The 72,089-nt window shown below is 39.0% G+C and overlaps 5 protein-coding genes across 5 annotated transcripts; 3 read left to right on the top strand and 2 right to left on the bottom strand.

Moving 5' to 3' along the window:
* The first annotated feature begins 24,480 nt into the window (after positions 1 to 24,480).
* Positions 24,481 to 24,909, top strand: LOC121991560 (chaperone protein dnaJ 11, chloroplastic-like). The gene has a single exon (XM_042545550.1). The coding sequence runs from the start codon at positions 24,481 to 24,483 to the stop codon at positions 24,907 to 24,909; it is 429 nt and encodes a 142-aa protein (XP_042401484.1).
* Positions 24,910 to 24,958: 49 nt separating this feature from the next.
* LOC121989582 (ras-related protein RABB1c-like) lies at positions 24,959 to 28,166 on the bottom strand. Its single transcript, XM_042543708.1, has 6 exons — positions 27,924 to 28,166; positions 27,371 to 27,510; positions 26,186 to 26,268; positions 25,907 to 26,111; positions 25,732 to 25,800; positions 24,959 to 25,263 (listed from the first exon to the last, which is right to left on the bottom strand). Exons 1-6 carry the CDS (start codon positions 27,967 to 27,969, stop codon positions 25,171 to 25,173), a joined length of 636 nt encoding a protein of 211 aa, XP_042399642.1. The 5' UTR covers positions 27,970 to 28,166; the 3' UTR covers positions 24,959 to 25,170.
* Positions 28,167 to 29,041: 875 nt separating this feature from the next.
* LOC121989581 (protein transport protein SFT2-like) lies at positions 29,042 to 39,612 on the bottom strand. The gene is made up of 4 exons (XM_042543707.1): positions 39,289 to 39,612; positions 37,798 to 38,065; positions 29,432 to 29,536; positions 29,042 to 29,360 (listed from the first exon to the last, which is right to left on the bottom strand). The coding sequence occupies exons 1-4, from the start codon at positions 39,492 to 39,494 to the stop codon at positions 29,250 to 29,252; spliced, it is 690 nt and encodes a 229-aa protein (XP_042399641.1). The 5' UTR covers positions 39,495 to 39,612; the 3' UTR covers positions 29,042 to 29,249.
* A 1,126-nt stretch (positions 39,613 to 40,738) lies between these two features.
* LOC121989580 (UPF0481 protein At3g47200-like) lies at positions 40,739 to 42,556 on the top strand. Its single transcript, XM_042543706.1, has 2 exons — positions 40,739 to 40,868; positions 40,983 to 42,556. The coding sequence occupies exon 2, from the start codon at positions 41,005 to 41,007 to the stop codon at positions 42,424 to 42,426; it is 1,422 nt and encodes a 473-aa protein (XP_042399640.1). The 5' UTR covers positions 40,739 to 40,868; positions 40,983 to 41,004; the 3' UTR covers positions 42,427 to 42,556.
* Positions 42,557 to 51,529: 8,973 nt separating this feature from the next.
* LOC121989579 (UPF0481 protein At3g47200-like) lies at positions 51,530 to 53,285 on the top strand. The gene has a single exon (XM_042543704.1). It carries the CDS (start codon positions 51,695 to 51,697, stop codon positions 53,120 to 53,122), a length of 1,428 nt encoding a protein of 475 aa, XP_042399638.1. The 5' UTR covers positions 51,530 to 51,694; the 3' UTR covers positions 53,123 to 53,285.
* Positions 53,286 to 72,089: the final 18,804 nt, after the last annotated feature.

The raw sequence follows: 72,089 nt of genomic DNA, 5'->3' as shown, positions 1-72,089 counted from the left end.
GTTGGATCGATGAGTTTCGCTAGAGGGGAGGGGGTGAATAGCGATTTAAAACTTTAAATGAGTAAGCAGCGAAAAAGTGAAAACAACAACAACGCTAATAAGGGTCGATTTACTTTGTTCGGAGCCTTCGACGACTCCTACTCCAAGGTCCACACTCGTTGAGTGATTTCATTGGGCAATCACTAATAATTCGAACAGTTATTACAAATTAAGTATATGAATTATTTAGAGAAGACAAAACCGACAATAAGAAAAGAAAGACAGAAAAAGAAATAACACTTGTCGGAGAGTCTTCGCAGCGTCGCAGGAGCACAGGAGAGCAAATCATGAGTTGTTCCTTTGCTTCAGCCTTCACCCTCCTTCAGGGCGCCTGGATACCTTCAAGGCGCCCTGAATGTGACGTATCTAAGCCAACCAGGGTGCTTCATGTGGCGAAGCTCATTTGGGGATAAAACATACCTCCGGGCGCCCAGATCCCTTCCGGGCGCCTGGATCCTTGTTTTCCAACAATCTCCTTCCTGCAAGAAAACGTTAGTCTGAGATAATGTAAATTATATATCCTGCAAAACAGAGTGTTAGTACAGTTTATAATAAAATATAATAGTAATTAGATTCCGTCTCCTCGAGATCGAAATCTAGTTACGATCTCGACTTAGATATCCGAAATGGATCTAAGTCAGATCGACGCCTAATGTTCGCTTCCCGGAAACACGTCCTCACAGTCACTCCCCTCCAGTGACTTACCTTAACTTACCTGCTAGACGTCTGGTCAGCCCTTGGACTCGTCTGGACTTCATGCTAACTATCTGGTCAGCCTGTCGACCTAGCTGGACTTCGTGCCAAATGTCCGGTCAGCCTGTCGACCCGTTTGGACTTCATGCCAGCTATCCAGTCGGCCCGTCGACCTAGCTGGGCTTCATGCAAGACATCCGGTCAGCCCGTCGACCTATCTGGGCTTCGCCTGCATACTTGATCAGAGTGTTAAATAACAACGAAACTAACTTAACTTATTTTGTCATTAATCAAAACATGAGTTAGACCGTTAGTGCTAACCACACCAACACCCCCGGGCGACCCTAGAGACTTATCAGGGAGCTGAGTCGAGTAGGTTTGATCTTATGCAACAAGCCTACATTCGCTCGGATGCTTTTAATGACAAGGTCGTCGATCGGGCTCTTCATCTGTTTGACCTGACGATCGAAGGGGCGTTCGACTAACTCTAGGAAGGCGGTTATTTCCCTACCACTATATCAAGCAAGGTCATCAATCAGGACTAGCTGACTGCGTCGCTGCCTGATGATGTATTAGATTATCTGGAGTGAGCCACTTGATCATGTTTTACCTCTTGTAAAGTGTCAATGGATGCTTGTCCATCTAGCCTTTATTTTTTTCGTATTTTAATTTCGCTCGACCTTGTGTTTCTTTCGATCCGATCGGCAATGATTTATCTACTTGGTCATTCTGTTTTCAAGGTTAAAAGACTTCACATAGGCGAGGGTTTTAGGTCGCCGCTCGACCATTGATGTATATAGGGTTAAAAGACTTCGCGTAGACGAGGGTTTAAGGTTGTCGCTCGACCATTGACGTAGATAGGGGTTTAAGGTCACCACTCAACCGTTGACGTAGATAGAGGTTTAAGGTCGCCGCTCAACCGTTGGCGTAGATAGGGGTTTAAGGTCGTCACTCGACCGTTGATGAAGACTGGGATTTAAGTTCGCCGCTCGACCACTGATGACGATAAGGTTTAAGGTCACCGCTCGACCGTTGATGACGACAAGGGTTTAAGGTCTCCTATCAACTGCTGATGATGACAAGTGTTTAAGGTCGCTGCTTGACCGCTGATGACGACAAGGGTTTAAGGTCGTCGTTCGACCGCTGATGATGACAAGGGTTTAAGGTCGCTGCTCGATCACTGATGACGACAAGGGTTCAAGGTCGCCGCTCGACCGTTGATGTCGACAAGGGTTTAAGGTCGTCTCTTGACCACTGACATAGGTAGGGGTTTATAGTCACTGTTCGACTTTTTATCTTTGTCGATCGGTTAAATTATTCGAAGAACTTCATTTTTTATTTCATGTTTGTCCTGCAACTAGCACATATATGCAAAAAAAATACATTCATGTCTGCTTGCACACCTCTCATCCGGGCCGGTAGGATTGGAGATGAGTTGCGCTCCATGGCCGATCGAGCCATTTTTCATTTTCGTCCTCCAAGTAGTATGCCCCCGAGCGGAGTTTCTGCACGACCTTGTATGGCCTCGCCCATGGTGCTTCGAGCTTGGTGACGTCGTTGATCGACTTGATTTTCTTCCACACTAGATCCCCGACCTGGAAGGACCTTGGGATCACCCTCTTATTGTAATTCTTCCTCATCCGCTGTTGATAGGCCATTAGTCAAAAGGTTGCTTTATCCCGTGCCCCATCCACCAAGTCGAGCTTTATTAATCTTCACTCACCGTTTTTCTCATCGTAGAGTCGCACCCAGTCGGATTCCACTCCTACCTCTACAGGAATCACATCTTCTCCTCCATACACCAGCTGGAATGGTGTTACGTCGGTCACCTCCTTTGGAGTCGTGCGGAGTGCCCACAAGACACTTGAGAGCTGATCGACCCAGCTACCCCCTGCGTGGTCGAGCCGAGTTCGTAAATCTCTGAGGATCTCCCGGTTTGCAACCTCCGCCTGACCATTGCTCTGGGGGTAGGCGACTAAGGTGAAGGCCTGCTGGATGTCATAGCCCTCGTACCATTCCATGAGCTTTTGACCTGCGAACTGCCTCCTGTTATCTGAGACGAGCAGACGAGGAATGTCGAATCGACAAAGGATGTTCTGCCAGATGAACCTGATGACCATCTGCTCACTTATTTTGGCTAAGGGCTCAGCCTCTACCCATTTTAAAAAATAGTCCACAGCAACGAGCAAGAACCTTTGTTGACCCGTTGCCATGGGAAACAGTTCCACTATGTCCATACCCCACTGGTTGAACGGGCAAGCTATCATGGATGACTTCATCTCTTCGGTTGGTCGGTGTGAAAGATTGTGATTCTTTTGGCAGGGCCGACAGGTGGCTGTCGTCCGAGTGGCATCCTCTTGGAGAGTTGGCCAGAAGTACCCGGCCAGCACTACAAAAAGAGTCGCGACTAACGACTGAATATTCCGTCGGCATTCCGTCGGTAAATGAGCTTTCCGACGGAATACCGACGGAATTTCTTACATCGGGAAGAATTGGGTCGGCGCTTAATTTACCGACGGAAATTGTATTCAGTCGGAAATTACCGACGGAATGTATGACTTCCGTCGGTATTTATTAATGACAGAAAACTTATCCCGTCGGCAAAGGACAAACGGCATGTAACGGAGGTTGCCGACTGAATCAAATTCTGTCGGTATTTTACCGACGGAAATAAACTTTCCGTCGGTAATCACCGACGGAATTAACCTTTCCGTCGGTATTTTACCGACGGAATTATACATTCCGTCGGAGAATACCGACGGAATGCAATTTTCCGTCGGTGCTTTACCGACGGAATTCAATATTCCGTCGGTATTCTCCGACGGAATGTAGAATTCCGTCGGTGAACACCGACGGAAAGGTTAATTCCGTCGGCATGGTATAGTAAAAACTTGTTGTTGTTCGATAAATTACCGACGGAATGTAGATTTCCGTCGGAACTTACCGACGGAAAATTGAATTCCGTCGGCAATATGCAGTAAAAAATTTGAAATCTCTGCCCTGCATTTCCCACTTATCATATATACAATTTTTATATAATAAAAACCATCACAAACGATGGTAAGACAAGCACAAATCATATATAATCACAATCCACACAATCAACGACCAACACAACATACAATATGCTCATAAACAAATAATAAAACTGTCTAAAAAACAATACAAAACATATAACAAGTGGCCATATCTCCAAAATTTAATACAAAATAAAACATAACCAAATATCAAGTACTGACAATCATAAACATCCAAAAGTACTGATAAGTCAACGTTAAATACAAAATATCCAAACTTACCATGATACATCACCTACACATAAATCTAAATATAATCCTGTAAAAGTCAAATATAAGAGATTATAATCAGACTGAATTGATATAATTGCAATATATAACTAATTTTACATGTAATAAAATACCTGAATTATATTGTAGATATCCAATGATAGTACAGTGGTGAATGTATCAATATGGACTCCTGCAAAATGCAATACAATTTAAGATAAATATCTAAGAATATCCAAATAGAATAATTATATTTGACTTAATTAATGTATGATAAATTAAAATCACTTAAGAATCTGAAACCTAAAAACAACTACAATATACTTTAAGCATACAACTACTAAAATTGAGCCACCTCCACAACCACTTAAGAATCTGAAACCTTATAAAAACAACTACAATATTTATTTTATGATTGAAGTAGTTCAAGTTATTGTATCATAAGCCTAATGAGGACAACAGACAAATCTGAACCTTTAGGTTATGCTTAGAACCTTGTCCCATTAGAGGACATATTATGCATGAAATCTAGTGTCTATGAGTTTGCTTGTCAGCAGAGTTGTATTGGAGTTGGTTTGGCCATGGAACAATACAACACTAGTACTCAAAGAAACAATAAGAATATCCAGTTAGTTTCTGAGTGTGCATAGGCTGCACTCCGAATTTACTCGATAGTTGAATTAGGGAAAGGTTGTCTATCTCGAAAATTAATCGGGTGAAGTTTGGACACTTGGATTATTAAAAAAAACAACAAATGAAAGTTTAACAAACTTAGAGTTTGTCACTAGGCAAAACAACTTAAAGTTTAACAAACTAGAGGTTGTGGAGGGCTTGGTTATTGGTGTTAAGGATGGTTAATCAATCAAATAAGACACTGTTAGTATATCAATAATCTAGCTTCTTTATTTTTTCTACTTCTTCCAGTAGCATGGTTAAAGTGTGGTTATGAGAAATTTTATGATGGAAAAAGTAAACCAGATGTTCGGTTCACAATCAAACAACACTAATATTGAATTAATAACAACTAGAAACTGTAGATAACAACACTAATATTTAAGACATAAGCTATATGTTTAAAAAAGGAACATAAATTATTAATAATTAAAAAATACTTACGACTTTCCGACAACCCTAAGAACGATAGATCCACGAAGTGGTGGTGCTGGATGATCTGCTATGAGATATAATATCTACAAAATAGCATTACAACACATCATAATAAAGTTTACAAACATGATAATCAGACAATAAAACAGGATTGAAGCATAACTTACTTGATGAACAATAATGCTAAAATGTAATCAATGCTAGACTCTGGAAACAGTTCTACTCAACATCAACAGTTTGTAAGTCGTCGTCGCTAGACTCTGTTATTTTCTAATCAAAGTTATATCAGACCTACAATTGTTTTTTATAAAGTTTACATTTCTGCATAGTTAACATCTTCCAGAGAAATCTCCAAAGAATATTACCCAACGAAAGATAAACAATTACAAATAATCTAGATTCCTCTGTAGAGAGCCTATTATACAGCATAGAAATCAGCAGCGTAGATGAGATTTAAACCGACATAGGCTCTCTCTCGCACATTGGAGAGACGAACTCAGTCGCTAACAGATCCGATCTCATACGAGAAGCAAAAAAACTGGAATCGAAAAGCAGTAAGCAGTGTAGATGGGCACGGGCCTGCAGCAACTGCCTGCCGCAAGCCCTGCGGCGCCCGGCCCGCCGCGAGTAGGGGCCTGCAGCGGCCGGCGCTGCGGCAACAGGGCCCTGTGGCGTCGGCCTGCGGCGCCAGCCTGCATCAAGTAGGCGCCATCGGCGGCCGGTTGCCACGAGCAGGTGCCTGGGGAGCAGCCGGCGGCGGAGCACACGCCCGGGGAGCAGGCGCCGGCGTAGCGCCGACGTGCGCATCAAACAAAAGAGATGAGGGAGGAGAGGAGCGTACCAAAGTCGCCTGTTGCTGATCGCCGACAACGAGACAGGACACGAGGCTGGACGCCGAGATCGCCGGTTGTCGGTTGCCGATCGCCGAGGAAGCGGAGAGGAGAGGAGATCAAGTTCGCGTGGAGAGGAAAGTCGCACCGTGCCCTAATTTCACTCTGTTTTACCGACGGAATGACAATTCCGTCGGTAATTACCGACGGAATTGTGGATTCCGTCGGGGATTACCGACGGAATTATGGTTCCGTCGGGGATTACCGACGGAATTGTCATTCCGTCGGTAAACTCTAACCCTGATCGGATCGCCCGATTAGCGATATATACTGACGGAATGTTAACTCCGTCGGTAAACATCAATACCCGAACCCGTTAAATGAATTGCCGACTGAAATACATATTCAGTCGGAATATTACCGACCGAAATATATATTCAGTCGGGAATGCCGTCGTTATTTACAGGTTTTTTTGTAGTGCAGGAGAATCTTCCGAGCTAGCAATCGGCAGCCCGGATGCATGGCTTCCGCAGGAGCCTTGGTGAACTTCTTACAAGATGTACGCTGCGACCTCTGGTCCCACATACTTGAGCAAGGGCCTAGAGAAGGCTCTTTATACAGCTGATCTCCGACCAAGGTGAACCATCCGACCATCTTCTTTAATAGATGCGTCACTTCTTGGTTAGCCAGCGTACTTCTCGATCAGAAAAATTCGATTAACGGGGTTCTCCAGCCTCTCGGAAAGATAACTCCCTCCATCCAGTCAATATGCGCTACCAAGGAAACTTGTTCGATCGACTAACTTATCATGACCGGTGATAATGAACTAGCTAATTTAGCTAGTTCATCTTCTGTTTGATTGTCCGATCGGGGGATCTTCTGTACAGTAACTTCTTGAAAATTTATCTTCAATCTCTCGAAGGCTCCTGTATATAACTTGAGTTGAGTATTGCTAATCTCGAACGTTCCCGACAGCTGTCGGACGACCAACTGGGAGTCCGAGTGGATTAATACTCTTGTGGCTCTGACATGCCACGCTACTTGCAAGCCGGCTATCAAGGCTTCATACTCGACTTCGTTGTTGGTGGCACGATAATCTAGCCGAACAGACAATTGCATCCGATCTTCTCTTGGAGAAATGAGCAGGATGCCGATCCTGCTATCTTGCTTGGTGGAAGAGCCATCAACATATATTCTCTAGGTTGCCTTTATCTCATTGCTCTGGACTTCTGTGATGAAATCAGTCAAGGCCTGAGCTTTTATCGTCGTTCGGGGTTGGTATTGGATGTCAAACTCACTTAGCTCAGTGATTCACTTGATCAGCCGACCGGATGCTTCTAGGTTAAGGAGGACTCTTCCCAAGCTACTGTTGGTCATCACCACGATTGAATGGGAGAGGAAATAGGGGCGGAGTCTCTGAGTGACTACTACCAATGTGTAACCTAATTTTTTTAGACTAGTGTAGCGGGATTCAGCGTCTTTTAATATACGACTTAAAAAATATACGGACTGTTGCTCTTGTCCTTTCTTCTTAACTAATGTCGAGCCGTCCACATTTTCGATGGATGACAGATAAATCCAATACGGCTCTCTTGCGCTCGGCTTAGCTAGTATAGGAAAGGAGTTGAGATAGTCTTTGAGTTCTTTAAATGCCCGGTCACACTCGACATCCCACTAGAATTTTGTTACCCGATGCAGCACCTTGAAGAACGGTAAGCTCCGATCGGATGATTTGGATATTGTTAACGATCCGTAAGTGTACGGATACGCCGTCAGTAATAAAGAAAGATATCGTATCCACAGGGACTGGTACTAACCACTAAAGATATCTCAACACGAATTAGTTAAACAACTAATCAATTGATTTATAAAAGCTAGGTGCAACTATAGAAAATAAAACCAAGAAGTAAAAGCATAAAAACAGGGATAAGGGCTATGATAAAGGATGTTCTAGGAGTTTTAATTTCTTGTAATGTTATTCAATGTAAATGATCTACCAAATCTTATTCCTCAATTGTCCATCATTTGTAGAAGGTTGTCGATTCTCTCTTGCAATAGACAATCGGCTTAGGACTGAAATCTATATCTAAATATGATCAATTAGGAATGATTCCTATGATGCCCTTACACGGGCTTACCTGTCACGTGCGTCCCTCGGATAATCAACATAGAAATGCATTACTTCTCAACCCATATTAAGATATAAAAGATTAATGCATACAATCTATCCTACCCCCTTGAATGTCCTTATTTCTCCTTCAAGATTTTCCCTCAATCATCCTTACATGAGCTTGTCTGTCACGTACGCCCCTCGGATAATCGAATGAGGAATTACCTCTACAAGATCCACAAGACACTCAAACATTCAATCAGGAATGGTAATTTAGTCCAATCACAACAATCCACACAAGATCAAATAGATATAAACAAGACAACATCATAGAAATAGGAAATTGGCAAATCCACAAGAGTTTACATCAAATCACATTACAAATACTCCCTCCATCCTAGAACAAAGAGATCTAATCCATAGAACAGGAAAAGAAACCCAAAGACAAGAAGATTACGAGCATCTTGATCCCAAAATCCAAGAAGAGAAAGGGAAGAAAAGCTTATCTACGATGAAGAACTGTCTTCAGATCCAATCCTCGTTCCCGAAGTCGATTCGTTGAAGATCTGCCCTTAGATCCCTGGAAAATCCCTCCAAGAAGGTGAGGAATCACCCAAATCTCGTCTTCTCCCAAGAGGGAGAACCCCCCCCCCCCCTTCAAATGATGCAAGAAACCCTTATATAGGGTAAAAACTTTAGGCGCCACACAGACCCGAGACTAGGTCGTGTGTGAGACACAACCCAAGCTATTCTCTTCACCGTCCCTCTCACACGGCCGTGTAGTGCACACGGGCATAACATGCTCTGCCACTGCCCTCCTTGCACGACCGTGTAGATCTACACGACCTGTGCTGCCTCCGGTTTTGGAACTCATGCACGACCGTGTCTAGGACACGACCAGGCCTTGTTTAGCTTCTAGGAAAATTGCACGGCCGTGTAAATCTACACGACCATGTACTGCTTTGGCTTTGGTAGGCTTGCACGACCGTGTCTGGGACACGGTCATGTACTGCTTTGGCTCTGTAAATGTGACACGACCATGTCATGGGCATGTGGTTCTCACACACCCCTTGCATGGCCCTTGCACACCCCTTGCATGACCCTTGTCATAGCTCTAAATGGCTATGTTTCATTATAACATCTTTTACACCATCAATATGGGGGTTTCTCTGGTTGAAGTCTTCATCAAAGTTGTAGATCTTGAAGTTATCTACAAATCGGTATAAAGAACAACCCAAAACTTCAACCGAGCACAAAGTTATTGTCATTTTACTTTTGGTCTGTAGTGCTGAAAATTCCACAAGGCCTTAACACGGCCGTGTGACATTCACACGGCCTCAACACGCCCCCCACATGGTCTCCACACGGCAATGTGGTCTCCACACGGCGAAAACCTGCAAGGACTTAGTTTTTGCATGCCCGTGACACTCTAGAAGCTCTAGACTTCATTTAAGCTCCATTTTTGCTCCAAATCACGTCCTATCAATCAAAACAAGCAAAGAGCAGATCTCCAAACAGAATATAATGGAAATATAATATTACAATGAGAGATGGTGCAAGAAACATAGATTATGTTAATGAAAAATAAGTAGATGTGCGTCAAGACATGCATAAAAGTGTATATAATCTACGCACATCAGATATGAATCTTGACAGGGTGGTAATATGCCTGGTCAGCCGTTGGGTTTCCTTCAAGTTGCGTGGTGGTGGCATATCTTGCAGAGCTTTGACCTTACCTGGATTCGCCTCGATTCCCCTCTCGGTGGCGATATATCCCAGAAATCGGCCACCCTTGGCCCCGAACAGGCATTTGTTCGGGTTCAACCTTATTCTATAAGCCTTCAGAGTTTGACAAGTCTCCTTGATGTCTGCACAAAGATCAATAGCCCTTGGAAATTTTATTAGTATATCATCGACATATACTTCTATGTTTCGACCGATCTGCCGTCAGAACACCTTGTTCATGAGCCTTTGGTAGGTGACACCGACATTCTTTAGTCTGAATGACATGACATTGTAGCAGAATGTTCCATTGGTCATGATAAAGCTGACCTTTTCTTGATCTTCTCGGGCGAGCAGCACGTGGTGATAACCTTGATATGCATTGAGCATGTAGATCAGCTCGCATCCGGTCGTAGAGTCCACCATCTGGTCTATCTAGGGCAGCGGATAGAAATCCTTCAGGCATTCTTTATTCAGATTGCAGAAGTCTATGCAGACCCTCCATTTGTTGTCCGGCTTAGAGACTAGTACAATATTAGAAAGTCAGCTCGGAAATTGTACCTCTCGTATGTGGCCGACCTCTAACAATTTCTCTATCTCCGCTCGGATGACCAAGTTCTGCTCCGCGCTAAAGTCCCTTTTCTTTTGTTTGACAAGCCGAGCGTCAGGTCGGACGTGTAGTTCATGCTGGGCCACACTCGGTGAGATACCAGAAAGCTCATATGTCGACCAAGCGAACACATCATGGTTATGTCTGAGGCAAGATACCAGTTCCGTCTTTTTCTCGGCCTCCAGATCGGCAGCAATGAAGGTGGTTGCTTCCAGGCAGTCAGGGTGGATCTGAACTTCTTCTTTTTCTTCGTACACCAGTGTGGGTGGTTTTTTGGCAATGACATTCACCTCCAAGCATGGGGTCTTCTGAGTGGCTCGTGCTTCCATTTTGACCATCTCGACGTAACAATGTCGAGCGGCCAACTGATCTCCTTTGACTTCCCCTACCTTACCATCTACCGGGAATTTGATCTTTTGGCAGAAGGTGGATACCACTGCTTGGAACTTATTGAATGTCGGTTGACCCAAAATGACGTTATAGGCCGAGGGCACATCTACCACTATAAATTTTGTGGTCTTTCTCCGCTTCAGGGGCTCTTCGCCGAGTGAGATGACTAACTTGATTTGGCTGATCGACAACACTTCGTTGCCCGTGAAGCCGTAGAGCGGAGTCATCATTGGCAGTAGTTCACTCTGGTCAATTTGCAATTGATTGAATGCCTTCCGGTATATGATATTTATCGATCTCCCTGTATCAATAAAAGTACAATGGACTGTATAATTAGAAATTACCGCCCGGATGATTAATGCATCGTCATGGGGGACCTCCACTTCCTCCAAATCCTTAGGGCCAAAGCTAATCTCGGGTCCCTCAGCTTTTTTCTTGCTGTAACTCACGGCGTGCATCTTGAGCCGGCGTGCATGCAACTTCCTTTCTCTGTTAGAATTTCCGCCGATTGGTCTGCCAACGATCATTCCTATCTCCCCCCGAGCGGCATTACAATTCGATTCTCCTTTTCCCTTGCGGATGGTTTGGTTCACTCAGAGGAAACTCGGGTAGGGATTCGACCCCTTTGGTGTTGGTGATGACGTGATCCGGTCACCCTCCCCGAATTCCTTCGTTCTGCAGATCGACTTCGGTGACGCCAATCGAGAGGTGGCCATCGTTTAGGGTATCCGCGCAGAACCGACCTGCCATCTGCCAGGTCGTAATAGTCCCTGGTGTTATACGTCGTTGACTGATGGAAGGTGTAAAACATCGGCACCCACCTCTTGCCTCCTGGACGAGCGACCGTTACTTGCTGTATGACATGTGGCTTAGGCTCCTGGTGTGAAGGGGCTCTCGTCCGAGGCCCTTTTGGTGGTTGATGATTGCTTGATTGACGCCACTCGGATGCTGTTGTGGGATCGACGGTCCTCTCTTTTTTCCTTGCCACTTGGGCTTCTTCCACATTAATGTACTCATTAACCTTCTTTTTGGAGGTGCCCAAAGTCCTTAGGCGGTTGCCGAATAAGTGATCGGAAGAACTCTCCCTTGGTGAGCCCTTGAGTGAAGGCGTTCACCAGTACATTTGAGGAGACCGCCGAAATATCCATCGCCATCTGGTTAAAGCGCTGGATATAGACCTTTAGGGCCTCTCGGGGCCCTTGCTTTAGCGAAAATAGATTTATGCAGTCTTCTGGCGGTGACGACTACTAGCAAAGTGGTGTAGAAATGCCGCTCGGAAATTCTTGAAGTTGTACATGTAGATAGAGCTATTCGACAATCGTTTGTGTAATATCCGCAAACCAACGGTTAATTAAGAAGGTTCGTTCAATTGAATTAAGAATTTATTAATATAGATAGATTTAAATTAATTAAGTTAACATAAAATTATGGATTAATCAATTATATATAATATAAATAGGAATAAGGAATCAGGAATATATATATATATATATATATATATAGATATATAAAATATTAATATGTATATAACGTGTAGTAAAAATAAAATATAAATTGTTGGGGTTGCAAGGTTGCAAACATAGTCCCATATTGAAAACACATGGAAAAGATCATGGGTTTATAAGAGAAAGATATCTCCATTGACATGAGGCCTTTTGGGTATAGCCCAAGAGCAAAACCATGAGGGCTTAGGCCCAAAGTGGACAATATCATGTCATTATGGAGATATCTAAATTCTTTTCGATCCTACAATTGGTATCAGAGCCCGGACTGCCAGAAGGTTTAACCACCGACTATGCACAAGAGCTATGGTCTAATTGAACCATGTGAGTACAATATTGACCTCGAACAAAGAAAGTGGGGGCTCCTATGTTCGGATCAAGAGGACCAGACACCAGGCAGGAAGTCCTAGTAGGTCGGGTGGACCGAGGGGCAGGAAGTCCTAGTTGCGGCTAGGCAAGGAAGTCCTAGTAGGTCGGGTAGACCGAGGGGCAGGAAGACCTGGTGGGTCAAGGATCGGCTAGGCAAGGAAGTCCTAGTAGGTCGGGTAGACCGAGGGGCAGGAAGACCTGGTGGGTCAAGGATCGGACGTGGGAAGCCCATGGTCCTTTGTTTGAGGGGGGGATTGTTGGGGTTGCAAGGTTGCAAACATAGTCCCATATTGAAAACACATGGAAAAGATCATGGGTTTATAAGAGAAAGATATCTCCATTGACATGAGGCCTTTTGGGTAGAGCCTAAGAGCAAAACCATGAGGGCTTAGGCCCAAAGTGGACAATATCATGTCATTGTGGAGATATCTAAATTCTTTTCGATCCTACATAAATGATATATTATGTATAATATAAAATATATGATGTAAAACGTGTATATAAGAAATTATAATATATGTATATAGGAATTATAAATGTTTAATGTAGTATGTAATATAATATGTAGATAAGAAATGCGTAGATAATAACTAACCCATTTAATATGAAAATTATATTACTATATGGATATATGGATATACATATAGGAAAATTTCATCCATATAAATAATATAGGAAATATAAAGTATATAAAATTTATAATATATAAGACTTATCATTTAGGTTATTTGGTTGGGTGTAATGTAATCTTGTTTGTATAAAATTTATAATATATAAGATTTATCATTTAGGTTATTTGGTTGGGTGTAATGTAATCTTGTTTGTAATGTAATTAAATTTATAATGTAATGCAATGTAATCTTGATTATATTACTAAGTTTGGTAATATAATGTATGTAATCTTTGATTACAATGATTATTACATTCTTTTTGTTTGGTGTCAATTATTTTTTATAAGGAATGTAATTCTTATTATTATAAAATGATAAAAATATCCTGCGACATCTACCGACGGCCGCTGGAGCTTGCGGCAACCAACGACCGTCGCCGTTGGCCTCCTCCGCCAACGACCGCCACTGGCAATCGGCGACGACTGTTGGCGGTGACGGCAGAGGCGGGTGGCGGCGACGGCGGCCGGCGGTGGTCGCCGGCGGCGGTTGGCGGTGGTCGCCGGCGGCGGAGTGGGCGGCGGTGACGGTGGACTAGGGGTATATTCGACATTTAAATTTTAGTTAAACGGTGACCTCGTAATATAATCGGATTACATAATATTTACTTTGTAATTTAGATTACAAAACTTCACTACCTTTTGTAATCCAGATTACATTACATTACAAGTTTAAAATTATATGAATTTATAACGTGTAAACACCTAACCAATGAAATATGTTGTTGATAATAACTAAGAATTTCAAGATTTCATCACATACAAATTATATATGCATATATGGAAATTTATATAATTATGATGTGGATAAAGGATAGAGATAAAAACTTAATATGAGGTTTTATATAAAAATATATATAGGATTTAAAGGACTTAGCATTTAGGGATAAAACTTAATATGTAGAAATTTTAAAGATGAATATAAAAATAAAATATTTGGTACAATATAAAATATATAATGTGTAATATAAATGTATGTCTAATAAATTATAATATGTGAATTAAATATTACTATGTGGCAAAGATGATTCGCTTGCCCCCAGAGCCCTCCGTCAACCCGTCCCTAAGCCAACACGGAGGAGGTAAATCACAGGTGACTACTAGCCATTAGTGCAAATGGCCAAGACATGGGGGAGGTTATGCTCGGTCACGCCGAGTTTCGACCCTAAGACCTCATGTGACAACACCCCATGTCTTAACCATCGCACCGTCTCGAGGGGACTGAATTAAATATTACTATGTATGTATGATAGATGGATATCTAATTAATATGGAAATAAAATATTTTATATGATATAAAATACCTAATAGGAATTATATAGTTGGAAACGTGTAAACTATAGTATCATAAATATATTTTATAAATATGTATATGTAATATGTAATATAAATTATATAAGAAATGTATGTATAATAAATTTTAATATGTGAATTAAATATTACTATGTATATATATGATATAGATATGGATATATATAGGAAATTTTGTCAAATATGATAACTTGGTATACATATAATAAGATTTATATGGTATAGTTGATAGAATTTAGACAAAATTAACGCTTCAACTTTATATAAAAACTCTCACCTACAACCCAATGTGAATATTCATTGCCGTCGGCCCTAAGAAGATTTCCTCCACCCTTTGTTTCTCCACCGGTACTAGAGTTTCAAGGGAAGACAAGGAGTAATAGCTAAGTACTTAAGACATGTTCTCAACCATGTTATTGTTTTAGTTTAGTTTCTATGTCTTGTGTGTTTCGGGGTGTTTTTTTTAAGCTTTTAAGGTGATGATTTGTTTTCTTGCTAAGGATGTCATATTCGGCCATACAAGTCTAGCATGCTTTAATTATGTTAGTGCCTTAATTTAGTTTATATACCTTGTGTGGTTTCATATTGTTGGAAACTTGAAGAGTTTTGGGTCGTTTTCTTGCTAAGGATGTCATGTTTCGGCCACACAAATTTTGCATGGTTTCAATTATGTTGGTGCCTTAGTTTAGCTCCTATGTCTTGGGTATTTTCGAATTTCCAATTTAGAAAAGCTTATGTTTTCATCTTGCTTGATATCATGATAACTTTACATGTTACATGTATTTTTATAAATTCTAATTTAGGAAAGCTTATGTTTCCTTCTTGCTTGATATCATGGTAATTTTTCATGCTACATGCATTTTTTGGAAATTCTAAATTAGAAAAACTTATGTTTTCTTCTTGCTTGATATCATGATAATTTTAAATGCTACATGTATTTTTAGAAATTCTAATTTAGAAAAGCTTATGTTTTCTTCTTGCTTGATATCATGGTAATTTTACATGCTACCTTTATTTTTGGAAATTCTAATTTAGGAAAGCTTATGTTTTCTTCTTGCTTGTCATCATAGTAACTTTATATGCTATATGTATTTTCAGATTTCCAATTTAGGAAAGCTTATGTTTTCGTCTTGCTTGATATCATGGTAACTTTACATGCTACATGTATTTTTAGAAATTCGAATTTAGAAAGCTTATGTTTCCTACATGCTTGATATCATGGTAATTTTTCATGCTACATGTATTTTTTGAAAAATCTAAATTAGGAACGCTTATGTTTTCTTCTTGTTTGTCATCATGGTAACTTTATATGCTACATGTATTTTCGGATTTCCAATTTAGGAAAGCTTATGTTTTCTTCTTGCTTGATATCATGGTAATTTTACATGCTACATGTATTTTTGGAAATTCTAAATTAGGAAATCTTATGTTTTCTTCTTATTTGATATCATGGTAATTTTTCACGCTACATGTATTTTTGGAAATACTAAATTAGGAAAGCTTATGTTTTCTTCTTACTTGATATCATGGTAATTTTACATGCTACATGTATTTTTGGATTTCTAATATAGGAAAGCTTATGTTTCTTCTTGCTTGTCATCAATTTTATATGCTACATGTGACTTTCAGATTCTAGTTTAGAAAAAGGGTTAAATTTAGTATAATTAGGTTAATGTTTCCTCTTCTCATCGTGATAATTTTAATTACTCTTGAAATGAACCTTCTTACATTTATTCGCATGTACATGTTTATATTCATGCCTATACAGTGATCATCCTTATGTTTATATTTACACTTATGTCTATGCTTATGAGATATATGTGGTTAGTTGTGCCTGGGGGCCTAAGCCCGGGAAAGCGTACCAAATTTTGTTATGGGTTAAGTCATGAATCGGGTACCTAAGCCTGGGGAGCGTGCCAAATCATGTCCTGGAATGGTGGTATGATCCGGGGACCTAAGCCCGGTGAGCGCGCCATAATCAAACGAGATATGTTCTGGGTGTTGGAGATCCTTGGTGGCTGGCTGTCGGAGGGGTTGAATGACCCTACACAAATATAAAAGAGATACCCTTCTCGGACTTTTAAAATAATACTTGCATAAATAATTAAAGATTGAACTTAAAAGAAAAGTGACACTGGAGTATACTTGGTTACAACCGGGGAGGTTGTTAATCGAAGGAAGATGATCGCAATAAATTCTCCTTCAAGCGGAGAAGCCTCTTTTACAGCAGTGTAAGTACAGAAAGAAGGAAGCTAATCTAAATAATAGAAGCGTATAAGTATTGAATATCAAATTGCTTGTTGAATTGAAAAGCTTTGAACTAAGGCTGTATTTATAGCCTTGGTCGGGGCGCCTGGAGGGTTCCAGACGCCTAGAAGGGGATACAACTTTATCCCCTTTGCAACAGATCACGGTCAAATGTGATCTGGTCAAAAGTCAAGTTCCGGACACCAGGAATCGCTCTGGGCACCTGGACTACTAAAGTCAGCATAGTTGACTTTTTTCGATCCGGGCCCTCTGCTCCGGTGCTGCTCGTCTTAGTCCGGGTCTTCCGCTCCGGCTTCGCTCGCTTCGGTGATTTCGGCCAACTGAAGTAAGGCTCGCCCGAACCCAATTTCGACCTTCTCGAGCAACCTTCCGCTCCGGCTTCTCATCCCTCGGAAACGCTGCGTGCTTCCTTCTCGTCCGCCTACATACTCTTCCGCAGCACCTTATCTCTCGGGCGCACAGAGCCCGTCGGCTCTCTCCTGTGCCGTCCTTCTCACTAGCTGCGTCTTTTGCTCGACTTCTTGTGTTCCTAAGTTCCTGCACACTTAGACACAAGGTTAAAATACCACAGGACCTAACCTAACTTGGTTGATCACATTAAAACAACCTTGGGGTTTCAACAATCTCCCCCTTTTTGATGTGAGCAAACCAAGTTAAGATAGGGTAAAGAGACATAAAGTTAAAATAACATATCTTGCAATAAAGTGCAAAAATAAAAAAAAAATTGAATCTACCTCCCCCTAGACTTAAACTTTTCTTTCTCCTCCTTTGATCACATAAAAATGGGGTACCAAGAAAAATCTAAGGGTAGCTCTATCAAATTTTGAAAACTTTGAAAATTTTGATAATACTGAAAATTTTGATAATACTAAAAATTTTGTAAAAATTTCTAAGTAAAAGATTTCAAGTAGAAAAAAAAATATTTTTGACTAACTATTTAAATCAAAAAAAAATTTTGCTAAGTTTTTGCAAAAAATATTTTTGAGAAATTAAAAAAAAATCAAGTTAAGAAAAAAATTTCTAAGTAAAAACAATATCTAAGTTTGACATTTTACAAAATATTTTTGAGACATTTCCAACTAAGAATTTTTTTTAAGCATTAACTAATCCCAGTTTAATGTTTTATCAGTTAGTCAATTAAACATCTTATTTCAATATTTTGGCTTCCAGTCTGTGGCGAGGCACTAGGCCTTCTTGGTTATTGGATCATCAACCACATCTAGACAAAGCCTCATAAAGAAATTAAACATTTAATGAACTCTCTAAAAGTCCTAAAATTTTTAATTAAGGTAAGACTTTGGAACCCAATAAAGATTCCTTATGACTGGGTTAACTAGTAATTTCTTTGGAATGTATTTCTCAAAGATTTTCCAAATTTATCCTTTGTGATATCTAAAGTACCAATTTAGACTGTTAAATTTTCTATAACTTGTATTAGATGAGCATGCAAGATTTTTTAAGTTATTTATTTCTTTTTACAAATTATCATTTTCTAATTTTACTTTGTCAAACTCTTCTAACGGATAGGATTTAGCTAGAATTGATTTTAAATTTTTAATCTTTTTTTCTAATTTGCAGCAATCTTTAGTTAATAGTTTAACAAATTTAAATAGTTTATCGGGAGGAAGAGATCGCACCTGACTTACCTTATCGATCTCGTTATCCATGCCTTCCCCTGAACTAATACTTTCTTTCGACGTAGCTCCCCCTTCATTGATGCTCTCAATGCTCATTTCAGACGAGCTTGAATCGTAGTCCTCGTCTTGATGACTTGACATTAATGCAAGTCCGGAGAAGGCCTCGATTTCCGATTCGAACGACGTATCGTTCTACGTCACTTTTAGTGTCTTGAGCCTTTTTGTTTGGACAGACTTCTTTCCTTTGTCCTTATCCTTGTTCCTTAGCTTGGGGCAGTTGTCTTTGACGTGCCCTTTTTAGTTGCAGTGGTATCACCTGATCGTCCTTTTCTTTCTACCTTGTGGATGGTTCGTTTTACTTGAATTAAACAACTGTTTAAAGTGTCTTACTATCATTACCATTTCCTCGTCGTCGAGAGAAGATTCTGACTCATGTTCGTCTCTCGTTACCTTGAGGGCGATGTTGTGCTTTGGCTCCTTTGTACCTGTACATCTCGATTCATGTACTTCAAACGTAGAAAATAATTCTTCTAAGGTAATAGTTTCTAAGTCCTTAGAAATATAAAAAAACATCTATTAGTGAATTCCATTTCGTATTCCTAAGGAATGCATTTAACGTGTACCTTAGCGAATCTCGGTTACTTACTTTTTCTCCGAGATTCGATAGTCCGGTGATGAGCTCCTTAATCCTTGAGTAAAGATGCACAATTGTTTCGTCTTCTTCAAGCCGTAGGTTGGTCAGCTGGTTGTGAAGTAAGTCACGTCTTGCGAGCTTGGCTTCGGACGTCCCTTCATGTAGCTCAAGAAACTTCTCCCAAAACTCCTTTGCTGAGTTGTAGTTGTCGATCCGATTGACTTCTTGTGGCGGAAGGACACTCGGCAGATGAAACTCTGCCTTTCCATTTGCCACGTAGTCGGCCTGCTCTTTTTTCGTCCATTGGTATTTTTCCTTACCTTCCGGTGCTATAAAATCGAATTCCATTATTAGAAATAAATCGAAATTAGTTTTAAAAAAAATACCTACATTCACTTTTTCCAGCTAGAGAACTCCCTCTCGAACTCTGGCAGGTATATGCTTGGTCCGGTCATCGTCTTTGCTTCGATCGACAGTTAGTCCTCCTGAAGCGTCTTGACTATGATACCACTTGTTGGAGACCGTTGGTAGTCGGCTGTCGGAGGGGTTGAATGACCCTACACAAATATACAAGAGATACCCTTCTTGGACTTTTAAAATAACACTTGCATAAATAATTAAAGATTGAATTTAAAAGAAAAGAGACACCAGAGTTTACTTGGTTATAACTGGAGAGGTTGTTAATCCAAGGAAGATGATCGCACTAAATTCTCCTTCAAGCGAAGAAGCTTCTTTTACTGTGTTGGACCCCGTGGTAGTTTTGATGTGATCAACCAAGTTGGTTAGGTCCTGCGTTGTATTTGATCCCTGTGTCTGAGTGTGTAGGAGCTTAGGAGCACAGGAAGTCGAGCGGAAGACGCAGCTAGCGAGAAGGACGACACGGGAAGGGAGCCGACGGGCTCAGTGCGTCCGAAGGACGAGAGAGCTGCGGAAGAGTACTCCTATGGGCGTGAAGAGCGTGCGCGGCGTTCGAGGGACGTTAAGCCGGGACGGAAGGCTGCTCGAGGAAGGCCGGACATTGGGTTCGGGTGAGCCCTATTTCGGTTGGCCACAATCACCCAAAAGATCGGAGCATCGGAGGTCGCAACAAGCTGGAAACGAAGTCAAAGGGGCTGAGCTGCCAGCTTGGAGGCGCCTCCAACCTGACTGGAGGCGCCTCTAGCTTGAAGGCGCCTTCAACCAGTCAAAGTGACCGTTTGCGCTGTGGATAAAGTTTTATCCACTGACCGAGCTGGAGGCGCCTTGAATCTTGTTGGAGGCGCCTTGGACCCTCGGGATAGACTTTCCAGGAGCTATATAAAGGCCCCTGGAGCTAGGAATGAAAGAACAACTCAAGCATTCAATCTGTAGTGGCTCCTAGCAATAGTTCTGAGCTTTTGAAAGTGTAAAAGGCTTCTCCGCCTTCAGCAAAGGAGAGTTTCTTTTAGTGCGCTTTTACTGCCCTGGATTAACAACCTCCTTGGTTGTAACCAGGTTAATTCTTCTGTGTCTTTCTTTTACTGTTTTATTATTTTGTTAACTATTGCACTAACTGAGTTGGAAATCCGAGGAGGGTATAGTTTGTTTTTGTTTTCAGCAATTCACCTCCCTCTTGCCGGTCTCCGCTGCACCAACATACTGCAGTGTAAGCACAGAAAGAAGAAAGCTAAACTAAACAATAGAAGCGCACAAGTGTTGAATATCAAATTGTTTGTTGAATTGAAAAGCTTCTAGACCAAGGTTGTATTTATAGCTTTGGTTGGGGTGCCTGGAGGGTTCCAGGTACCTGGAAGGGGATAAAACTTTATCCCCTTTACAACGGATCATGGTCAAACATGATCTGGTCAAAAGTCGGGTTTCGGGAGCTCGGAATCGCTCCAGACGCCCGAACAACTAAAGTCAACATAGTTGACTTTTTCTAGTCCGGGCCCTCTACTCCGGTGTTGCTCGCCTCGGTCCGAGTTTTTCTCTCTTGCTCTGCTCGCTTGGGTGATTTCGGCCAACCGAAAGAAGACTCACCCAAACCCAATTTTGACCTTCTCGAGCAACCTTCTGCTCCGGCTTCTCGTCCCTCGGAAACGCTGCGTGCTTCCTTCTCCTCCGCCGGCGTACTCTTCCATAGCACCTTGTCCCTCGGACGCATCGAGCTCGTCGGCTCTCTCCCATGCCGTCATTCTCACTAACTGCGTCTTTTACTCGACTTCTTGTGTTCCTAAGCTTCTGCACACTTAGACACAAAGTTAAAACACCACAAGACCTAACCTAACTTGGTTGATCACATCAAAATAACATTGGGGTTCCAACACTAGGATGGTGGTATGATCCGGGGACCTAAGCCCGGTGAGCGCGCCAGAATAAAGGGGGACTCCTGTCCTAAGTTCGGACCCCTACCAATAGTGCTAGGGTAATTGTCTGATCAACAACTTATGTCATGGTACTGCTAAGTGCAACTAGGCCACCACAACAGTATGTTTATAAGTACGCATGCAAGTATATTCAAGTCATATTCATGTTTATGCCTATGCTTACGTTTATGTTTATGTTATATTTATGTTTATGTTTATGTTTATGTTTATGTTTTGGTCTACGTTTATGATAATGTTTATTATTATGTTCATGTTATGCTTATGCATATACCTATGGACATGCTTATGATCTAGTCTATCATTATCCTTAGTTCATCTACTATGCTTACCTTTATGTTGTCATGCTTATGTCACTGCTTATGCTTATGTTCATAGTATGTAAGTAGAGAGGTCCTAAGTTACCTTTGATGTGGTTTCCCTTAGTACACTAGATTATAGACGCTAACTAATACATAATATTGTTTTGAACATGTTGAGTCTCTCGACTCACAGTTTATATCTTTTTTTTCCGACAATGAGACGAATGAGATAGGAGACATTGACCAGTGAGCCAGCTTAGAACAAGGGCAGTACAACCCGAAGGTCTTCTAGATTAATTCCGCATTTAGTTATGTTTATTTTTCTTCAAGTCGTTTATGTAAAATTATTTGAACCAAGAACCGCTATGGAAGTATGAGTATGTAGAAAAAAAAACTAGGGGCGTTACAGTTTGAACCACAGTTGTGCCGATCGAGACAGAGTAGTAAGGAAGACTCTGCATTTCACCCCGTCCGTATACTGATGAAGGGTGGTCGCGTTGTCAAACTTGGCCAAGTGGTCATCAGGGTCGGTTGTTCCATTATAGTCTTCGATCGTTAACGGGGTATAGTGCTTCGGCAAGGGGTCACTTAGGATTCCCTCCGAAAATTATTGATTGACCGGCTCGGGCGAGTAATCTTCCCTAGGCACTTTTCCCTTTCGTTTATCCCGCACGGGTGCCTCATCCGAGGAGGATCTCTGGTCTCTATCTGTTGGGCCTCTTTCTACTGGGGGAGCCCATGACAGCACTCAGTTGAAGGGAATTGGTGCATTGCGGGCGTCCTCATAGGAGCTGATCGGTCTTCTATTCCGCTCGATCTTCTCTTTCTCTTTCAGTTTGTCGACTTGCTGCAGAGGCGGTAGGCTCATGCATTGGTCGATCGACCATCACCTGTTGCTGTTGCTTCAATATTTTCGTAGCTCGAGTTTGTATTGGTGCATCGAGTTCCTTTTGTGTCAGTGTCACTATTGTGAGTCGTCCAGCATCTTCCATTTTCTTATTCGGATACCGGCAACGCTCCCACATACGACTCTAAATTGATTATGTCCGAATGAAGGAAGCTGGAAAGTCAGAAATGGGGTGACCACTGACAGGAAGAAGACTTCGATGATCCTGCAAAACAAAACCAAGATCAGGGAAGGGGTCCCTGACATTGCCCCTCCGATGCTCAAGTTAGAACAGGGGAAGAGAGTAAGAAAGTATAGAATCGTAGAACTCAGAATTCTTTTTCTTGCCCTGTTCCTCATACATGTAGACCCTTTTTATACCTTTCTGATTGATCTTTCGTCTTTCCTTATTTAATGGTTTGGTTTAATGACAAACCGAAGGCATCTTTGTCTTATCTTCTACACATTTATTAACGGATGTCGTGTTCCCCTTTACTTTATCTTTCCCTTATTAATTGTCTTTCCCTCCTGCATAGTGTTATTCCTTGCGCCAATCAGATGGTCCATTTATAAGTACAATGTCAATGTCGTACTCGGAGCTGATCAGCCGCCTCGATCTGCCCGTATTACAAGCCTATTTGGCACGGGCTCCAGGCCCATTCGGTGGGTCGATTAATTAGAGTATCGGCTACCGACCGTCTGACCGACCGTCAGTAATTCCTCTGATCGGTCGAGGCACCCACACTGATTGTACCTTGCTTACTCTTACACGGTGACCTCTTTGACTTTTATTCAACGTGACAATTAACTTGTGCCAAGTAGACTCTTCTTATCGCCGCATCACGATCGTTTGGTCAAAATAGTATATTGTGGGTCTCATGGCCTAATAAATTATTATACTTTATTGACCTTTTGTGCAATTGATGACAGAGGATTTTTGTAGGTAAATTATATTTTCGAAACTTTCATCCTATTAAATCATATATTATAGGTAAATTATATTTTCGAAACTTTCATCCTATTAAATCATATAGATTTACAAGCTCATTTTAAAAAAAAAATGTCAGGATAAAAAAAAATACTTCGTAATTCGTGTATAAACATAAACGGTGATATCATAAATGAGAGTCTTCATTCAAGGATATCTTGAAGTCTTTATTTTATCAACAACAAAATGAGTCAGCTAACTATCTTCCTAACTTTTCAGATAAGATGAATACTCATTTTGATAAATTTTTATTAATGATAATCCAGTGGTAAAAAACTGATTTGTTCATCCCAAATATTTTTTAATAAATCGTGATAATAAAAGATTTTATTCTCTAAGAAATTATGAAGAATTTAATCTCTACTTCCATATATGATGATCTACTATGGATAACTCATTAATACAATTTTTTAAAAATAATTAAACGGTGATAATAATTTAAATGAGTGTGCGGCGACACGCAATCTAAACCTGCTTGTACGGAAATGGCATCTAATTCGCGTGAAACAGCTGCCCGGCGGAATTTAGTCCCAATCGATGTGCGCTCCTTCAGTTTTTTCTTCTGTTTTTTTCCAAAAAAAGAAATGTGACGTAGCACCGGATCTTTGAGATGGGCCGCACTTGGTTTTATCCAAGAAAGACAAAGCCTTCCTCCGTGGAGTCTCTGCCGTCCGTCGCACTCATCAGACGACCTTACAAGTATATATAAGAGATTCTGTTTATTTCTTTAAGAAAAAAAAATTGTAACAGAAGAGCCGATTCCACTCGCAGTATTCTCTGACGTCCATGTCGTCTGTAATGCCCACATTCGCCGGGTCATCTTCCCTTTCTGCACAGCCTGCGGTTTCCACACGACCGCGGGCGATGGCGGCGGTGGCTATGGCGGTCGGGAGTGGCAGAGCGGCGCCGAAGAGCCTGTACCAGGTGCTGCAGGTGGCGGAGACGGCGACGACGCGGGAGATCAAGGTGGCGTATCGGTCCATGGCCAAGCGGCTCCACCCTGACGCGTTGCCGCAGGGAGGCGGCAGCGGGGCGGCGGACTTCATCGAGATCCGCCGCGCGTACGAGATGCTGGCGGACCCGGCGGCCCGGGCGCGCTACGACTGGTCCCTGTCCCAGAAGCGGTGGAAATTGCCGCCCGGCAGACTCGGTCGGTCGGACTCCGACCGGCTCAGTCCCCGGTTCGGAAGGTGGGAGACGGATCAGTGCTGGTAGGAATAAGTTAGACCGGAAACGTCAAATTTGTGTCATAAATATAATAATATGGACATCGACGTCAAATTTGTTTGTTTCTTTTGTCAAAAGAAACAAAATTTTGATTAATAAAAAGCATTTGCGTCAGTTTCATACAAATCTATCCATTATCCAACAATGGCGACACGATATACTTATTCATGTACATTAGGATTACACAATTTCACGCATTTTTCTTGGATTAAACAAATAAAAAACAGGGGGGCATCAGATCAGAAAAGATCAACTACAACAGCCATTCGCTTGAGATGATGAGCCATCCCTTCCACCTGATTGCCTAGGAATTCCTCCATATCCAACTTTGATTCCATACGACTGCAAAAGTGGAAAAAATTCAGGATCTATTTGTATAGAAGTTGGAACAGAAAGACTCCACAAAATAAACATTGTCATTCCATGTGAGTTCAGTTACATAGATATTTTTATCCCTATATCGAGCTCTTCGCTGGTATAGTTCGCTTTCGATACCTTGTTTCAACATTGAAGCATCAATGTTTTAGTTTATCTGCTGAATTTAGAGCAATATGCTTTACAATGACTATGGCAAATGCCGACCAGTAGAAATAAAAGAAAAGGATAAGAACAAACAGTTGTTATAGGAAACTTTCTTGTTCGAGCAAGTAAGGTCTTTATAACAAATCTCAAGTCTAGAAAACCAAAAACAAATTAGAATTCCATTTTTCTATATGCCAAGTACAAACATGGCGGAGATTAGTAATTTCAGAATATTCCCTTCATCAATATTTTGATTTGCATCCTGAGAAGATAATGCTATAATCGTACCTCATTTGACACGTCGAAGACACCATCTTGAATTTTCTTATATATAGTTGCTGCAGTTTTAATAAAAGCCTGGATGCATAATCGATATGTAAAACAAATCAAATTTGAAACCTCAACTTTAACAAGGAAAACATAATACAAAAAGGACAAAAAAAAATCTTTGGATCCAGCTCACCTCCTCAACATTCTGTGCTGTTTTAGCAGAGGCCTCCATGAAGATTAATCCATGCTCCTTCGCAAACTGTTCCCCCTCTTCAGTGCTCACGGCTCTTCTGTGAGATAAGTCACTTTTGTTACCAATCAGCATAATTGTCATATTAGCATTGGCATGTTGCCTGGCATCTTCCAGCCAGCTAGCAAGATGATTGAATGTCTCCCTCCTGAGGATAAGTTAAAGAATAGACGTAATGAGCCAGTTATAACTATCTATTTAAAAAACTCTATGAACATATACCTGGTTATGTCATATACCAGCAGTGCTCCAGCAGCACCTCTGTAATAGGATCTTGTAATTGATCGAAAAGACTCCTGGCCAGCCTGCAAAATTTCCAGAGTATTATTCAGATGAATCAACTAGTAGATGAGACAAAATCCATATAAACTGATTAAATTTTCTAAATAGACTTTATAACATTCGATGTATTAATCTACTTTTGATTTTGTGTTTACTTATTGTACATTACGTTTTGCAATATGTTCATTATTATCATGTTATAACTACCCCGAATAGTAGGGCATATGGCTCATACTGATTGAAATGATAACTAAATTATAGCCCGGAGCACAAGTTCACTATGCCTCACTAAGCATCCATTTCATCACTTATAAAGATTCATTTTATTCTCAAAGGTATCATATTAGACTCAAATATTAAGTCTCTTCAAATAGATAGGAACCAACACATATCCTTGTTACTGATAAATATAACTACTGTATTAAAATCTCACCAAACTCTCTTTCACAAGTCAAATGATTTGGATAATCATTCTCAAACTCCAAAAACATTAATCTCAAATTTCATTGCTAGTGTTTAGGGCTGTAAATGAACCAAGTGTTCGTGAACAAGCTTAGTGTTCGACTTGGCAATAGCTTGTTTATGTTCGTTCAATATACACAATATTAATTAAACAAACAACCTTGAACAACTCCTTAAACTAAACAAACAAGCTTGAACACATATGTGTTTAACTTGTTAACGTTCGTTAACAACATTCGTGAACAATATTCATGAACAATGTTTGTGAATAATATTCACAAACCATATTCATTAATAAAACTCTTTTTAATATGCTAAATAAATAATAAAATAAAATAAACAAATAAGTTTGAATTATCAAACTCAATAACCAATCAAACAACTAAAAGTTTCAAACAATCAAACAAACTTGAATTGCGAATTCGATAACATCTAAACGAACCAAGCTTAAGTCAAACTTTAAACAAGCTCAAGCTCATAAAAAATAAACCAAGCCAAGCTTGAACAATCATTTCAAAAGCTTGGTTCATTTTAAGCTCAGCTTGGCTTGGCTACCTTATCAAACAAGCTTGCCCAAAGCTCGGCTCGGCTTGGCTCGGCTGGGCTCGTTTACAACCCTACTAGTGTTGATTGAGTATAGAAAAAGGAGCTAAACACACTAACCGTGTCCCATATCTGCAATTTTATAGGCTTGTTGTCAATAGTAACCATTCTAGCCCCAAACTCAACACCAATTGTCAAGTCATGAACAGGTTGGAAACGTTTGTCGGTGAATTGCAGAAGAAGACATGATTTCCCCACTCCTGCAAACAGAAAGACATAGACAAATGCCACATTTTTCCAGTCAGCACCATCCAATATAATGTGGCTACAAAATTTCAAAGTATATATAACAAGAGATCCTTGGCAAATCTGCAAAAAAAAATATCCTAAACGCATTCTCATCCTCTTTCATAAATGCCATACCAAATCGTACGACAAAACAAGTCGAGCAAATAGGAAACTGAAAAGCCATGAGCACAATCACAAGTTCTTCCTCTTATCGCTAACCCCACGAAAACTCAAATAAATGATCGAATCCTAGCAATAGATAAACATATAAGATCATACATACCCAAGCAGACTCTAACTTCAACAATAGGTTCACCAAGTCCCTTCAAAACCATGAGTATAAATCACGCGATCGCAAAAGCATATAGGAAACGAAGAAACATACCCGTGTCGCCGATGATGATGTACTTGAACAGGTACGCGTACGACATCCTCCTCGAATCTAGCACCGGCCAATCCCACCTCCTCCTCGATCAAATCCTAAAAGATAAACTCAACCGATTGCAAGGAATCAAGGAGCAGAGACGACGAGATCGAAGCTGGGAAAGAGGGAGAACTTGGAAGAGAAGAAAAGGAGTCGTAGACACCCACCCCAGCTCGGAGCAATTCTTATCCCGTGGGAACTTTTAAGTTAAGACCCACCTTGTTTGCCATTGGCCAACCCGCACGAGCGGGACCCGCATGCTGTCGACGCATGTATCGGTTTGCAATGTGGGGTCATTTCCTACCCATCCTGCCTGTCGTCGGCGCCGACCCTAGAAATATAAAAACAGCCTAGACTCTTTATCATTAAAAGTTTTTTTTATAGCAAAATTAAAAAGAACTCTCCACGTTTAATAAATCGTGAAAAGAATGCTTCATTATATATTTTATGTGGAAGATATATTTATTTTAATATTATAATAATAATTATTCTATACTGTAAAATATAATATTTCATTTTAAACATAATCGATATGTAAAACGACTATAACGACTATCTAACTTTGGTACAATTATATAAAACTACCTAAATAGCTATTACATTATTGTAATAATTAATACTAGCTATTGCATTATTGTAATAACCAATACAATGTAGCTATTACAAAAAAATTTAAATGATTTTAATTAAATTAAAACAATTTTAATAACTTTTAAATAATTTTAATAAATTAATAAAAATATTTTATTACAATAATATTTTATATATAATAATTTTAATAAAACAAACATTAGATATTATTATATTTTGAGCAACTACATAATAAATATATTCTCATAATAATAAGACATGAAAAGCCCATTTAACGATTCATTAAATATAGAGAGCTCTTTTAATTTTTATCTTTTTTTTCAAAATAAGGGAAAATACACTACAAATTGAGACACATTCTTTTCTAAAGAAATTACATTACTGATCTCTGTCATCAATCTAATATCCACATTACATTTAAATTTCTCATGTATTAATCCATCGACCATCAAAATGTCTGTTTCAAGATTACAGACGTAAGTCAGTACTGAGTTCAAAACCGAAATCATATTTTTCCATTCTGATAACGAGGTTTCATTATTTTGTTTGGAGAAGTAAACACAGAGGCACCCACAATATATGGATATTCTACAAATATCGGCTTAGTTACTGGAACCCTTCTCAAAGTGACTAAAGTACGAAAAACACGGCTAGATGTAACAAGCTTAGAAACAGGACTGAGTTTACATATCGACGTCATCTTCCAAAGCATTTAAGAAGGGAGGATGTTAAAGTTGAAGACAGAAACTTCAAACCAGTAGATCCTCCAGGGAAATAGGATATTGAGTAATATGTGAGTGCAAGAACCTGATAATGATGAAAGCACAGATCAGAAGGGAACGACAGAATTAGCAGTTTGCAACAATGAAATTACATACCTGAATCACAGAGAAGAGGACTGACAGAATGTAGCTATGAAGCACCATGGAAACATAGATTGTACCCACCATGCTACCGATGAATAGCGCTGTGAAGGGCAACCTCTGCATCGTGAATATAGAAAAATTGATTCAGACAAGCCAATCACTTTGTATCTAGACAGAGAGCAGTTGAAATATAAAAAAATGGGCATGAAAATCACAAATGACAATTGCCAATCACTAATAGGGTTGCTGACTCCAATTTACTGTCATGTCTCATTGATGGAGTTTTTGGAAACCCATTATGCTCGTCAGCTGCTGGCAGTCACTTGAAGAACTCAATTAAAAAAAACAAAACAAGTTTATCTATTTCCCAACAATGGCTCTCTACAGTGTGATGCTTTTGCAACTGTGAAAAAGGGCATTCTGCTATGCATTTTAACTCAGTTTCCCTAAGTAAAAAAAATGTTAATATTAGCTCTAAGAGTCAATTAAGAGTCAATTATGAGATGGCTGACATGTCTAGTTCAGGCTCATTGAGTTAGACTCAAGTGAATCAAACTATATGGATTCAATCTAATCCGAATTAGACTTAGTTAGATTCAAATGAATTCATTCACTAAAATGATTAATAGAGATTAATGAAACACTAAAAGATTTAATTTCGAAATTGATTATTCATTCAATTTTTAAAATTGAATTAAAAAATGAAGTATTTGAAAAATGACTTTAATGAGGTGTTAATGCTCATTAAGTATTTTCATTAGATGAAGTACAAAAACATTTTTTCTCTCATTTTTGAATGTGGATTCATTTTTCTTCTTCTCTCCTCTTTCTTTGGCCGAAACTTACTAGAGGGTTGCTAGCACAACCTTAAGTATTGGTCTTCTCCATTTTCTTGTTTTCGTGTAGATACCAGAAGAGGCACGGACACGTAATCGTGTTGAGATCCTTGTTGTCGAAAGATCGTGTTCATGCTTCAAAGGTAGAACTTTTTCTCCTAAAAACTTAGTATATGTTATTATTCCTCCTTCGCATGGATCTCTTGAAAGGATCTAGTAATTTTTTCACTGTGCTTTATGCGATTTAGCACGCTAGATCCTTACAGTGGTGTCAAAGTCACTTACGAAGATATATACTAAGTTGTAGTTAGATTTTATATGTGATATAAAAATTATATGATAGGTTTACTATGATTTATATGATTATGAGTCCTTATTCTGTTGGGAACGAAACAATGAGTATATGAACAAACTAAAGGATATAGCATTTTCATACATGTTATGAACGAGTGTTATAACTTATTTCGTTTGATAGATATATACTTCTAAGGTTTCGGCCAAGAGAGATTGTGAACAGCAAGATGGTCTAGGCCAAAGTGTTGTGAACAACATGGTCAATCGGGTTTTGTGGGTTGTAGGGTCTCGGGTATAGCAGCAATTCATACAATGAGTATGCACAATATTAACCGTCGTGACGTTGCGGCTCATAACTCTTTGTTGAAATCATAGTAGATTTTATGTCATAAGGATATTGTGAATATATATAACATGGTGCATGGTTATGACCCTCTACCCCAATGTGATTAGATGTGTGTGTGTGTGATGTTGTAATTCATAATACAGTCTGTGTGTCGTGTCTTCATTTTTTATCATTCTTGTTATAACTTTAGACTACCCTCAAATGTAACTCGAGGTTTCTTTAGATTTTGTAATGTACAAATTAGAGAAAGAATCAGTCTATTGGACGATGGTGAAATGGGAGAAGGATAACAACACACGACGACCAAGGAAGCACTTGAAGAAGATGCTTTGACCTAGGTTGACTTTTTAATCTTCTCATTGGTTTGAGAAGATCATAGATAATGGAGTCATAACCATGCCACGTTTTAATCAATTTATCATGGTAGAATGGGACAGGATAATTGTGATGTCCGACTATTAAACTTTGGGTGTAACTTAACTAGATTACCTCAATTAGATTGAGAACTTAGAGGCATATCCCATATAATGTAATTCAAATTATACTAGCCTTGAGCGATTAGCTAAAGCTAACTCAAGATAGGTTATAATGTGGATTTCATAAGATGGACAAATGAACAAATAGTCTTATTCACCCAATGATACAAAAGTTACATATGATGTAATTGGCAAACGTTGTCTACCTATGTTATACTAAGTCTTGGACGATTAGCCAAATCTAACTCAAAAAAAATGTGGAACCGCCACATCAGCGGCCCCCCTAGAGCCGGTCCCACGGATATGGAGGGAGGTAAATGCAGGTACACAGGTGGAAAGTGCATGGCGGAGACGTTAACACCAGGCAGTGACACCCCGGGGATCGACCCCTAGACCTTTCAGCCACAGAACCATGCACTCCCCATCTGTGCTACGCCCTGAGGACTAGCCAAATCTAACTCAAGATGAGGTATAATATGAATCTTGTCCCACATGAATGTCATTGCGATTGGATTTGCAACTAGTAGTGTGGGAAAATCACATCCATAACTTGCTTCTACCCAGCTTTACAATTCAATGGGAGAGTCATATAATTAAAGGTCTAACTAAATAATCTAAATATGATACTTATTTCTGTATTTTATTGTTATAGATCACCATATCGTCTAATACGTCGAATACTCTCTCTCTGCGATCTGCCCTTAATAAGGACAAGCTCATTGAAACTAACTTTCTGGACTGGTACATAAACTTGAGAATAGTTCTCAAGCAAGAAAGAAAATTGTACGTCCTATAGCAACCCATTCCTGAGACACCCTTATCACTGCCACTAGAGCTGATAAGGATGCTTATAAGAAGCATCAAGATGATGCATTAGATGTATCATGTCTTATACATGCCACCATGAACTCTGAGCTTCAGTAGCGACATGAGAACATGAATGCTTATGATATGGTTGAACATCTTAGACAACTATATCAAGGACAGACACGACATGAGAGATTTGAGATCTCTAAGGTTCTTTTCAATGCAAGATGCAAGAAGGAAGTCCCGTAGGACCATACGTACTCAAATGATTGGATATATAGAGAACCTACAAAGATTAGGATTTCCATTGGGCCAAGAATTAACCACTGACCTTATTCTGCAGTCATTGCCTGAGAGCTACAATCAATTTGTCATGAACTATAATATGAATGAAATTGACAAACCATTGCTTGAGATGTTAAGCATGTTGAGAACTGCCACCTTAAGAAGGTAAAACCTAGTAATGTACTGATGGTGCAAAAGGGCAAAGGTAAACTACAACCCAAAGGTAAGGGTAAGACCTAAACTAAAGGGAAGCCCAAAACACATGCATTGAAACATAAAGACGGGATGGCTAAGGAAGGAACCTGCTTCCACTGTGGTAAGACTGGACACTGGAAGAGGAAATGCAAGTTGTACCTAGAGGAACTAAAAAGGAAGAGAAATGAAACTTCTGCCTCAGGTATATATATGTTATAGAAGTCAATTTATCTATCTCGTCTTCTTAGGTATTAGATATCGATTGTGCATCTCACATTTGTACCAATGTGCAGGGCCTTCAAAAGACTAGATCATTGACAAAGGGCGAAGTGAACCTACGAGTAGCAATGATGCAAGAGTTGCTGTTGTCGTTATGGGAGCATATTCCTTATCTTTGCCCACTGGACTTGTTTTAGAACTAGAAGAGTGTTGTTATGTACTTGCTTTAACCAAGAACATTATCTCTATTTGTTGTTTAGACAAGAAGGGGTTCTCATTTGTAATAAATGACAAAAGTTGTTCCGTTTATTTAAATGACATGTTTTAGTGTAGTGCACCTCTTGTGAATAGACTTTATGTTCAAAATTTTGAAAATCCAATCTATAATATAAATAACAAACGGTTCAAGTCTAATGATTTGAACCAAACATATCTCTGGCATTGTCGCTTGGGTCACATAAATAAAAGTCGCATATCTTAACTCCATAAGGATGGACTATTTGACTCATTTGATTTTGAATCATATGAGGCATGCGAATCTTGTCTTCATGGCAAGATGACTAAAACTCCTTTTAGTGGACACAACGAAAGAGCTAATGACTTGTTAGGACTCGTACATACATATTGATGTATGTGGCCCTTCCAGAGTAGCAGCTAGAGGAGACTATCATTACTTCATTACTTTTATTGATGATATCAGTAGGTACATCTACGTGTATCTGATGAGACACAAGTCAGAATTCTTTGAAAAGTTCAAAGAATTCAAGAATAAAGTACAAAACCAACTTGGCAAGCGTATTAAGATACTTTGATCAGATCCAGGTGGGGAATACTTTAGCCAAGAGTTTCATGATCATCTCGTTGAGTGTGGGATCATATCTCAACTCACTCCACCTGGAACACCACAATGGAATGATGTATCAAAAAGAAAAAATCGTACTTTATTAGATATGGTACGATCGATAATGAGTCAAACAGATCTTCCTACTTCCTTTTGGAGACATGCTCTAGAGACGACCACTTTCACACTTAACCACGTTCCATCTAAGGCCGTCATAAAGACACCATATACGATATGAACTGGGAAGAGTCCCAAGATGTCTTTCATGAAAATTTAGGGTTGTGAGGCTTACGTTCAATGACAAATCTCATATAAATTAGGACCCAAATCAGACAAGTGTTATTTTATAGGATATCCCAAGGAAACAAAGGGATATTACTTTTATAATCTCACACAAGACAAAGTGTTTGTTGCCAGAAATGATGTCTTTATAGAAAGGGAGTTTATTTCTAGAAAAACTAGTGGGAGTAAAGTTGATCTTGAAGAAATTCAAGTTACACAATCTAGTACCGAAGCCTTAATGGAAATTAAACAGGTACCACGAGATGTTGTGGATCATGATTTTGTTACACCGTAAGAAGTTGTGGAGCAATGACATGTTCAAGTAGCACAAGCTCTACGCAGATCTGATAGGACCCGCCGTAAACTTGAGAGATATTCTTTTCTCTTGTCTGATCGAGGTGATGTGGTGCTTGTTGGTCTCGACGAGCCTACATCTTATCAAGATGCTATATAGGCCCAGATTCTGAGAAATGGCTAGAAGCCATGACGTCCGAAATGGAATCCATGTACACTAACCAAGTATGGACTTTGGTTGATCCACCTAAAAGGGTCAAACCCATTGGGTGTAAATGGGTCTTTAAAAGAAAGACTGACATGATGGTCATCTGTATACCTAAAAAGGGTGATTGGTAGCTAAAGGATTTAAGTAGATTCATAGTATAGATTATGATGAAATCTTTTCACTTTTCACCAGTTGCGATGGTTAAGTATATTCAGATTTTACTTGCTATTGCAGCTTACTATGATTATGAGATCTAGCAGATGGATGTCAAAACTGCATTTCTTAACGGAAATTTACTCGAGGATGTGTACATGACACAACCTGAGGGTTTTGTCGACCAAGAGCATGCTGGAAAGATATGTAAGTTGCAACGATCCATTTATGGATGAAAACAAGCTTCTAGAAGCTGGAATTTTTGATTCGATGATGCAATCAAAGCGTTTGGTTTCATCAAGAATGAAGATGAACCTTGTATCTACAAGAGGGTTAGTAGGAGCACAATCATCTTTCTCATATTGTATGTAGATGACACACTTCTCATTGAAAATGATATCCCTATTCTTTAGTCAATGAAGGCTTGGCTTAGGAATTGTTTCTCAATGAAAGACTTAGGTTAAGCAACCTACATTTTAGGCATCAATATCTATAGAGATAGATCTAAGAGATTACTTGGTCTAAGACAGAGTATATATATTGACAAGGAGCTTAAACGTTTTGCCATGTAGAATTCTAAAAATAGCTTTCTGCTAATGTCACATAGCGTGAGTCTTTCGAAGACTTAATCCCTCTCTTCTAAGGAAAAAAGGAACTGCATGGATCAGGTTCCTTATGCATTTACTATAGGGTCTATCATGTACGCTATGCTTTGTACTCACTCTAATGTCTCGTATGCATTAAGCATGACGAGCAGATATCAATTAGACTCAGGTGAACTGGACAACAGTCAAGAATATTCTTAAGTACTTAAAAAGAACTCAAGATTATTTCTTGATCTTTGGAGACGATGAAGAGCTTACTGTAAATGGTTAGACTAATGCTAGCTTCCAAACTGACAAGAATGATTCTAGTTAGCAGTCAAGATATGTATTTTGCTTAAATGGTGGCGCTATGAGTTGGAAGAGTTCGAAGCAAGACATAGTTATTGATTCTACAACAGAGGCCGAGTATATTGCTGCTTCAGCTGCAGCTAAAGATGCGATTTGGATTAAGAAGTTTATTTCAGAACTTGGTATTGTTCCTAGTATAGCAAATCCAATAGACCTCTATTGTGATAACAATAGGGCTATTGCACAGGCTAAGGAACTTCACTCTCATCAGTGTTCCAAACACATACTATGGCGATTTCATCTCATTCGAGAGATCAACGATAGAGGAGATGTGAGGATATGCAGAGTACCGACTGATGCTAACATTGCGGATCCTTTGACCAAGGTTGTGGCGCAGAGGAAGCATGATGGTCACACTAGGTCACTGGGTATTAGATGTTTTAGTGATTGACACTTGTGCTAGTGGAAATTGTTAGTATCAGCCCTGAAAGCCAATTATGAGATTATTGACAATGACATTTTTGTATCATATTTCATTAATTAATAAAAGGTAAAGTTGGTTATTATATTTACTTCAGTTCAGTGCCAAATGAATAAGTATAATAATGTCCTAGGGTAGTAGGTTATAGTCTACAACATATCAATTGGTTGAATTGATAGTGAGATATGTAGATATATATATAGAACACTACTCTAAACTATTTCTAGTCAAGCATTAATATAGAAGGATAATATTAATGCGATGAGACTAGCATGTAGGTCAATAGATGACTTAACTCACAAGTCATGGATATGAGATATCAAGTTGACATATGAGTATATATTAGAGAATATGTACTGATTGACCCGCCATGAGAATGTTTCATAGATCGTTATATGAGTGTCATAAACATTCTCATGTGACTGTTGGTATAAATAGTCTTTAGATCTAAAGTCACTACGGTTCCCTACATAAGGAGTTGTGTACTTTAATATCGACAAACGTCACCTGTAACAAGGTGAATTATAAAGTTGATCACTGGTATGTAATAAGTTATGCAGAGGGATGTGAGTGATGTAAATGGGATATATCCCTTCCATATGATAGAAGCAATATCTGTAGGCCCCTTGATTAGTAGGGCACAAGAATGCATGACCATGCTCAAATGAGTCAATATGGAATATTGAACTTATTTGTTTTAGTGTGTCTACTTAGAGATCAAGAAATACAAAGATTGATAAGAGGATGACACGGTCTATGCCTCATTAATCAATCTAGATATCAAGGATAGAAGGATTGAGTCATACAAGATAATAGATACGGAAAGATTAGGTTGGATCTCGACATTCTTGTCACTTGGGTAGCAATGATGTCTTGCTAAATGTCACTCATTGTTTATGTATCTAAAATAGTTTTAACGACATTGTCAACGTTATTAGAACCTATTGGGTCACACACAAAGAACATATTGATTTGGAAATAGGTTCATTTTAGTTTGCCTAAAATGTGATGAACCATTGGATGAGATTATTTTAGCGTTTGACACTTGAATTAGTGGAAGATTGTTAGTATTAGCTTTAAGAGTCAATTATGAGATGATTGACACGTCCGGATTAGACTCATTGAGTTAGACTCAAATGAATCCAACCATATGGATTCAATCTAATCCGAATTAGACTTGAGTTAGACTCAAGAGAATTCATTGACTAAAGATGATTAATGGAGATTAATGAAACATTAAAAGAGTTAATTTCGAAATTGATTATTCATTCAATTTCAAAAATTAAATTCAAAAATGAAGAATTTGAAAAATGACCTTAATGGGGTATTATGCTCATTAAGTAAATTAATGCTCATTAAATATTTTCATTGGATGAAGTACAAAAGCATTTTTTTCTCTCATTTTTGGGTGTAGATTCATTCTTCTTCTTCTCACCTCTTTCTTTGGTCTAGAGGGTTGCTAGCACAACCTTAAGTGTTGGTCTTCTCCATTTTTTTGTGTTCGTGTGGATACCAGAAGAAGCACGAACACGTGATTGTGCTTAGATCCTTGCTATCGGGAGATCATGTTCCCCCTTCAAATGTAGAGCTTTTTCTCCTAAAAACTTAGTATATGTTATTATTCCTCCTTCACATGGATCTCCTGAAAGAATCTAATAATTTTTCCGCTGTGCTTTCTGCGTGTTTAGCGCGCTAGATCCTTACAAAAAATTAGCTTATGGAGAGTAGAGGTATCTAATTAAGAAAAATGGCATCCTACAAAAATTACCTCCTTGGAACACATGTGAGAAACCTGGTTCTTAGGGCCCCTGAGTGCAAAGAATGATCCAATGATCAAAGCACAGCCGAAAGTAAAACAAAGAGCAAATTTTTGAGGCATCAGGACCATCACTGGAAGGAACATGGTAAAAGCAATGAAAACAAAGAACAGGCCACTGGCAAGGAACATGGCAAAGTACACAAGGGATTTTCCAGAAGGCACATTACTAGTAGCATTCTGGAAATTCCCAGGCAACTCCCTGACTCCTTTAGAAACCCTGTTGCACAAAGACAGAAACTACAAAAGTTAATTTCATACAAGCGAGTATATTTTTCAACACATGTTATGTGAGTTTTCAATAGAAAATCAAGGAGGACAAACATTAAGGCTAAGAGGAAAAAATGAATATGATGGGAACTAATAAAACATGAAATTGAACTCACAAATAGTTGACATAGGAAACCAAAAGATTCTTTCGGCCAAAATCACCATGTCTAATATGTGATAATTATTTATGAATAACTTCTAACTTTCTTTATTATAGTTCAGATATTAGAGCATCCATTTAAGCACAACTTAGCCAATATAATAAATAATAATTTCTAGGAAGCCTTTTCCACTTAGCCAATATAATAAATAATAATTTCTAGGAAGCCTTTTCCCATCACATGAATTTAGAGCTGAAGTAATTTATCTGACCACTATCAACCTAGCATCAAAAGCACAGGTAAAGAATTCAGACTCACCAAAAATCTGAATATTTGATAAAAAAAAACCTACAAAAACTAGGAAGATGATTTTCCTTTTTTAAATCATCTCAGAGCTGGAAAGAGCTTAGAATGTGGGAAGGCAGAACATTGAGTTAGAGAATATGAATGACATTTGGGTTTGAAGCAAGAGATAATAATAATCTTTATTGCAAAACCACGCCCACATATGGCATATCTCTTTCTCCTTTTGCTGTCAAAGGTAACTCTAAATAGAACAAGATTTGCATTGCTCAAGAAGATTCTCATGGAGTGATATAATTAAGAGCAACCTAAAGTTGTGGGGAAAAAAAAAGCTTGAGCTACATTAACACTACAATGTAGACCAAAAAAGGGAGCATCCAATGCATTGGCCTTTGTACAATCTTAGATGCACACAAAAGTAATCAACTTTCAGAAAACAAAAGCCCTTAAAACCCCTCTAATCCCTTATTTCTTCAGAAATCCTTAGTAGCAACCAACAGCATCCAACTAAACGTTAGTTTCTTTTATATTTCATTCTTAACAAGATGCCAATTCTATTCTGTTTTAGCAAGAAAGCCAGACCATCGAAACGCTGAATGTCAATCCTCATGCTTATCAAAGAACAATATTCGGCCGCCATTACCAACTGGAGAAAACCTTCAAACTAGATGAAATTATAGCTCCATCAAAATTTCCCACCCATAACTAGTTAGATCCGCAACTAAAAGATCGATAATTGTAGAACTAAAAGGGATAGAGTGATCCTCACACGTTGAAGGTTCCAGTGACCTTATCGTTGGCGGTACGGACGGCGGCCTCGATATCAAACCCGAATGAAGAGGCGCCATCATCTTCGGCCGACCTAGACGCGGCGTAAGAATTCCAATCCGCGAGGAGGGACGGCGAGGTGTTCTGCAGCTCTCCGCCGCTCCCGCTCGGTCCCCCCTGGAACCAAGCCTGCGCCGACTGCAACATGTAGCCGGCTCCGACAGAGCGCAAGTCGCGGAAAGTGCACCAGGGTTTCTCGATCGAGAGAGATGAGAAGGGGGAGCAGAGCAGGTCAATTGGGTCCGATCGAGTCGCTGAGGAACAAGACGCTACTTGACCATTTATTAGCAGAGTCAAAGTGAAGTGGGAGTAGTGGACCGAACCGGTTTTATTTTGAAATGTTTGATCCGAACCGTGTAGACCACTCAAAATTGGATGCGTCTGGACTGGATCCGGTGCACCTACACAGCCATCAGCCATGAATAAAACGTGTTTAAAATAAATAAATTTATTAATTCTAATAATAAATTTTAGATAAAATGAATGCAATATGAATATTTGTGGTCCCCCATTTTTTATTTTGGCACGACCACTGTAACTTTGTGGCCCCCATTTTAATTTTGGCACGAACTATTACAACTATAGCAATATTAAAGCAATTTTTTTTTCTTATGAGGTGCTTTTTTTTTATGATAATGAAAAATAAGAAATCTTTCTAAATTTATACAAACACATGGAGGTTATTAATTAACGTCCATGTATATTTTTGACTTAATCAAATAATTCGAAAATAATATTGCAATAATTTTGATTAAATTTTTTAAACGATATTTTTAGTTAAATTTTTAATTGAAATAAATATAATTAAAACTTATTTACTCTTTTAAAAGGAACTAAATGATTCAAAAATGACTATTTCTAAATTAATAAATATGCTATATTTTTAAACTAAATTTAAATAAAGAAAATATTAGTAGAGTTCACTTATATTTTTAAAATGGTCGAACAACTTAAAACGATCATAAATTAATTTTAACTAAAATTGTTATATTTTTAAAGTGAAAAGGTTACTCAAAATAGTTTTATAATAATTTTAATTAAATCTATTATATGACCTATCTAATTTTGATCAAACTATTACATGATTAATTTCCACCAAAATTATTATTACTAAATATAAAAAATAATTAATTTACTCTTAAAAATTATGCATCAGAGTGCTCCCCGTTAAAAAAACGAGGCCATGTTTATCTAGTATTCGAGTTTATTATGGCCGGTTCAACCAATAAAACCTGCCCGGTCTCCGCCATTTTCAGACAGTGCTGGAGTGATGAGCTGGCATCCACCATCCATCCACCTCATGTGAGTTAAAAAAGTGAAGCCAACTCCGAGTTAACTTCCTGTAAGACTCATGGATGAGGTTGGATATTTTTTAGAGGGCAGGGATTTATACCCTGTCAACTCCAAAATTCAACAACTTAATATCTCGTATAATAAACTATCAACCATACCGCCTCAACTAAGCCGGGACGGGAAACTACAAATCCTCGATCGAGTCTGTAGCGACAAAGGAAGAGAGAGGTTTGGCTTCTCTACGGGACCAATTCATATTACTCCTGATCCCGTGTTGGAGTTGTCCTTTTTTAATCATTGTTGTTGTAACTTGTAATTCACGTTTTCTGAGATCCAACACAGGCGCCGACGATCGGAACCGGTGATGGCGAAGGACATGAAGGGGCAAGAGCTGAAGCCATGGCGGACGGAGAAGCCGACCATCTTCCGAGTGCCGGAGGTCATCCGCCGGGGCGACCGCGAGGCCTACGAGCCGAATATCATCTCCTTCGGCCCTTACCACCGCGGCGAGCCCCACCTGCGCGCTATGGACAAGCTCAAGCCGCAGTACCTCCAGAGGTTTTTGGCCCGGACGACGCCGAGGAAGACCTTGGAGGAGTGTCGGAGCTACTTCAGGACGGTGGAGTGCCGCGCGCGCAGCGCCTACTCGGAGACCCTAACCATGGGCTCCGACGAGTTCGTCGACATGATGCTGCACGACGGCTGCTTCGTGGTGGAGTTGTTCATCAGTCTCACCGAGAGGCAGGAGGGAAGGAGACAGGAGATGGACGACGGCGAAGAACACGACCCGATCTTTAGCTCGGCTTGGGCGGAGTACTATCTGAGGCTCGACATGCTGCTGCTGGAGAACCAGCTTCCCCTGTTTCTGCTTAGGGATTTGCTCGGTTTCGTTGACCCTGAGAAAGCGGCAAACTCCCTGAAGCCGCTCGCGCTCAATTTCTTTGGCGGCGACTTCCTTCCGGGAAGAACTAAGAAACTGCCGGAGAAATTGGAAGTGCCGGAGACGCTCAGGAGATCGCATCACATCCTTCATCTCTTGCACGCCTGCATACAGCAAGTCCCTGACGCCATTAACCCAGACAAAAGCTCCAACTGCGAGGATAATGTGATTAGGGGAGGAGCTGAAAGCTTCCGCAGGAGCCCGGTGCGTGACTCTCTGCTGGCGTCGTCTTTCGGGCGCAAGTCGGAGAAGAAGGTCGCAGACGAGTTCGTCTTCACGCCGCTTACCCCGGCGACGGTCCCCTGTGCCCGCGAGCTCAAGAACGCCGGCGTGCAGATCGTCAGGAAGATGGACACCGACAGCTTCCTCGACGTCACCTTCGCCAACGGGCGGCTGGAGATCCCCCGGATCCGAGCCTACAACGTGTCGAACACCATCCTGCGGAACCTGATCGCGTTCGAGCAGCTGTACCCGGAGCGCGGCACCCACGTCACCGACTTTGCCTACCTGATGGACTGCCTGATCGACACGCGGGAAGACGTGGCGCTGCTGCGGGAGGCGGACATCCTGGTGAGCGCAATGGGGAGCAACAGGGACGTGGCGGATCTGTTCAACAGGATGTGCAAGAAGGTGGTGGTGCAGCCGACGAAGGGGCACCTCCGGGCCGTCTTCGAGGACGTGCCCAAGCACTGCGAGAAGAAGTACAACAAGTGGCGAGCGACGCTGAACCACGCCTACTTCGGCAACCCCTGGGCGGTGATCTCGGTCGTCGCCGCCATTTTGCTCTTCCTTCTCACAATCGTGCAGACGGTCTACTCCGTCCTCTGTTACCATCAGCCGCCGTAGAATTTAGCTATCGATCAGACTTGAATTCATCTACAATTAAATTTCGAAATTTCTTTTATTTTATTTTTACAAGAACGACATTGTCCAAATACTAATGAGTTTGTAAATTAAGTTTGAAGATTCTTCCTTATGCTCAAAGATGAAGATGATTCAAGTTTCAACCCCAAATTAGAAATCTGACCGGAATAATCTATGCTCGGGTGATATGGTGTGTAAAGGAGGGGTCTGATAAGGTCATGAAGTTAAAAGTTAAGAGGATATAAGTCAAGAGGATATGATAGTCGATAGTCAAGAGTGTTGGGATAATTTTGCTCTAGACATTGTTCACTGTTGATGTTTGGTTAAATAAGTTTAAGTTATGTATTATTTGTAATCTAATATAAATGTTAAGTAGGTACAAAGAAAAGTACGAAAACTTGGCAAGGAAAGTTCAAGAAGATAGTCTTGGCGGATGAAGTCCGGGAGGTGCGGTCTCCTGGTAAAAGGAGACTTAGCATGACAAAGCCGAAGATAACACTTGAAGGCAAGCACAAGAATGAGGAGCCGTGGAAACGGAAACATCCTAAAGGCGCAAGGTTGATGGAAGATGCTTGGAGGCATAAAGTATAAGCTAAGGGAATGATCTAAAGTGTAAAAAAGAAATATGTAAAATGTTGTAAATCTCAGGTTGTAAAATGCTGTAAATCTCAAGCTATAAGGTACCAATCGATTGGTACCTATACCAGTTGACTAGTACCAAGTAACAAAATGAACAAAGAGTAGCCAGAAGGAGTGCAACCCAGTAGCAGTTGAATTGGTATCGGTACCAGTTGATTGATAAGTGACTGTTATAGAATGACGACAGAAAATCTCATCAAATCTTAAGTATCGTTGAAGTTCATCAGTCGACTGATTGGTACATCAGTCGACTGATGTCGGGAAAAACTATAAAAGTAATTCTTGAACCTTGGAGAAAGCAATTACTGTTCTAATCGAAAGTGCTCTCCAAGTGATTCGTAAGCTGATAGAATCTCAGTCTCCTCCTCCTAAGCTTAGCTCTCATCTTGTAAGAGGAAGAGATAATTATGTAAAGGTTTCTCCACCTTTGTTCTTGGTTCGAAAATGAGGAAATCTTAGTGAAGTTTGATCGTGTGGGTATGTACCGTGGATTAGTCACCTCAAGGAGGTGGAGACTAAGTAAATCAAGGAGTTAACATTGTTTGTTTTAGTATTTCACTATTTCTATTCTATTCTATTTGCTTGCTAACAAGTTGTAAGTGAAAATCGAAGAAAAGCTATTAACCCCCCTCTAGCCGAATGCAAAGGTCCTATCAATTGGTATCAGAGTATGGATCACATCGGAAGAACTCATCGTCAACCGAAGTATCAAGATGGCGTTTCAAGAGAGATATAGCATCGCTCGACCACCTTTCTTTGATGGCAACGACTTCGCATATTGGAAAGGTATGATAGAGTATTACTTAATGAATGAAATTGAAAATTGGTTTAGTATTGTAGATGGATTTGAGAACCCAAAAGATGGGTCAGGAGCACCTCTTCCAACCAAGAATTGGACAAAAGAGATGGCCAAGAAGGTAGGATGGAGTATTACTCAATGAATGATATTGAAAATTGGTTTAGTGTTGTAGATAAATTTGAGAACCCAAAAGATGGGTCAGGAGCACCTCTTCCACTTAGCGTTTCATGAAATTTTTCCAAGTATAACTCCCCGCTTTCCCGATCATCAGTATAGCTACTTTTAGAGACTTCCGCATACTCATTCCAACATAAGTCGAACAGCTATATCATAGCGATGCGTCCCTGCTTTGGTCACTACTCGACCTATTAACTTTGCTTTATGGCTTTAGGAAGCCACTCGACTTTATTCATCGCCGACTTAGTTTTAGAGCCGTCGCTCGGCTGTTATTCATCGTAGACTCGAATTTATAGTCGCCGCTCGATTGTTGATCCATAGACTTAGGTTTATAGCCGTCGCTAGGCTATTGAAGGCATAGACGTGGATTTATAGTCGCCGCTTAACTGTTGACGAAGACAAGGGTTTATAGTCGTCGCTCAACTGTTTACGAAGACAAAAGTTTATAGTCCCCGCTCGATTATTAACGAACATAAGGGTTTATAATCACCGCTCGACTGTTAACGAAGATAAGGATTTATAATCGTCGCTCGACTGTTGATGAAGACAAGGGTTTATAGTCGCCGCTCGACTTTTAACTTGGCCGAATGACACGCAAGTCTTGAAGACTTTAGATTTTTATTCATTATCTTTCTGTATTCACAAGACACACACTTATACAAGTACATCTGAATTTAACCACGCACCTCTCACTTGACCCTATAGGGATGGAGATGGTTCGCGCTCTAGGGTCGCTCAAGCTTTCTCCCATCTCCATCCTGTAGATAGTAGGCTCCTGAGCAGAGCTTTTAAATGACTTTGAAAGGTCCTCCCCAGGGAGCCTCCAGCTTAGTGATGTCGTCGACCGATTTTATTTTTTTTCACATCAAGTCGCCGACCTGAAATGACCTTGGAATCACCCTCCAATTGTAGTTTTGTCTCATTTATTGCCTGTACGCCATCAGTCGGACGCCTGCTTTATCCCGCGCTTCATCCACCAAGTCGAGCTCCATGAGTCTCCTCTCGGTGTTCCTATAGTCATAAAACTACACCCGATCGGACTCTACTCCGACCTCCACTAGAACTATCGCTTCTTCTTCGTACACCAGATGAAACAGTGTGGTGCCAAGTCGCCTCTCTTGGTGTGGTGCGATGAGCCCACAAGACGTTGGAGAGTTCATTGACCTAGCTGCCTCCAGCGTGGTCGAGTTGAGTATGTAACCCTCTAAAAATCTCCCAGTTGGTGACTTCTACTTAGTCATTGCTCTGAGGGTAGATCACTGAGGCAAAAGACTGCACAATGTCATAGCCCTTACACCACTCCTTGAGTCTCCGTTCAGCAAATTGCCTCCCATTATCCGAGACGAGCTGGTGAGGGATGCCGAACCGACATAGGATATTCTGTCATATGAACTTGATGACCATATGTTCGGTTATCTTGACTAGTGGCTCGACCTCCACCCACTTTGAAAAGTAGTCTATTGCGATTAGCAAAAATCTTCTTTGGCCGATCGCCATTGGAAATGATCCAACGATATCCATTCCCCATTGGTCAAATGGACAAGACACCGTGGATGCCTTCATTTCCTCGATCGGTCGGTGCTGGATGTTGTGATATTTTTGACACGACAAACAAGTAGTCACTATCCGAGTGGCATCATCTTGTAGTGTGGACTAAAAATATCTCGCTAACAGGATCTTTCGGGCCAGCGATCTGCCACCGGGATGATTCCCTCAGCAGCCTTGATGCACTTCTTGAAGGATGTACTCGACGTCCTCCAGTCTGACACACTTGAGCAGCGGTCTTGAGAAAGCTCATTTATATAGCTGGTCTCCGATCAGAGTGCATCGTCTGACCTTCTTTTTCAACAGGCGAGCTTCATCCTGATCGGCTGGAGTGCTACCTGATCGAAGGAACTCTATCAATGAGGTCCTCCAGTCGCTCGAAAAGGTTATTCCATCCATCCTATCAATGTGTGCCACTAGTGAGACCTGCTCGATCGGCTGACTTATCACGATCGGCGATAATGAACTGGCTAACTTAGTCAGTTCATCCGCGGCTTGGTTGTCTGATCAAGGGATCTTCTATATAATAACTTCTTGGAAGCTTGCCCTCAACTTCTCGAATGCTTCTGCATATTGCCTGAGTCGAGAGCTGCTTATTTCGAACGTTCTCAATAGCAACTGAGTGGCCAGCTGAGAATCCGAGTGGATGAGGACTTTTGCAGCTTCGACATGCTGAGTCGCCTGTAAGCCGACTATTAGGGCCTCGTACCTACTCAGCGGTTATCTCTCTTGGTGTGGTACTAGGGGCCCACTAAGTGCGAGTCAAACGACGGAGGTAGCAGCCAACGTGGAGGTCAAAGTCAAGGAGGTCAACGCTAGAAAAGCCAACGAGCTCACCGAAGAGGGGCCAAGCTGATCTATCCTGCAGTGGCCGATTAGGCATGTATTGCCTGACCGACAAAAGGCCGATCCAAGTGAAGCACCTGTTCAGCCAAGATTATCAGACGGTTGTCACGAAGCAGAGGAGCGTGCGTATGACTGGAGTGTTAATCTGGTCGGGCGGACACAAACTATCGAGACTCGTCACCGCGTGGAAGAGCAGCCGAGTCCAACCGAGTGGAGGAGTACTTAGGCGAGCGGCTATTCTGCTCGGCTGAACAGATGGATCACCGAATATCCTTTTGGGAGTTAGTGTCACTGACACGAGACATGGTAAACAGGCGGATCATATGACGGAAGCTTCTACTGTCTTATTAGGGATATGAATGTCATATTAAGGTGTGGTGTCATAAGCACTTTCCTGACAGGTCCTTTCATAGAATAAATGAGAGAATGTACCCACGACTAATTGGAAAACATGCTCATGTCTTGAGAAGTGTACACATCGCCCACCAGTGCCCTATATAAAGGGGGGTCTATACATCGGTGGAGGTATGCGTTATTCACTATTCACGCCTGTGTCTACTGTTGCTCTGTCTTTTTCCTCTTTCTAGTGACTAACTTGAGCGTAAAAGGGTCAACGTCAGGGACCCCTTAGCTTCCCTGACTCGACATCGACGTTTCTTGTGTTATAGAGCACAACGGAGTCTACATTCAGTCAACACAGCAGTCACATCCCCAGCTTGCCATCTCCACGATTTTCGGACAGGATCAACAGTATATTCATTCAACCGCCTCATTAATGATGTAAGTTACAAAAAGGTAATACATGCATGGGTAACAAAAGATTTCTTGGATGGTGACTGTACATTTCCCATGTTATACGCCTCCTTTACTCAACAATCTCTTACACTAAACTGTCTCTGCCACCTCATAATTACAGAGGTTATTAAAGGTGGTATATAAAAAGAGTTTTCTTCGTTGGCAAGGTATACTTACACAACGTTTACATTGCGCTCTGTTTTGTCTACTGTTCATCTTATTTTCGCTCGATCATTCTACTGACTTGAGTGTCGGAGGGCTTTTATGATAGACTCATTCCTTGATTTTTGGTACTGATATTTTGTTTGCTCTTTTAAATGTATATAAGGAGGATTTTTACTCGTGTTCGCAGTCTTTTCTCTAATTAAAAATCTTCTGTCAGTCAGCATCAAGTTATCTATCCAGTGCGCCATCTCAGACCAAATCATCTATCAACCTAGCATCAAAAGGACAGGTAAAGGCCTCAAGACTCACCAAAAATCTGAACATTTGATGGGAAAACCTACAAAAACTAGCTAGGAAGATGGTTTTTTAAAAGAGAGCTGCTTTTTCCACCCCTGCTGACACCCTCCCCTCCCCGCGCCCACCATAAAATATAATGATATTTACCCTTCTACCCTTTTCCTTATTCCTCATTCACGTTTTTTTATTCACGTTTTTTTTTTTAATTTTTTTAATTTTTGTTTTTCTAACTAATTTTATTTGTTTTATCAGTTTTATTTTTTGAATAATTTTTTTATTATATATTTTAATCTTTGTTTATTTTTTATTTTAGATTTTAAGAGTTATTATTTGTAGAAATTAAAATAATATAAAAATATGAATCAAAATAAAAATTATATCACGCTTTATTTTGTTTTGTTTTGTTTTATTGATTTTTATTTTTTAATCAATTTTTGTTTATAATTTTGATTCTTTTTAATTTTTTATTATATATTTATAATCTTTTATTTATTTTTTAGTCATAGATTTTCGCACACACTCTTTTCCCAGTCTCATCATATTATTTACCTTTATACCATTTTTTTATTTTTTAAAATGTTTTCTCGACAAAAATGTCATGCTTTTTTTATATTTGTAATATGAGATTGGATCTTTTGTCCTTAATTTTCTCTGTCCTCCTATCCCACTCGTCGCCTCGAGCCCACTACCAGCGACCTCTAGTCGTCACCCCGACCAGAACTATAACCTAAGGGAAGGTGAACCTGGGGGGTCACTATCAAGGCGATCGACATCGAAATTCAGCCGAATATAAGCAGGAACTCATATCGTCGACGAAGAAAAGTTTACTCAAATCCGACCGAATTTCGGGGTTGATCGCGTCGATGGCGACTGCATTCACCTTCCTCCTAGGATATAGTTTTAATCACCGCCGACGATGGACTGGGGCAATGAGTGAGACACGGGGACAAGTGATATTGGGATAGAGGATTCGATATCTTATGATCTTTGTTTTTTTTAATAGTAGATTTTAGGGGTTATTATTTATAAAAAATTTAAAAGTAAAATATAGATAAAAAATTAAAAAAAATTGATGAAAAAATAATAAATAAAATTTATTTTAAAAAATAAAAACTAAGGAAGTAAATAAAATCAGAAAAAAAATAAAATAACTGTTATTTTAAAGAAGAGGGGGTAAAAAAAGTCATTTAACAAGGGAGAGAGAGGGGATGGGCTGTCAAGAAAGGTGGGAAAAGTAATTTACTTTTTAGAATTATCTCAAAGCTGGAAAGATGTTAGGATATGGGAAAGTTGAACGTTAATATGATATGACATTTGGATTGGGCGTAAGAGATAATAATAATCTTTATGGCAAAACCACGCCCACATCTCTTTCTCCCTTTTGCTTAGAAAGGTAACTCTAAATAGAATAAGATTTGCATAAATGTACCTTTATTGACTTGTTTATAGATTAACACGGTAAAGATAAATCATGAGTAATTACTAACTATTAGTATAGTAATTAAAACATGAGGAAAAATATGTTTAGAGATATCAAATTTCAACCTCATGATCTAATATGATAATACTTTTACTTTATACCTCAACTACCGCACTTCTCTAAGGGCACTAAGATTTGCATTGCTCAAGAAGATTCTCATGGAGCGGCAAAATTGAAAGCAACCTGAAGTTGTGGGACACATCATCTTGAGCTACCTACAAAATAGACCAACAAAGGGAACATACAATACATTGCCCTTTGTACAATCTTATATGCACACAAAACTAATCAACTTTCAGAAAACAAAAGCCCTTAAAACCCCTCTAATCCCTTCAGAAATCCTTAGCAGGAACCAACAGTATCCAACTGAACGTTAGTTTCTTTTATATTTCATTCGTAACAAGCTGCCAATTCTATTTTGTTTTAGCAAGAAAGCCAGACCATCGAAATATTGCTGAATGTCAATTCTCATGCTTATCAAAGAACAATATTAGGCCGCCATCACATACTGGAGAAAACCTCCAAACTAAATGAAATTATAGCTCCATCAAAATTTCCCACCCATAACTAGTTAGATCCGCAACTAAAAGATCGATAATTGTACAACTAAAAGGGGTAGAGTGATCCTCACACGTTGAAGGTGCCGGTGACCTTGTCGTTGGCGGTACGGACGGCGGATTAAATTTTATAGATTGGGTACAATATGAATATTTATATCTACAACATTATTATATAGATATTACATCTTTGTGGTCCACCCCCAACCTTTGATCTTGTAAGTGCGCTTTTACATCTAACCAAACATCAAAATAATATATGAAGATTTATTTATTTTCATCAATTTAATACATCTAAATCTTCATAATTTTAAGATAAATCTCTATAAGATAAGTAACAAATTTAGCTTTTTTATCTCAATTTTATAGATTAATATTCAAATCTCCACTTATTTAAAGTGACTTTGTACAAGCAACCAAGCATGTCCCAAACTCCTCTAAAATATAGATATTATGTCTCTTTTTTTGTGCGAGAAGATAATTATTAATTTTGGCATAAACTACTATAATAATATTAAAATAAAAGTATTTTAAAAAATGAATAAAAATAAAATAAATGCTTTTTAATATTTTTTTATTATGAGGTTTTTTATGATAATAAAAAAAATAAGAAATGTCTTTTTAATTTTGACTTTTTAATTGTATTTTTAATCTATATAAATATATAGAGTATATAATTTTTTTTTAAAAAAATTATGTAATAATTTTGATTGAAACTTTTAAATGATATTTATTAGTTCATTTTTTAATTTAAATAAACAGAATTAAAACCTATTTACTCTTTTGAAAGGAACTAAATAATTCAAAAATGACTATTTAATAAATTCATCAATATGCTATATTTTTTAACTAAATTTAATTTATATTTTAAAATGGCAAACAACTTAAAACGATAAACTAATTTTAACTTGAATTATTATTCTTTGAGATTGAAAAGGTGATTCAAAATAATTATATAAGAATTTTAACTAAATCTATTATATGACTTATCTAATTTTGAACAAACTATTTCATGATTAATTTTCTCCAAAATTATTATTATTAAATATATATATATATATATTTTTAAAAAATAATTTACTCTTAAACTTATAGAATTTATAAAATTTATGCACTGAGTGCTCCCATAAAAAAAAGACATTTTACTGAACTGAGCATTTAAGTTTTGGGATTGTGTATCTAATTTTCATAATATTAGCAATTATATAGAGCATTTCTATTATATACCTCATTATTTTACAAAATATTTGTGCATGCATCTCTAAATTTTTTACTCTACTCATTCAAAATCCACTGCTTTTAATTTATGCTATTAAATTTACATATGAGGCATGGATATATTAAGGAAGTTTCTAGGATTAAATTTGTTTTAAGTCTTTTAATATATTTATGTGATTATGTCCTCGGTATAAATTGATCATAGTAAATTTTTGAATAGATAAAGTATAATTTTAAATATGCTCATATATATCTATGTAATTATTTCTGGTAAAAAAAGGAGGGAAGGTATAATGAGAATGCACATGGTGCTTTGTGAAAGTTAGATCATGGTGCATCTTTTGTCAATTTTAAAATTTTGAATGCGCCTTTTGTTAGAAAAAAAAAAAACGAAGATCCAACGACGGAGTCAAATTTGCTTCCTTTACTGATAATCATTTTTATAAGACCAATCAACAAACGGCAATACTGAAGGCTGACTCCAATAATTTTTTACTCGATCATGGATGAAAAATTTTACAAGTTTTTTATTTGTTTTGGTCTATTAAAAAACTATAAATTCTCGATCGAGTCTGTAGGCAACAGAAAGAAAAAAGAGGATTGGCTTCTTCACGTGCCCGATTCATGCTGCTCCTAATCTTCTGATCGAATCGGAGTTGTCTTTGAATTCACGCATTCTGAGATCCATCGCAGGCTTGCTTGATTGATCAGGCTCGACGATCGGAGCCGGTGATGGAAAAGGACATGAAGGGGCAAGAGCTGAAGCCATGGCGGACGGAGAAGCCGACCATCTTCCGAGTGCCGGAGGTCATCCGCCGGGCCGACAGCGAGGCCTACGAGCCGAGCATCATCTCCTTCGGTCCTTACCACCGCGGCAAGCCCCACCTGCGCGCTATGGACAAGCTCAAGCCGCAGTACCTTCAGAGGTTCGTGGCCCGGACGAGGCCGAGGAAGACCTTGGAGGAGTGCCGGAGCTACGTCAGGACGGTGGAGCGCCGCGTGCGCAGCGCCTACTCGGAGACCCTAGCCATGGACTCCGACGAGTTCGTCGACATGATGCTGCACGACGGCTGCTTCGTGGTGGAGTTGTTCCTCTGTCTCACCGAGAGGCAGGAGGGAAGAGGAGAGGAGATGGACGACGGAGAAGAACACGACCCGATCTTTAGCTCGGCGTGGGCGGAGTATTACGTGAGGCTCGACATGCTGCTGCTGGAGAACCAGCTTCCCCTGTTTCTGATCAGGGATTTGCTCGGTTTCGTTGACTCTGAGAAAGCGGCGAATTCCCTGAAGCCGCTTGCGCTCAAATTCTTCGGCGCCGACTTCCTCCCGGGAAGGACTAAGAAGCTTCCGGAGAAATTGGAAGTGCCGGAGACGCTTAGGAGATCGCATCACATCCTTCATCTCTTGCACGCCTGCATACAGCAAGTTCCTGACGCCATTGACCCAGACAAAAGCTCCCACTGCGAGGATGATGTAACTAGGGGAGGAGCTTCAGCTGAAGGCTTCCTCAGCAGCTCGGTGCGTTACTCTCTGCTGGCGACGTCTTTCGGGAACAAGCCCGAGAAGAAGGTCGCCGACGATTCCGTCTTCACGCCGCTTACCCCGGCGACGGTCCTCTGTGCCCGCGATCTCAAGAACGCCGGCGTGCAGATCGTCAGGAAGATGGACACCGACAGCTTCCTCGACGTCACCTTCGCCAACGGGCGGCTGGAGATCCCTCGGATCCGAGCCTACAACGTGTCGAACACCATCCTGCGGAACCTGATCGCGTTCGAGCAGCTGTACCCGGAGCGCGGCACCCACGTCACCGACTTCGCCTACCTGATGAGCTGCCTGATCGACACGCAGGAGGACGTGGCGCTGCTGCGGGAGGCGGACATCCTGGTGAGCGCCATGGGGAGCAACAAGGACGTGGCGAATCTGTTCAACAGGTTGTGCAAGAAAGTGGTGGTGCAGCCGACGAAGGGGCACCTCCGGGGCGTGTTCGAGGACATGCCCAAGCACTGCGAGAAGAAGTACAACAAGTGGCGGGCGACGCTGAACAACACCTACTTCGGCAACCCGTGGGCGGTGATCTCGATCGTCGCCGCCATTTTGCTCTTCGTTCTCACAATCGTGCAGACGGTCTACTCCGTCCTCAGTTACTATCAGCCACCGTAGAATTTGGCTATCGATCAGGCTTGAATTCATCTCCGATTAAACTTCAAAATTTCTTTTCTTTTATTTTTACAAGAACGAGATTGTCCAAATAGTAATAAGTTTGTAAATTAAGTTTGGAGATTCTTCCTGGTGCTAAGGATATGAAAGATGATTCAAGTTTCAACCCCAAATTAGAAATCTGACCGGAATAATCTATACTCGGGGATGCGGGAAGCCAGAGAGATTGGGTTGGGCATTTTAGTGAGCCTATGGAGGTGTTGGGGAGTTTCGACGGATAAGTGTCTGCTGGGGAGACGGCAAAAGGACGAATACGATGACCCTTATCTGAATCTGTAGTCCTAATGGAGGGAAGATGAAATGAAATTAGCAATACGAGGACAAGGTAGGTATAAGTTTCTCTTAGAAGTCTCACTTAGGTATCGCAGAAGTGAATATATCGGCACCCTCTGATCCAATGTTGCCCTTCGGCAAGGACCTATTTCGCTGGATGGGGAAGCAGCAAGGGGCACTCGGTAGAAGATATTTAAATTCAACCGTAACAACTGATTGATAGTAAGATTCTTCCTGGTGCTCTCAAGGTCCTTGAATATGCTTCGAGTTTCAACCCAAAATAGAAATCTGATTGATTTGCTATTGCTCTGTAACATTGTGTTTGTACGTAGAAAGGCAAGCCCAAAGAATAGAAAGGCAAGCTCATCTTTTATTTTTTTAGAAATTTTTTATCAATCATTAGGATTTTATACGGTTGATTCATCAATCCAATTTTCTTAAAGTAACTGTCCTTTAAAAAAAATTTATCTATTAATTTATTAAAATTAAGATTCAGAAAAATAAAATAAAAGCCCTGCCATTAAATTTGAAATCCTTTTCTCTTTTATCTCCACCGTCATCTGAATTATAAAAACCGGTATGTATTACGACAGATTCCAATAAATTTATTGGATTAGCCTTTCCAACAAAGATTAAAAAAAACTTAATTATTTCACCAATTTTTTTTTTTTACAAAAGTCTCTGATAATCATAAAAAAATCATTTTTTTAAAAAATATATCATTAAACTCATAATTGATCTCCTAAATGTATTCATATATTGTTATAATTTTTTTTTTAAAAATGTTTTTTAAAAAAAAATAAAAAAAATTATTTTTATCTTTTTTAATAGCTAATTGTAAGAAAAAAATAAAACTTAAAAAATTAAATAATTAAAAAAATACTTTAGTGCTGTTTTGATCCTGGCCAAGAGAGTAGTACTGATCTTTATAAAAAAAACACCACTATATCTATAACTTTAGGTAGAAGACTTGGAATAAAGATTACACATTATATTTACTACACTTTTCTCTTCCACTCCATATACAGATTTCAAAATTTTAAATTATATAGGTGGATCGATGAGTTTTTATTAAAATTTATTGATGATATTAGCCTTGATGGGTCACAATCCAAGTTAGATTTCTATAGTGCTAGCTTTTCAAGTTTATCATGCTCTCAAGTCTTAGATTCAAATCTTTCCTAGTCATGCATAATCTATTTTCAAAAATTAAATCGACATGATGGTACAGACTCATAATTTCGTATAAGAGGCTCAAAACTAAGATTGCACATCATATGTACCTTCTATACACTCCCATCTCCAACTTCATATCTAGGTTTTAGAATTTCAAATATTCTAAGTTCATAAATGAGTTTCGGATAAAATTTATTGATAGTTTTAAACAACTTTGATGAGATTTAATCCAAGTCCAATAGGTTTCTGTAGTACTCTTCGATCTCATCGTGCCCTAGAATATCAAATTCAAGACATTTCTAGTCATCCACATAATGCTTACAGTACTGTAAGTGGTGATACTTTGACGAAATAAGTATTAAAGTGGTGATATTTTTAAGAAATTAGCACTAAGACGATAATGTTTCAACAAAATCAGCTGATGTTTTGATGAAAATCAACAATGATTTTACCAAAACAGTACCAAGATAATGATGGTTTAACCAAAACATTACCAAAGTAAATTTTTTATTTTTATTTATTTATTTATTTTTTGTTTTAAGTTTCGTATTATTTTTTCTTATAATTAGCTATTAAAAATAAAAAATTATTTTATTAATGTTTCTTTAATTTTATAATTTTTATTTTATTTTATATTTAAAATTGTTTTTATGTAAATTAAAATTTTTTTAAAAATATGAATAATTTGTTTATGGTTTTCAGATCCATTCTAATTCCTGCTCTAATCCTCGGCAATTACGTGTGGTGTGTCCATATTCTTGATGGAAATCATAAAAAGCATTAGAAAGTTATCTTTAGTGTCCTTGTTGTGCTCTTACAGGCTGTCTCAAAACTTGATGTTCATCACAAATGTATATGGTTCTTTCTTTAAAGTAACGTAAAAGAAGAGCATAGGGATGATATCTCGGAGGATCTTGTAATATTGGCTAGGATGGCCTAATGCACGGTCGCTCATTAATACTTTCTAGATGAGCTCCCCTATATTCTTGCCTGGCCCGTTGAGGTTTTTTGACATTGATATATTTTACTACTCGTACTAGGAGTGCATCATAATCTAATGGAGGCTTTTGATATAGAGCGAAAGAAATCTCTTTCCTGGAGCCCTTACGCAAAGGCTCCCTTCAAAATCTCAGGAACCACAAAAGGGATTTCACTCGCCATACGAGTATATCATTGGGCATACAGTCTCAAAGTTTCATGAGGCTTTTACTTTCATGAGGCTTTTACATAAGATTAAATAAGTTGAGTGGAATGAGTAAATATTTTGGAATTGAAAAAATGTCAAAAAAAATAATATAGTTAAATCATCGAAAGAAGAAATGGTCTCTGATTTCAAAGTATTAAACCATTATTGCGTGGTCCAACCAGAGTGGTTAAAAAGATATGACACTTGACCCCTTCATTATATTGATGAAGCATCGCCTGTATTTTCAAAACAATATAGATGATGGATACAAGGAATCATTATAGTTTGAAATATAGATGTACAAAAATGACGTGATAAATCCTCTCTTAACATTAGTCTTCAGAAAAGGAAATTTGCCAAGCAATCATCCTTCTAGAAAAGGAAATCAGAACAGGATCTTCCCTTAGTAAAATATTGTTCGATGAGGCGTCATCAGCGATGGGACAACAAGTGTATCAACAATTGAACGTTTATCAAGCCGATATTTAGAAGTAATTTCTTAAAACTATGGGAAATGGTAGTAATTTCTGTAGGTACCACTTCCTTTCTTTTGGATGGACACGGATCTGTTAGAGTATATACTAAAAGTCTAACTTTTGGTATAAATATTTATCTAGAAATAAGAATCACATTGGTCAAATATCTACATTTATGATAAATGTAGTTGTTCAATTAATTTATATTGTAGATAACATGGTGTGTGGTGTCACACACAGAAGATACATGTTATCAGTTCTTTATAAAGTATAAACAGTTGCTCACGACCAAGATGGAAAGGAACAAACCATTGGAAGGTCGCAGTGTAATTAGGTATTAGTTTATCTTAACTATATAATTACACTAGTACACTTAGAGTGTATTGAGTAGACCATTAGAGGTCGTTTCTTTTTATACTGACTTTATTAAAGAACTAGACCTTAGTTATTATGGAAGTGTGTGCTCTTAATCCTAATATAATAACAATCACATATATTTGATATTTATTTCTTTAATTTATCAAAGGGTGAGATTTAGTTCGATAAATCAATAAGCCTGATAAGTTGGGAAATGATATCACTTATAGTGTGTGTTGTTGATTATAGAAGAAATCTGTGTCCTAGTAATCTAGGTTGAGAATGACCCCAAGAGGAGCTCATAAGGATTGTCATGTTAAACCCTGCAGGTGGACTTAGTCCGACATGACGATAAGGTTGAGTGGTATTACTCTTAGACTAAGATATTAATTAAGTGAATTGTCAGTAACTCATTTAATTAGTGGACATTCATTATCTTAAACACAGGGAGACTAACACACTCATAATAAGAAGGAGCCCAAAATGTAATTTGGGATTGGTGCGGTAGTTCAATAATAGTTCTTTAGTGGAATGAATTATTATTGATGAAATTAAGTTATGTGTTCGGGGCGAACACGGGATGTTTAATTTCATCGGGAGACCAAAACCAATTCCTCCTCTCGGTCCCTATCGTAGCCTCTTGTATATAGAGATTTATACCCACCACATACCCACCTTCTTACCCAACTAATAGGGGTCGACCAAGCCAAGCTTGAAGCTCAAGCTTAGGGCCAGCCAAGCCTAAAGGTTGAGCCTTAAGGTGGTCGGCCAATAGCTTAGAGCTCAAGCTTAGGTGGCCGGCCACATCATATTAAAAAGGATTTTATTTATAAATTTTTTTTATGTGGATTCCATGGTTTTAAAAGAGAGTTTAAAATTTAAATCTTTCCTTTTATAGCTTTCTACAAAAGATTAAGAAAAGATTTGAAATCTTTCCTTATTTGTAGATTGAAAGGTAGATTTTAATTTTGAGAAAACTTTCCTTTTTTAACTATGTTTATGATTTAAAAGAGAGTTTAAAAATTAAATATTCTCTTTTATAAGTTTCTACAAAAGATTAAGAAAAGATTTGATATCTTTCCTTATTTGTAGATTGAAAAGAGTTTTTAATTTTTAGAGATAACTTTCCTTTTTGGAAATTATCCACATGTTTAAAAGAAAGATTTTAATTTATAAAATTTCCTTTTTACTAACCAATCATGAAGGGATTAAAATTATTGGAGAAATTTTTATAAATTTTTAGAGACAAATTAGGAAGTTTTAATTAATTGAAACTCTCCTTGTTTATAGCTTGTGGTGGCCGGCCATTATTATTAAAAGAAGAAAATTGTTTTTAATTAAAATAATTATTATTTTTCATGGCAAAAGAGTTAAGGAAGTTTTTATTAAAATTTCCTTATTTGCCAAGACCAAGGATTATAAAAGAGGGGGTAGAGGTGCCTTCATGGGAACGACTCTATTATTCTTCTCCTCTCTTTTCCTCCTTGGTGGCCGGCCCTAGCTTCTCCCTCTTCTCTTCTTCTTGTAGCCGGTGGCAACCCCTCTTGGAGCTCTTGATGGTGGCCGGTTCTATCTAGGAGAAGAAGGAGAGAAAGGAGGTTTTGTTTCTTGCATCCCTTGGAGCTTGGTGGTGGTGGTCGGACCTCTACTTCTCTTGGAGAATTGTGGTAGCCGAAACCTAGAAGGAAGAAGAAGGTGCTTGGTGGTTCTCATCTCGGAAGATCGTTGCTCACACAACGTCCGAGGTTAGAAGAAGAATACGGTAGAAGATCAAGAGGTTATTTTTGCTTACAAAGAAAGGTATAACTAGTAATTGTTTTCCGCATCATACTAGTTTTTCTTTGTATAGTTATTTTTGGAAATACCAAACATAAGAGGCATATGATTCTAGAGTTTTTGAAATAGTTTTTCGAGTTTGTGTTTTCTTCTTTTTCAAATTTGTGATTCGATTGTTCTTTTTGGTTAACCTAGAGTTATTTAAGGAAATAAATATTAGCTTTCCTTAAAAGGCTTTGCCTAGGCGGTGGTGGTTGCTCCCATATCCAAGAAGGTCATGTGCCTCGCCATGCAGTCCTGGAAGCCAATTTTGGAAATTAATATTTATGGAATTAATAACTTAGGTAGATTTGAATCAATAGTGTTAAGTTCCGCTTGCGATTCAAATCTAAACCATTAAGAACAGATAAGTTAAATTTAGAATCAATGATGTTAAGTTCCGTCTGTGATTCCTAATTTAACTTCTAAGGAACACAATAGGTTATTTAAGGAAAGGTTCGACACTTGTACAAAAAATTTTGTACAGTGGAACCAGTACGATTTTCTTAGGACTAACCAACAGGATCTCCTTCGGGTCGTTCAAGTTTCTTTTAGGATGGCTGCCGCCAGACATGAGATTCTTTTGTGTAACCTTGAATTTCAACTACCTTTGTTGTGATTTGACAATGAAGGTTGAGAAGATCCAACAGAATACTCGGACTAATCATCCATTGCCACTTTATTGGATCGAATGATAGTAGTTTTTTTTTATAAAATTTCCCACAAACGGCGTCAATTGATGGTCTCTTTTTCCACTCCCTCGGGCTCCTCCTCTCCAAAAAGATTGATCCTCTTCCCAACTCACAAGATTAGATGTCTTGAGATGTAACATAGATTAGAGCTTGGGCCGTCAGCATGACTCCTCCAACATTCAAGTCAGTGATGGAGCAGAGAAGAAGAAGAAGAAGAGTTTGGTGGAGAAGAGTTGCCTCCGCTTGCAATAATAAGAAGACCAACATACCTCATACTTTACCTCTCATGGTGCTTAAATAGACTCTTGATAGGAATCTCCATGTCATCCACCTTCGTGCCCTTTTACTTCTTCCTACTTGAGTGAGGATGATGTTTCTAATAATTTGTTATCGTTCCTCCACTCATTGATTGCCACACAAGCTAAAGAAGGAATCAAGGGAACCGCCTCCAAGACCCACTACGTGCTTCTCCATTCATTGATCGCCACGTAAGATGAGAAAGAAATCAAGGGAATCGCCTTTGACATCCACTACTTGCTTCTCCATTCCGCCATCACTATGTGTTGATAACCAAAAGATTCACAGTACTTGATACATGACGAAAGACTTTCTTTAACAAATGAAGATATCCTCAATGCTCAACAGAAGATTCCTTTGGAGGCCAATATTTAAAACTTCTATATTGCTCAGAGGAGTTTAACGATATTGCTAGATGGACCTTCAGTATCATTGCTTTGTGAAACTTAGGGTGTGTTTGGTTTAGAGGTTTGGGAATGAGGGAATAGATTCATTCCCAAACCTTGTGTTTGGTTGATGGGAATGAAATTAAGATTTTGGAATGAAACCCAAAAATTTGGGTATGGATGAAACTCATCCCCTCCCTTGGGTTTTGATGGAATGAGTGAGAATAAGAATTAAGTTTGGATGAAAATACCTTTAGTATATTTATTTAATTTTTCTTTCATTTCACTCTCTCTCCTTATTCTCTCTCATCATTCTATCATCACATTTTCTCTCTCAATATACATTCTCTCTCCTCATTCTCTCTCATCACACATTCTCTACCATTTTCTCTCTATATTCTATCTCATCACACACACTCTCTCATTATTTTTCTCTCTGCATTCTCTCTTATTTTTTCATTATACTTCTCTCTCATCATATTTTCTTTCTCCTCAATCTCTCTTAACATACTCTCTCTCTCTCTCCATATTTTCTCTCATCACACTTTTTCTCTCTTCATTATCTTCCATCACACTCTCTCTTCTCATTCTCTCTCATCACAGATTCTCTACCATTTTCTCTCTGTATTCTCTCTCATCATACATTCTCTAATTATTTTCTCTCTCTTCATTCTCTCCTTATTTTTTCATCATACTTTCTCTCTCATCATACTTTCTCTCTCCTCGATCTCTCTTACCATACTCTCTCTCCTCGATCTCTCATCATCACACTTTATCTCTCTTCATTCTCTTCCATCACACACTCTCTCCTTATTTTCTCTCATCATATTTTCTCTCTCTTCATTTTTCTCCATCGCACTTTCTTTCTTATCACATTTTCTCATCATACTTTCTCTCCTCAATCTCTCATTTTCTCTCATCACACTTTCTCTCTCTTCATTTTTTCCTATCACTATTTCTCTCTCAGCACACTTTCTCTCTCTTTATACTTTTTCTCTTCTAAATCTCTCCTATCATGTTCTCTCTTCTCATTTTCTCTCATCATACTTTCCCTCTTTTCATTTTTCTCATCACACTTTCTCTCTCATCATTCTCTCTCATCATATGTTTCTCTCACATTCAACTTTCTCTTTCATCTAATTTTTTTCCTTATTTTGCTCTAAGGGTAAAAAAGAAAATTTATGTTCATTCCGATTGAAAATATTCAACTAATCAAACATTATTTTTAAGAATGATACCCAAACTCATACTTATTCTCATTCCATAATACTATGATACACATTCCCATTCCAATTCCTAGAAGAGAACCAAACACCACCTTAATATTATTACTTTACGAAATTTAATAATATTACCCCGCAGAACTTTAATACTATTGCTATGTGGAAATCTCCATAACATTGCTATATGAAATTTAATAATATTATCTTGTGGAACTTTAATGTTATTGCTACGTGGAAACTTCCGAAATTGCTTTACGAAGAATATTGTCTTGCGAAACTTTAATCTTATTGTTTTGTAGAAACCTTCATAACATTACTCTACATAACTTAATAATCTTGCTCTGCAAAACTTTAATATTATTTCTATATGGAAACCTTCATAATATTTACTCGACGGAACTTAGGAATATTTTTTGTTGTGTCCATATATCTCTATAATGATAGGTTCATTTTGGCCCTAGGTATTCATGATTTTACTTTTAGACTCTACCCAAAAGATTCATGGTAATAGAGATATCCTATATCTTTTAAACCTAATTTTTATTAAATTTTTTTAATGTGTGATTTTGATTGAACACAATTAATACTACTGTAAAACTTTAGTGTTATTATTTTGTGGAAATCTCCAAAATAATGCTCTGAAATATAGTAATATTGCCCTGCAGAATTTTAATGTTGTTAATTTGTGGAAACTTCCATATCATTGCTATGCGGAAACCTTGAACTTAGAAATATTATCGTGAAAAACTTTAATATTAACTTAATAATATTACCTTATAATACTCATCCAGCTTGTGAGGTCCTACCAGCTATATTAATCGGGTAAATTCGGCTCCAACAAGGGTTGAAAAGACAAAACGGATATTTTAGAATTTAGTCTGTCTTTGAAAAATGAAATTACGATGTCCTGTGGAAATTTCAGAAGCGCCCTGGATTAAAAATTCAAATATCCAACGACAAAGTCAAATATTCGACCAATCAACAGACGACAATACTAAAGGCTGACCCTATGACTTTTTTATTCGATCATGGATGATAGATTTTACAAGGTGTTTTTTTTGGTCTTTTGAAACAATAAATCATAAATCCTCTTCTTCGGTAGGCAACTCAGTAGGCGACAAAAGGAAGTCGTTTTGTTGTACTGATTTTTTTACTCGATCTGATGAAAAAGTCTTTTTCTTTATTTATTTTTGGTCTCTTGGAAAACTATAATCCTCGATCGAGTCCGTAGGCGACAAAGAAAGACAGTGGATTGGCTGCTCCACGTGCCCGATTCATCCTGCTCGTAATCCTTTGAGCGAGTTGGGGTTGTCTTTTAATAATCATTCTTGTATATTATTATTTTGGCCAATGGTCAGACGGGTGTTCTAGTCGGACAGTGGCCCACGGGTGCTGAAGCAGTCGTCATCCTTTTATGTTTTTTCTCACCCGTAAATTCGAATTCGTCTCCTTCTCAACACCGTCGGCCCCGGGTACGTGTTTACGTGGTTCCCCCTTGATTCTGTCGAGAATTTTTGCAATTCATGTTTTCTGAGATCCATCCCAGGCATGCTTGATGGATTATAGGATCAGGCGCCGACGATTGGAGCCGTTGATGGAGAAGGACATGAAGGGGCAAGAGCTGAAGCCATGGCGGACGGAGGAGCTGACCATCTTCCGAGTGCCAGAGTGCTAGGTTCGGAGTGCAGCAGAAGATATATATTGAATTATGGATCTTTCGTGGTACATATAATTTTGCATAAAATTATATAAAAACATATCTCGAGTTCTCGATAGGTGTGAATAATATCACGGACAAATAAGACAGATAAAAGTCTCACGTGTGACTCCTCTAGCGGTATCCACGCGCACTAGATCACGAACTTGACACGATCCGTTAGGTGCTAGCCTCTTGGATCGACAAACCCTTGAAAATACTACGATCTCTTCCGAACGAAGAAGAAGTTGACAAGGAAAACTCGGAGAGAATGATTCCTTTGAATCTTTCCGAGGATGACTATTTATAGTTTCCAAGGAATACGAAGAGTTAAGTTTTCAATTAATTTATTATTTATGATCTTCGTTAATAAGGAAGATGAAGAGTTATAGGCTCCATAAATTCTTCATTTATAACATTCATTATGATAACTCTTCAAATTCTTCATTAATTATCATTATGATGTCTCTTCGAATTCTCCATTAATCATCATGATTATGGCTATTCAAATTCTCTTTTTTTTTTGTATCAAATAAATTCATATTTGATCTTGATCTCGACTAGCTTCCGATACTATTGTTCATGTCTACGTGCTATGCATGCGACTCTCTAGATTTTATACATGAAGACAGTGTAAATCCATACACAGACTAAGGTAACAGTCTAGCAATAGTTTTTAGCCACCTAACGCGATAAAATTAATATCAGTCATAAACTGTAAACCACTATGAACCGATTACTGTGTAATTCAATCTCTTCATCTAAAACTTACATCCCAATTAATTCGATACATTATGCATCATTACCAAATTAATTGTTTTACTTGATTTCCAAGATATAATAGACTCCTCTTGAATGATAAATCATTCCTCCCATGACCATGGATTTTGAGTCACTAATATCTCTATCAAGCGGCCAGGATGTTAACTCCTAATCCAAGAGAGCGATGAATCCTCTATTGACTCAACACTATTCTCTCTACGTTTTGTCATACACCCAACTACCGTATTAATCACAATCTGATTAAAGATTGCTTTTAACGGCGTCAAAGCACATAACTCCACGCATAGAATAAATGAAGGTCTCAAGTCAAAAGATCAGTTACACTCGTTCATAAGAGGAATAACCAATGATGCTTAATATATAGTCTCCTCTTGAGCGGGTTGTGTCCAGTGTACTTCTAAACTCAAGGCACCCCCAAGTACAACTTGGATATCCATCCCTTCGGTCTATCTCGACCTAGGCATACTCAGCGTTGATCTAGATATCCATGCCCCCTCTAGATATCTATCCGATCAAGGACTATTTTTAGATTAATATACCGATTAATCTGTAGGACTTTATCATTAATCATATACGTACAGAAAAGTAAATAATTAATGATAAATTCTTACCTTTATTAAATAATTATCCACAAAATACATAAGGAGTGTCTTGGCACATAAGTGCACACACTAACAATCTCCTAGTTGCACTATTGCCAAACACTACGGACTCTCAGTCCTAGGCTCCTCACATGGGTCTCATGCATGTTTCTGTAGAGGTAAGGCCTTTGTGAGTGGGTATGCGATATTCTCGCTGGTATCTACTCTGCTAACCAACACATCACCCCTCTGAACAATCTCCCTAAGGAGGTGATACTTCCTTAGTATATGTTTAGATTGTTGGTGAGACCTTGGCTCCTTTGCCTGTGCTATGACCGCATTATTGTCACGGTATAACATAACTGGATCAACAATGCTAGGAATCACTTCAAGCTCTGCTATGAAGTTCTTGATCCACACAGCTTCCTTTGCTGCCTCTGAAACTGCTATGTACTCGAACTCAGCTGTTGAATCTGCAACTGTCTCCTACTTGGAACTCCTCCAGCAAACAGTTGCACCATTCAAACAAAACACATATCCTTGTTGCGACTTTAAATCATCCCGATCTGTATGAAAACTTGCGTTAGTATATCGTCTGACGACTAATTCCTCGTCTCCTCCAAAAACTAAGAACATGTTCTTTGTTCTTCTAAGATACTTGAGGATAGTCTTTATCGCAGTCCAATGACCCTCTCCGAGATCTGACTGATATCTACTCGTCATGCTTAATGCATACGAGACATCTGGTCGAGTGCATATCATAGCATACATTATGGACCCTATAGCCGAAGCATAAGGTATCTTGTCCATTCTACTTCTTTCGTCTTGTGTTCCTGGACACATAGCTTTGGAAAGATGCGCACCATGTGACACTGGTAAATATCCTCTTTTGGAGTCATGCATACCGAATCTATTCAACATTTTATCAATGTATACATCTTGACTTAACCCTAGTAACCTGCTTTGTCTATCTCGGTATATTCTAATACCTAAGACATAGGTTGCATCTCCAAGTTCTTTCATTGAGAAACACTCTCCCAACCAAGTCTTGGTAGATTCTAGGCTAGGGATGTCATTACCTATAAGAAGTATATCATCAACATACAACACCAGGAACGTAATCTTGCTCCCACTAACCTTCTTATAAACGCAAGATTCTTCTGGATTCTTGACAAAAGAAAAATCTTTAATGGCTTCGTTAAATCGCAGATTCAAACTCCGAGATGCTTGCTTTAGTCCATAAATGGACATCTTGAGCTTACATACTTTATTGGCATTCTCAGATTTTATAAAATCGGGAGGTTGTACCATATATACTTCCTCCTGTAACTTTCTATTTAGGAAATCAGTTTTAACATCCATTTGCCAAATCTCGTAGTCCTTGTAAGCCGCTATAGCTAGCAAAATTCTAATGGACTTAAGCATTGCAACGGGCGAAAATATTTCATCATAGTCAATTCCATGACGTTGATTGAAACCCTTTGCCACAAGCCTAGCTTTATAGGTACTGATGTTCCCATCCATGTCAATCTTTTTCTTGAAGATCCATTTGCACCCTATGGGTTTTACCCCAACTGGCACATCAACCAACTCCCAAATTTGGTTGGTGTACATGGAGTTCATTTCAGATTTCATTGCTTCCAGCCATTTCTCATAATCATTTAAAGCAACTGCTTCCTCGTACGACGGTTCATTATCTTCGATGAGTAGCACTTCCTCATCTTGGGTTACCAGCCAACCATATCTGTTTGACTCTCGGTGTATTCTTGTAGACTTATGTTGATCTCGCGCTTCTTGAGCAGTCCCAGATGAAGGAGACACTTGTGCTTGTGGCATTGTCTCATTGTCCAACTGTTCATCTTCCAACCTGTCTGTAGAGTCTATAATTTCTTCAAGACTTATTTTACTCCCACTATTTTCTTTAGAAATAAATTCTTTTTCCAAGAAAGTAGCATACCGAGCAACAATAGCTTTGTGCTCACTTGGGAGATAAAAATAATATCTCATTGTAGCTTTGGGATAACCTACAAACATACATTTTATGGATCTTGCTGAAAGCTTATTAGAATTTTCATTCTTCACATAAGCATCACAACCCCATATCTTTAGATAAGACAAATTTAGTTTCATTCCAAACCATAACTCATAAGGAGTCTTATCTACTGTGTTGGTTGGAACTCGGTTAAGTGTGTATGCTGCTATTTCTAAGGCATAGCCCCAAAATGGCATTGGAAGACTTGCATGACTCATCATTGATCTAACCATATCCATGAGTGTGCGATTTCTCCTTTCCGAAACACCATTCCACTCTGGCGTCCTAGGAGGTGTAAGTTGAGAAATTATCCCACACTTTTTTAGGTAATCAATGAACTATTGGCTTAGATACTCGCCACCTTGATCACTCCGAAGGGCCTTAATCTTCTTGCCAAGTTGATTTTCTACCTCATTCTTGAACTCCTTAAACTTGTCTAGAGTTTCAGACTTATGTCTCATTAAGTAGACATATCCATATCTACTTAAATTGTCAGTAAAAGTCACGAAGTAGGTATACGCTCCTCTAGCCTGAACTTGCAATGGTCCACAAACATCACTATGTATGAGTTCTAGTGGTTCCTTTGCCCGTTCACCTATCTTGGTGAATGGCTTCTTGGCCATTTTTCCTTGTAAACACGCTTCGCATGTATCTATGGACTCTAATTCAAAAGAGTCCAAATACATATTACTGAGTAATCTAGCGATGCGCTTCTGGATTATATGACCAAGTCTACAATGCCAGAGATATGTTAAGTTTGAGTCATGTAATTTTTGTTTCTTACTTTCAATACAATAGATCGGTTCATCTAAGTTAAGAACATAAAGACCATTATTCAATGAACCATTCCCATAGAATATATTATTCAAATAAAAGGAACATAACTTGTCCTTGAATTGAAATACAAATCCCTTGGTGTCTAAACTTGACACCGAAATGATATTCTTTGAGAAACTAGGAACAAAATAACAGTTTTCTAAATTCAAAACAAGTCCACTAGGCAAATTTATTGAATAGGTTCCTACAACTAACGCAACAACTCTCGCTCCATTAGCTACTCGTAGGTCCATTTCGCCCTTGGACAACTGTCTGAAGTCACTTAGACCCTGCATGTTCGCACAAATGTGAGAACTACTTCCAGAATCTATGACCCATGATGAAGAAACAGAAAGATTGCACTCTATCATAAAGATACCTGAAGCATCAGCTCCACTGGCATTTTTCTTCATGAAAATATAGCAGTTTTTCTTCCAGTGACCTTTCTTGCCACAATGGAAGCACATGACCTCCTTCTCATCAGATTGGGGTACTTGCATCCCTTTCTTAAGCTTCTTCTGAGCTTGATATTTAGGATTTTTCACTGTATTAGCCTTGGGATTGAAGTTCCCGGTGCTTGGGCGCTTGTTGGTCTTTTTGACCATCATTGCATGTAGTGAAGGATTTACCTTTATATCCTTCTCAGCAGTTTTCAGCATTACCATCAAATCAGTCAAACTTGTTGGACCCCGTGGTAGTTTTGATGTGATCAACCAAGTTAGTTAGGTCCTGCTGTGTTTGATCCCTGTGTTTGAGTGTGCAGGAGTTTAGGAACACAGGAAGTCGAGCGGAAGACGCAGCTAGCGAGAAGGACGACACGGGAAGGGAGCCGGCGGGCTCGGTGCGTCCGAAGGACGAGAGAGCTGCGGAAGAGTACTCCGGTGGGCGTGAAGAGTGTGCGCGGCGTTCGAGGGATGTTAAGCCGGGACGGAAGGCTGCTCGAGGAGAAGGCCGAGAATTGGGTTCGGGTGAGCCCTATTCCGGTTGGCCGAAATCACCCAAAAGAACGGAGCGTCGGAAGCTGGAAAAACCGAGCTGGAATCTGTGCTGCCAGCTTGGAGGCGCCTTCAACCCTGTTGAAGGCGCCTTCAACAGGTCAAATTTGACCGTTTATGCTGCGGATAAAGTTTTAGCCGCTGACCGAGCTGGAGGCACCTTGAACCTTGTTGGAGGTGCCTTGGACCCTCGGGATAGACTTTCCAGGAGCTATATAAAGGCCCATGGAGCTAGGAATTCAATAACAACTCAAGCAATCAACTGTATACTTTTTCCTAGCAATAGTTCTAAGCTTCCAAAGTATAAAAGGCTTCTCCGCCTTCAGAGAAGGAGAATTTTTCTACTGAGCTTTTCATCGCCCTGGATTAACAACAGTCTTGGTTGTAACCAGGTTAAATCCCAGTCTTCTCTGTCTTTCTGTATTTAGTTTTTATTGCTTTACTATTTTATCACTATTTCACTAATTGAGTTGAAAGTATGAGGAGGGTGTTTTTATTTTCTTGCTTTCAGCAATTCACCCCCCTCTTGTCGGTCTCCGCTGCACCAACAAGTGGTATCAGAGCCAGACCGCTTAGAAGGACTAACCGCCGACTGACGCACAACAATCAAAACGATGGACGGAGACAGTGACTACCCACCTGCATTCGAGGGGGAGTTTGCTTCATGGAAGCAAAAGATGGAGGTATACCTTAACTCTGATTTTTCTATTTATTTAATAATGAAATCTGATTATGAAGCACCAAAGAAAGCAAACGGAGAAGAGCTCGAAAAATACCTCTGGAACAAGAAGCAACGTGACGAGTTTATGGCAAATGCACGGGCTGAATTTCATCTTCTAACCACAATACCAAATGAAGATCTCGACAAAGTCGCAGAGTACAATAGCGCAAAAGAACTTTGGGAAAAGTTCTTAAAACTCCACGAAGAACAAATTGAAGTTGAATCCGACTCCTCGATGGATACTGATCCGACGTCAGAAGAGTCTGAAACTGAGGTAAGTGCCAAGACAGAACTAACCGAACTCCAACTTGAAGACTTAGAATGCTCATCACAAATGAGCATTGATGAATGGGGAGAAATATCAGAAGACGAAAATAACTCAACAGGGGGAGAATCAACCGCCAACAAGGTAAGTTAGGTATGGTCTCCACCTCTTGGCAAATTAATTATTTCAATTGAAATATTGCTGAAAGGTTTTCGTGAATTACAAATTATTTCATCGAAAGAATATTTTAAATTAAAAACTGAAAAACTATTAAAGAATATTGAGTTAAAAGACACAATTTGTCAATTAAAAGATTTTGACAAACTAACAATAGAAAATGTACAAGTTTTTGCATGCTCAATATTTTTTGCCATAATTCTAAAAAACTGTGAATTAAGAACTTATGAGAAGTTAAAATGGAAATTTAAAAATCATAATACTTGATCTTAATTGAAATATTAGACTTAGCGCTTTTCGAGAAGAAAATTAAACAATAAATTTCTTTATAAATCTTTGTCAAGGAAGTGATTGTTGCTCCAATAACCAAGAAGGTCTAGTGCTTCACCACGACCTGGAAGCTGAAATATTGAAATGAAAGGTTTAATTAAATTTCTGAAAAAGCATTTAAAAATTAGAATTAAATAATACTTTGAAAGTTTAATCAAACATTTTTGAAAATTTTGTTTATAATTCATTTTTAGAAATATTTTTTCTTGAAAAATTCATTTTGGGTAGAAATATTTTTTCTAGAAGGTTCTGTTTGAAAATTCATTTATTTAGAATTTTTTTTTAAAAAAAATTCCCTCTAATTAGGACCCCATTTTTGCTGTGATCAAAGGGGGAGAGAAAAGTACAAGTTGAGGGAGAGTTAGGAAAATTAAAATTTTTCTTTCTAACTATATTGCAATTTTATTTATTGCAAAAGTTATGCTTAATTATGTTAGTTTAGTAATTTCCTTTAAAATTACTATTTATGTCTATTTTAACCCTAACTTGAACTTGGGTTGATGTACATCAAAAAGGGGGAGATTGTTGGACCCCGTGGAAGTTTTGATGTGATCAACTAAGTTGGTTAGGTCCTGCTGTGTTTGATCCATGTGTCTGAGTGTGCAGGAGCTTAGGAACACAGGAAGTCGAGCGGAAGACGCAGCTAGCGAGAAGGACAGCACGGGAAGGGAGTCGGCGGGCTCGGTGCGTCCGAAGGACGAGAGAGCTACGGAAGAGTACTCCGGTGGGCGTGAAGAGCGTGCGCGGTGTTCGAGGGACGTTAAGCCGGGACGGAAGGCTGCTCGAGGAGAAAGCCGGGAATTGGGTTCGGGTGAGCCCTATTCCGGTTGGTCGAAATCACCCAAAAGAACGGAGCGTCGGAAGCTGGAAAAACCGAGCTGGAATCTGTGCTGCCAGCTTGGAGGCGCCTCCAGCAGGCTTGGAGGTGCCTCTATCATGAATGCGCCTTCAACCCTGTTGAAGGCGCCTTCAACAGGTCAAATTTGACCGTTTATGCTGCGGATAAAGTTTTATCCGCTGACCGAGCTGGAGGCGCCTTAGACCCTCGGGATAGACTTTCCAGGAGCTATATAAAGGCCCATGGAGTTAGGAATTCAATAACAACTCAAGCAATCAACTGTATACTTTTTCCTAGCAATAGTTCTAAGCTTCCAAAGTGTAAAAGGCTTCTCCGCCTTCAGAGAAGGAGAATTTTTCTACTGAGCTTTTCATCGCCCTGGATTAACAACCATCTTGGTTGTAACCAGGTTAAATCCCGGTCTTCTCTGTCTTTCTGTATTTAGTTTTTATTGCTTTACTATTTTATCACTATTGCACTAATTGAGTTGAAAGTACGAGGAGGGTATAGTTTAATTTTTTGTTTTCAACAATTCACCCCCCTCTTGCCGGTCTCCGCTGCACCAACAAAACTCTTGTCCATGTTGTTCATGTTGAAGTTCAACACAAACTGAGAAAATGCTGGAGGTAGTGATGACAGGATTAGGTCAACAGCTAAGTCCTGGTCTAAATTGGAACCTAAGCTCTCGAGCCTCTCTATGTACCCAATCATCTTGAATACATGAGACCCAACTTGGTTTCCTTCCTCCAGCATGGTACGAAATAGTGCTCGAGAGGTTTCATACCTCTCTACTCTCGCACTCTCTTAGAAGAGCTCACGCAAGTGCTGATCAATCTCCCTACCACTCATGTTCTCATACTGTCTCTGTAACTCGGGAGACATAGAAGACAGCATGATGCATTGCACATCCAGTGCATCTTCCATATATTGTGAATAATATGACTGATCTTCCTTTGAAGCATCCGGTGTAGGCTCTTTCAATGGTTCGTCTTCAAGCACATAAATTTTTCTCTCATGTCTTAAGATGATTTTCTGTTTCCTATACCAATCTAGGTAGTTGGAACCGAGGAGGATATTCTCTTTCTCGAGAATGCTTCGCAGAGATAAGGTACTTGTGTTTGTCATCTAAAATTTAAAGCAGAGTTTTAGTATTTGTGGAATATATTTAATAAAGGTCTTTTATAACTCCTATTATTTTATTCAAGTCCAACAACCCTCACTGTTAGAATCAGGAATTAGTTGGTAACAATTCCTAATAGGACCGAAACCTTGAATCATATAGAATGCACATAGTTGAGCTGTACCTACATGCTATATTCATCAAGTAGGCCTTAACTTGTCAATCGTAAATCTATGTGACTTTCGGTATATTTTTGTTGAGCCTTATATTTTTCAACACTTGCCCCTCAAATCAGTTAACCTTAGCTGAGCTAAACAAGTCAACGAATTTGAGTTAAGTCAACCCACTAATAATTATGATAAATTATAGATGTTTTGACACAAGCCCACAGCTGAGCTGTACCGACTTTATGTAAAAACTCTAACTATCATCATAGTTATTAGTGAAGGGCTTTTAACAAATCTTGACTTTAATATATTTAAGAGATTTTATAATTATTAAAAATGACTCACCATAATTAACTTCTTGTGCATTTGCACAATCTCATTACGAGATTTATCTCCATTAATCCTCTTAGTCTTTTAAGAGAAATAGGTTTCGGAGATATTAACATGTTAATTTACTTATGCCATAAGGAATTTATATCTAAATTACAACACGTATTACTTTATAGGT

The sequence above is a fragment of the Zingiber officinale genome, chromosome 6B, assembly GCF_018446385.1.
Source record: "Zingiber officinale cultivar Zhangliang chromosome 6B, Zo_v1.1, whole genome shotgun sequence".
Taxonomy (NCBI): Eukaryota; Viridiplantae; Streptophyta; class Magnoliopsida; order Zingiberales; family Zingiberaceae; genus Zingiber; species Zingiber officinale.
Note: the sequence above shows the minus strand (reverse complement) of the source record. Positions and strands in the feature narration are given on the sequence as shown.

Bases quoted from the DNA above. Each gene is read 5' to 3' on its own strand.
- LOC121989582 (XM_042543708.1), bottom strand. From the start codon at position 27,969: ATGTCGTACGCGTACCTGTTCAAGTACATCATCATCGGCGACACGG. The intron at 25,801-25,906 runs GTGAGCTGGATC...TTATGCATCCAG, and splicing joins CAGCACAGAATGTTGAGGAG to GCTTTTATTAAAACTGCAGC. The intron at 25,264-25,731 runs GTACGATTATAG...CCACTTTTGCAG, and splicing joins TCTTCGACGTGTCAAATGAG to TCGTATGGAATCAAAGTTGG.
- LOC121989580 (XM_042543706.1), top strand. From the start codon at position 41,005: ATGGCGAAGGACATGAAGGGGCAAGAGCTGAAGCCATGGCGGACGGAG.
- LOC121989581 (XM_042543707.1), bottom strand. From the start codon at position 39,494: ATGTTGCAGTCGGCGCAGGCTTGGTTCCAGGGGGGACCGAGCGGGAGC. The intron at 38,066-39,288 runs GTGAGGATCACT...TTTGTGCAACAG, and splicing joins GTCACTGGAACCTTCAACGT to GGTTTCTAAAGGAGTCAGGG. The intron at 29,361-29,431 runs GTATGTAATTTC...CATCATTATCAG, and splicing joins TCCTCTTCTCTGTGATTCAG to GTTCTTGCACTCACATATTA.
- LOC121991560 (XM_042545550.1), top strand. From the start codon at position 24,481: ATGTCGTCTGTAATGCCCACATTCGCCGGGTCATCTTCCCTTTCTGCA.
- LOC121989579 (XM_042543704.1), top strand. From the start codon at position 51,695: ATGGAAAAGGACATGAAGGGGCAAGAGCTGAAGCCATGGCGGACGGAG.